The sequence below is a fragment of the Acipenser ruthenus genome, chromosome 31, assembly GCF_902713425.1.
Source record: "Acipenser ruthenus chromosome 31, fAciRut3.2 maternal haplotype, whole genome shotgun sequence".
Lineage (NCBI taxonomy): Eukaryota > Metazoa > Chordata > Actinopteri > Acipenseriformes > Acipenseridae > Acipenser > Acipenser ruthenus.
The window spans coordinates 2095659-2167747 of record NC_081219.1 but is presented as its reverse complement, the minus strand read 5'-3'; positions in this window follow the sequence as shown (position 1 = coordinate 2167747).

Genomic DNA, 72089 nt, shown 5'->3' with positions numbered 1-72089 from the left:
ATTTTGTAAAGGCTTTCTGTATTTCGTCATTTTCGTTAGCAGCCTCCATCAAGTCACCTATAATGATTAAACTGACTTTGTTAGAGGGCAATAGATCATCATCGCTTAACGAGGCTGGTATTCCTTCAAAACATTTTTTATTTGTAACCCTTTCAGGACCAAGCATTTTTCAGTGGGATTCTCCCCCAGGACCAGGCGTTTTTTGGTTGTATTTGACTCTCTTCCTATAAAAATTCACTAAAAATCTATTTTTTATAGTAGCATCTTAGAAAACACTCTGGGGAACATTATAAAGTACTTCAGAAACCATACAAACCTTTTGCTTTTTTTTCAACACTATTTTTTTGTATTTATGTTTTTTAGTTAAGTATTTTTTATGATGTATTCTTCTTAGAGACACATGTATAAAAATGCATTATTCTATCACCCGAGGGACCTTACAATACTTCCTGAAGTTTTGTTGAAAAATATTGATGTTAATAAAATATATACATATTGTCAGAAGTGGACGCAGGTACCCCGGTACGTACTTGTCGTACTGTAGTCTGGTTAGCAAGTCTGGGGCAGACTTGAGGCTGGCAGGGGAGAGTGTAGCATGCATGGGGGAAGGCAGCAATAGGGCTGGTAGGTGATGTAATCACATACAAAGACATAAGCCCGATATACGCTCCTTGCAAGGGAGCCGGCTCTTTTGTACAGCGGTATCGGCGCTATGCTTTAGTGCGAGAGGTCCCAGGTTCGCGCCTGGCCTCCGCCTGTATGTCACTTTCCTCGCCCTGTGTAATGCACCTGCCTGCGGGAACCAAGAATCGTTACTATATATATATTAAAACACATGAGACAGAATAAATGTTCTAATATAATTATAAGTCAAATACATCAGATTTATTCTCCCCCCCTTTTTGTTAGCTCTAAACAAATTCCTGTGATGTTTTGGTTCTTATTTTGTCTGCAGGCTGCTGTAATCTGTCTCCACCCTTTAGACACTAAATGCTCCTCTCAGTGATGTCACACAGATTACTTTAGCTTTGTGCAGTTACTAGATACAGCAATAATTTCCCAAATTGCAATCATATAAATGACAAAGGTATCTTATTGCTGCGCTCACCTGGAGCTACAAACAATAAACAATACTTGAGATAGCCCTCAAATAAGTATTACATATTTAAAGTTAAATGATCATTCTGAGAATAAGGGTAGCAGTGTAGAGTAGTGGTTAGGCCTCTGAACTCTTGACCAGAGGGTTGTGGGTTCAATCCATGCATTTTAACCCATCCATGTGGGTTAAAATACCAGGCACTATGAAAAGAGAACAATCACTGCCTACCTAGTACTAAGGCAAGCTGTTAGGGTAATACTCCAAAAAGTGTTGAAGAAAACTAAACTAGAGAAACAGCACTGGAATCCTGCAAGGCACTACAGCAGACCAGTGCCAAACTGGTTTATATACTGTATACATAAAGATAATACAGAATTATTATTTTACTTAAATAGAAAATACTGATTGTTTTCTTTTAAACAGTGAATAGGCCAGAGGGGAATGAAGAATATATAAAAGGGATAGATAAATAGCCTGGCCAGGCATACTGCCTTGCAATTAAGCAAAAGTAGATGAAGCGTTTATTGATTGATATTGTGTGATTAATGCCACAACGGTCCTAAAAGCCCACTTCAGTATGATCATGTTAACACGATCCTGGTCCTTAAAGGGTTAACCAACAGCTTTTCATATAATGGTTGCCAACAGCTATAGGACCATAGTACCATAGGAACTTGCGAAACAACCTGTTGAGAGTTCTCTAAACGATGTTTCACAAAATAACTTTTTCCGCAACTTGACGGGCCTGATACTGTTGCGGCTAAAGGAATCGTTAGTCTGATATCAAACCCCTCGGCAAAAGCCATATGGAAGAGTTGTGTAACAAGCCCCTCTTACTGTACTATCTGAAAGGCTTTCTTTAAATGGGCGAGGTGGAATTATTTTTCATTTCTGTAAATCTGGGACTATATAAAGTTTTGAACTAATCCTTTCAAAGATTCAAGGTTGATTACTTTTGAATTCTCATAGTTTAGGGTTTACGTTCAGGCAAGTGTTCCCTGTATTTGTCTTGTACCCGTACGTAATGTATTCTCCCTTCTTAAACTCGCTAGTTCATTCCCCTAGATAATCTCTAGTGTGGGAGATTACTTCCCAGGTTTGCTAACAAAGATTACAGAGTCGTTGTCATGATTCATGACATCATCTCTGTAGGTGCTCCATTAGATTATACAGGTCTAGTCTTGCATAAGCGGTTGTAAACTCTGTGATAAACACATTTACATTACCTGGGGGCGTGTATGTATCAGAGACATAACACCACTGAACCTGAGCCACTGTGTCGCTTACAAAGCAAAAATGAGAAATCTGATGCCGTTTTGAAAACAGATACTGAAAACTGTTCAGGATCTTTAACCAAGGTTTTACATAGTGGGTTAACCTTATGTTGATGGGGTCTAATTGAATACCCTTCAGAAAATAAATCACTGATGTATCTCTCCTACTTTCATCATCAGTACATTGAGAGGGGTAACCCAAACTCTCCTGTTTACCCTTGACTGTAAGGGTGTCAGAGGGAAATGACAAACCATCTATTTTATACACTTTGTAACCTTGCTCAATAGCTCTGTCTGCCTCTACACTACACCATGTTCCTGTCAAAGCCCTTTCTTCATCTATATGTGTACATGTTTGTCTGATCAAGTGCTTCGGTGCATGAATGGCAGAGTGTGAACATCAGTTTACCATAGATTCTAGACGGCAACACTGGGGATAAAAAGAGACCACGAGGGGGTAGTACAGCTAGTTTAAACAATCCAAAGTAATGACTCAAGTCCTGTAGTATATGATTGTGGTGCCCCACAGATTGTTAAATATTGTATCTTTATAAATATGCATGCCAGTGCTTTACGCTTGCACTACATTGCGCAGCCTCCTTCACATTGTGATTTTGAAGGGAGTTTGAGCTGGGTGCCGATGGAATTCAATTAAGCCCAGCATACACCAGGAAACATGTTTCTAGAAACATGTCTCTTCAAACATTGTCGGAAAACTTTTCCAAGCAGCACGTGGTCATTCCTGCCGCAAACTTCAAAATGGATGAAAGCCTTATTGAGTGGTGCTGCACTTATAATTGCATTAATAATGTTACCATGGTATAAATACCATTCTGTTTCCATGGTATCAATACCACGGTTTATAAATGTGCTGTTAGTGTAAATACCAGTGTTTACGATGTTCTTACTATACCAGTGTAGTTCTACTATTGTTTACAATGTTCTCTCGATTACTGTGGTACATACACACCAGTTTACCATACAATATATACACCACTGTTTATCCTATCCCTTTCCTATTGTAGAAATACCACATTTTACCTTTCCCCATTACCGTAGCATAACACATTGTACACTGTTCTCTTCCCATAGTAGAAATCATGTTTACCCTAAACCATAACAAGACTATCACAGTATTACACATCTGAATTTTCAAGACTTCCTCAGAATAGAATCACCTATTTTTCCTCCTATGATCAATTTGTTACATTTACTTCATTCTGATATTTCCTTCCAATGGTAAGAAGCAACTTCATGTTTCAATACAAAACATTCAATCAGAAATTAAAATAACTATTGTTAATTACATTTTTTTTTAAAAACATTTGTTTATTTCTGTTAATAATTGTAACAAATGTTATTCATTGCGATACAGCAGGACTTCCAGTATCACTATTGTTTTTGTAAATGCTCTAACTACAAAATCTGACAATATTAGCTCCCATAATTATTTTGAGCAGTAATATATATATATATATATATATATATATATATATATATATATATATACACACACACACACACACACACACATTATATATATATATATATATACACACTATATATATATATATATATATATACACACATACACACACACACACACACACACATTATATATATATATATATATATATATATATATATATATATATATATATATATATATATACACAGTGCACACCGTTTGTAAGAATCACTGATTGCATCTCCGTTTACTGAAAACCTGTGAGATTTGTATCGCAACTGAGAATAAATAAGCCACAGATGCTTAAATACAGTGGTAGTCCTGACAGAACAATACTGTACTGTGATGTCATTTTAATTCAAAGGCCATTACACGTAACACTGCATGACAGTTCTCAAGTGTACTGTAGTAAAATAAGATTCTGCAGCCTTGATTAAACATAGTTGTACTCGTAGAACACGTTGCTTACCCACGAGGATTTGTTTTGATTGTTTTGACGTGTTGTCCTCAGTGATTGAGCACCATTGACATTTGTATACTGTATTTAAACTGCTGATGCAGAGGCCCGCTTTTGCAAATTATAATGTGCCGTGGCAGAGGGCAGTGCAAATGATCAGGCAGGAGTCTTGATTTACCATTTAAAACTGGTGGTTTAATTTCTCTTACACTGCGGTGGGGAAACAACCACTGATAAAACAAAACCAAACAAAATAAAGCTAGGTGAGGAAACAACCACTAATAAAACAAAACACACAAAATGAATAAAGCTAGGTGAGGAAACAACCGCTAATAAAACAAAACACACAAAATAAATAAATACAGCTAGGTGAGGAAACAACCGCTAATAAAACAAAACCAACAAAATAAATAAAGCTAGGTGAGGAAACAACCGCTAATAAAACAAAACACACAAAATAAATAAATACAGCTAGGTGAGGAAACAACCGCTAATAAAACAAAACACACAAAATAAATAAATACAGCTAGGTGAGGAAACAACCACTAATAAAACAAAACACACAAAATAAATAAAGCTAGGTGAGGAAACAACCACTAATAAAACAAAACACACAAAATAAATAAAGCTAGGTGAGGAAACAACCGCTAATAAAACAAAACCAACAAAATAAATAAAGCTAGGTGAGGAAACAACCGCTAATAAAACAAAACCAACAAAATAAATAAAGCTAGGTGAGGAAACAACCGCTAATAAAACAAAACCAACAAAATAAATAAAGCTAGGTGAGGAAACAACCGCTAATAAAACAAAACCAACAAAATAAATAAAGCTAGGTGAGGAAACAACCGCTAATAAAACAAAACCAACAAAATAAATAAATACAGCTAGGTGAGGAAACAACCACTAATAAAACAAAACACACAAAATAAATAAATACAGCTAGGTGAGGAAACAACCGCTAATAAAACAAAACCAACAAAATAAATAAAGCTAGGTGAGGAAACAACCGCTAATAAAACAAAACCAACAAAATAAATAAAGCTAGGTGAGGAAACAACCGCTAATAAAACAAAACCAACAAAATAAATAAAGCTAGGTGAGGAAACAACCGCTAATAAAACAAAACCAACAAAATAAATAAAGCTAGGTGAGGAAACAACCGCTAATAAAACAAAACCAACAAAATAAATAAATACAGCTAGGTGAGGAAACAACCACTAATAAAACAAAACACACAAAATAAATAAATACAGCTAGGTGAGGAAACAACCGCTAATAAAACAAAACCAACAAAATAAATAAAGCTAGGTGAGGAAACAACCGCTAATAAAACAAAACACACAAAATAAATAAATACAGCTAGGTGAGGAAACAACCGCTAATAAAACAAAACACACAAAATAAATAAATACAGCTAGGTGAGGAAACAACCGCTATTAAAACAAAACACACAAAATAAAGCTAGGTGAGGAAACAACCACTAATAAAACTTCATATTATTATTATTATTATTATTATTATTATTATTATTACAATACATGTGCTAGTCAGTTTTTGGACACTGATAGCATGATGTTCAGTGTATGATTTTAAACAAAATTATATAGAACCTGCTGGTAACTTACATCTATGTCCGAGACCTCACAAAACAAATTATTTTCTTGCACAAAATCATTGTTCTTGAATTGCATAGGTAAAAATGTAAAATACACTTGAAACTACACATTTAACAGCTGGATAAAATAGTGTTACAATAATCCAGGTGCAATGAAGGTTTAAGCACGCACGATTTTCTCCACACAAAACTTCCAGGATGTTCTCTAACCAAAACGAAGGAACATATTGCGTTGCTCCGTCCCCTACTTATACCGTCACTCATGACCCCTTGGTAAATGATTGCAGCCGCTCCTCCAATCTGCGGCTGCCACATCATTTCCCTTCCAGGTCGATGAGTTAATGTACCAAAGCTCCGCCCCTTTTCTAAATGACCGACTTCCTTTTAACCCTAGGAACGAAGTTTCAGGCCAAGCAGTCCAGGGTACTCTGTTTCCATTACTTAGCACCCTCACAGGTCGGGAGGGAGATTTACCACCAAGAATCATTGTCTTTCTGACACAGCAGGGCAATGGTAAACTCTTGAGGATGTTCCATGGCACACAATGTATACCACTTCAGATATTTAAGCATTTCTTTGCATACAAGAAGCTAAATGTTTTTGCAAACATCTATATGGCAGGTGCTCTAGAAAGAGTAAGTGGTTTGTACGGTTGGTTGAGCGGTGATGATCGAATGCTGGCACATGTAAATTGTGTAGCAGAAAATTGCGTTGCGCTTGGATGACCTTCATCTTTTACTTTAAGTGTGAGTGAAGTCATAGCACTTGAAACTTTGCTGAACAGTGAAATAAAGAGAAGGGATTGTGAAAAGTATAACTGATTTGTTCTGTGTGGCAAGTTATATGCATCAAATTCATACTGTACACAGTTTAAACACAATGTCTCTTTTGCCACCTTGGGTGATGGATCATTTGTTAGCACAGACAAACTGATTGTGTTAAAGCCATATTGCACTTGTGAAGCACACTGCATATGTACAAATATGCCATTTTTGCTAGTACATAAACTGAAAGTAGGCAAGTCCAAAATGAAACTTTATGATACATGTGTAGAAGAAAACTTGCTTTCATTTGCTGTACTGGTTACTAAATGTTCTGAAATGTTTGCAATAAGAGTCAATATGGCTGTGAGTAAATGCTATCTGTTAGAACATAATGGAAATCTGTACATAACAAGACTGCCAAGATCTGAACTAGAATAATGCAACATTGACTTTATACTCGGAGTGAGTACTGCATTAGTGTAATTGTGTCTGTATTTCTATGGAAGCATACCCAATTATATATTATAGTGGCTCTTTAGGTTATGTTAAACTTGTATGTATTTGTACATATTATTATGACTGTGTTATGTTGTAACCTTGTTAAATATTAAATATGAAACATTTAAAGGGTCATCTGTCCATATCCACTATTTGCCCTAGACACAGCATTGTATAGTACCATTTACAGTCACCAGTGTTTTCAGAGTTTCAGAATTTCATGTTTTTATTTAGTAGGTAAGATCATTATTTTGTTTCTATTTAGTTTTCATTTTAAATTATTTTGTTTTAGTTAATGAAATTCCAAAAGATATATTTCAGTTTTAGAATTTCACTCTGAGTTTGCCTCATACAAAGAAAAACAAAAATAAAAGCCTTATTAATCACTTAAAATTCAGGTTCTTTTTTAATGTATTTTTTATTGACAGTGTAAACAAATTTATCTGTGTGCTTCGGTAAACAATGCCACAGTTCTTATACTTGAACTGTCTGCAGACAATTCAAAAGATTGTGGTTCAGTTTCAAAAAGACCCTGGTTTCAAGGGTAGATACTGCTGTTTCTCTTTCTTGCAGTCAAATCCCTACAAAAAGAAAAATGTGCACCACATTTTTGATATGTCTGAGATGCAGGAGATATACACAAGTTTTGGCCTAACTTGGAGATTCTTGGGTAAACAGTTCAGCCGAAATGTGACATCATTGATGTCAAAGGGCCTGTTTCCATGCGGGGCTATTTACACGTGAAGAACGGGAGAATTACTTTGTGGCCAAAGAGAGGGTTAGAGTAAATGACGAAAAACACAGGAAAATCAGGCCCATTTTCACATGGAGACCCGCATTTCACGTGAAAATGTAAATGAGCTTGTTTGTCATTCCCGTGCTTATTTTGATCCCAGCTATGTCCGAAGACAACGCGTGTCCGCCCTCCACGTTAATAAATATAGTTGGTGAACTGGATGTCATGAGCCGGCTCGATCGCCCAAAACAGTGCAAACATATAAACCAACAAGTTGTTGATGCCCTTTCAGAACTGACCAAATAAAATTGCAAATGAACATATTGATTGTGTTTTATTTGTTTGCATCATTAATATCACCTCCCTTTCAAGTGCCCACTACCTGTATATGACTGTGGCAATGTGGCCACGCCCTTGTGCGTAGTTTGTTTATATGTTGTATGTTGCGTGTGTAAATGTTGGTGTATAGTCATTGGTACACGGGATATAAATGGGTCTGTGTAACACGAGTGATTTAAAAATGTAGATTTGTATTTAGGCACGAGGATGGCACAAATCACTTCACGTGCTGGTTAAAATGTAATGTGTGGTCACGGGAGTACACTTAATTAATTCACGTGCTGGGATTCAAGTGAATAATTAATTGGTAATTGAATCCCAGCACAACAGTATAAATAGATGCACGTTTCACTCACTCGGGGTTGGGTGTTCGGTGAGTGGAGAACGAGTGTGTAGAAGGAGAAACGAAAGTAAGAACGTAAATATAAGTGTTTCACTCACCGTTTTTGTTTGGTTTGTCTCTTTATTTTGGCGTGAAGTGCTGTGTCCTGTTTTGTGTTCTGTTTAAACCTTTTACTTTGTTAATAAACGCTGAGTGCTACCATTTGCACTCAGCTTCTCATCACCACCGTCTGTCTTTGTGTTTCTTCCGGGTCTGACATGTCACCACTCAGCCAGCCTTGTGACAATGCCCAAGCGTGGTGTTAAATTCTTCCTCAGCAGCTGTCAGCCATCCGGACGGGTAGGGTTTCATAAGCCAGGGAAGTAGTATACGCAGCATCACCTGATCCCCCATATGCTGTACTGCCTGAATGAAAGGGAAATATATATAACGTCTCTGCCGGTTTTCAGCCATGGTGATCTGCAATACCTCTTGGTCAGTTTAATTTTATACCTCCGAGTTTTTAATTAATGAGTCGTAAGATAAATTAGTTGAAACAGTATTCACTACTAATGACATCCCCCCTACTAACGACACCCCACTAATGACATCTGAAAAACAATTTGGGTAATAGCAATAAAACATATTATGAAACAACCAGGCACAAATCACAGCTTAGATTCTCTCGTGTACCAGTTCTCTGTGTGCGCGTGAAAACAACATTTTCATGAGCCTTCTGTGAAAACAGCATGTGAACTTTATGCATATCTAATTTACATATCAAGCCCCTCCTTTCCCCTTCATTTGCATGACATCAGATGAAAAACTGTGTAAAATAAATGGAGTGAATGGAAACCCGAAAAAGCATTTTGGACGAGACACAAATGTCTCAAGCTAAAGAAAAAAACATGCATGGAAACTCTACCAAAGTAGTTTCTTTCCTTGCGCTCAATAATATACTTCTACAATTTACTTTCACAATTCCCTGTCATTGGCTTTGTACTGGGTGGCCCACTACTGCTAGATGTGAGTCTCTTAGCTAGAAATTTAAATCTCTTTAGTGGTGTTTAAATTAAATTAACATGCTGCTTTTTAAAAGGCTTTTGCTCCAGTGCCAAATTTTCACCAGCTGTTCCTGATTTTAAAAAGTTATTATTTCAAAGCCATTTTAACTTTATAAACATTTTGTATTTTTCTGAAAAATATGGGGTAAATGTTGGTTGGTCTGTATACGTTTATGTACTTTTTATATATTTGTAGGTCATTTTGTTTGCAATAAAGAAACTCCAGGATACCTACAATATGAATTAAAATTATGTCCTACATAATATGATTTAATTTCAACCCTATTTAATATTGCAACAGAATGTCTTAGTTTTCACTACTAGTTATCTGTATCACCAAAAAATGGCTGATAAAGCGCCACATTTTCACGATACAGAAATTCCTAGTTATTAATGTTTGACATTTATTTCAACTTCTTATAAAAGACACAAGAAATCTGCTTGATTAATTTTTTTGAGTGGCCCATTTTAGATTTTGTAAGTATTCATAGTGTATGGTCAGAGATTTCAAAAATGTATGCCCAAAAGGTGTGACTTATTTTTCCTTTTGCATTTAAATACACTGAATGATTAAATATTAGTTAACTACTTCACGGACTGTCAAGACTGTGGGTTATGGTGGATAGCCATTTTCAATGTTATGCTTTTCTCTTACTTACCATGATTTAATATTTTATATCTTACTTTAATATGCTATACTATTATCTCAACTTGTTGCTCACCATCCTTTACTCTGAATTACTGTGATTTTCAATGATTTACTATGTTATACTATGTTCTTACCGCAGTTTACCATGGTATTACCATGGTGAACTTTCATAAGGGTATGTACCAGAGTTGTCCTAAAAATCTGCAACAGTTAAGCCTTACCAAATTTTACATTTAATTAAATTCAATTTCAGAGTCAAAATGCACATACTAACTAATGTATACTAGCACTTGAAGTATTGAAAAACGTATACTAACTCAGGTGGCACAGTCAATGACTTACTTCAAGTGTAACACAAATACATTTCCCCTAGTTTTGCACTTAAGTTTTTCCTCATAAGAAATCCAAAAGTTGTAATTCAATGTATATTAAATAAACTACTTTATGCTTGCATAATTTCAAGAGTAAAACTGAGCTGACTAAATCCCAGCTGCTATCATTGAACATGTCAGAATGTTCCTAACCCATAAAATAGTAAAGACCGTCTCAGTGAATGTGTCCTGTTTAAAACTCTTGAAACACCATTCATGCAAGCTTGTAAGTCTTGAAGGATTAAATATAGCACGTAAACTTGTATGTGGCTGGTTGATTCTTTGCTGTTTACAGATTACATGTCCGAGCTCAGGATTCCTATGTAACTGTGTGTTTTACAGAGACTGTGTGCAATGGGTTGAGACATCTTTGAGATATATCTCTAGTTTATTACACTGTACAGGTCTGAAAATGAAAAGGCTTCCTCAAGCCACTTGTCACTATCACACTTGTCTTTCTATTTAATTATGCTGCTGTTATTGCAACAAGAGAATATAGTCTTTTAATATTATCACAGCAAATAATTCAAATGATTTGGCCTCCTTTTAGCCTGAAGACATTTAATGTATTGTAAGTGACACTGATGTGCACCAAGTATGGCATATTTAGGCAAACACAAACAAAGCAATAGGCCTGCTTTGTAAATTGGATGGTACTAAATGCCTTTAACGCATTGATTTTTACAAAATAACGTTGCACTGGTGCCAACACTAATTAGCATTCAATACTGATCTTAAAATATCATTTTCTTTCAATTTAAATGACAATTCATTACTTGGGTATGGCTGTATAATTTCAAAAGTTTTATTTTATAACAATCTATACAACATGCAGGGACTTTTACTATGAGATATCTACAGATTCCAGTCCACTGTGATGACATAAGGTACATGACATCACACTGACCAGATTTTCTTTTTTTCCTTTCATGCCAAGCTGCAATTAAATGGTAGTTCAGGATGTTGTAAGGATGTATAAAAACAAATATGTAAAATGTGCAAAACCTTTGCATACAAAAGAGGAAGTTTCAAAGAGGTATAATAAATATTGCATTCAAATCCACTGCTCAAAATTGTTGGTGCCATTTTCTGTTGCTGGGCTCTGAATGCTGTAAACAAGCCTTCTCTGAAGAGGCTGTGTGTTTTCACTTCACAAGCTCTCGTGTGACAGTCACTGCCCTGCAGACACCAGGGTGTGTGTTTTCACATCACACCTCTCATGTGACAGTCACTGTCCTGCAGATACCAGGGTTTGTGTTTTCACTTCACAAGCTCTCGTGTGACAGTCACTGCACTGCAGACACCAGGGTGTGTGTTTTCACATCACACCTCTCATGTGACAGTCACTGCCCTGCAGATACCAGGGTTTGTGTTTTTTCACTTCACAAGCTCTCGTGTGAGTGTCATTGCCCTGCAGATACCAGGGTTTGTGTTTTCACTTCACAAGCTCTTGTGTGACAGTCACTGCCCTGCAGATACCAGGGTTTGTGTTTTCACTTCACAAGCTCTCGTGTGAGTGTCATTGCCCTGCAGATACCAGGGTTTGTGTTTTCACTTCACAAGCTCTCGTGTGACAGTCACTGCCCTGCAGACACCAGGGTGTGTGTTTTCACATCACACCTCTCATGTGACAGTCACTGCCCTGCAGATACCAGGGTTTGTGTTTTCACTTCACAAGTTCTCGTGTGACAGTCACTGCCCTGCAGATACCAGGGTTTGTGTTTTCACTTCACAAGTTCTTATGTGACAGTCACTGCCCTGCAGATACCAGGGTTTGTGTTTTCACTTCACAAGCTCTCGTGTCAGTGTCACTGCCCTGCAGATACCAGGGTTTGTGTTTTCACTTCACAAGCTCTCGTGTGACAGTCACTGCCCTGCAGACACCAGGGTTTGTGTTTTCATTTCACAAGCTCTCATGCAGATACCAGTGAGGATTAGGTTTAGACTTAGGGTTAGCGTTATACAGTGTATCATACACAAAAAAAAACAAAAAAAACAAAAAAAAGTACATTGCGTGAATAATAGCACTGTGATTATGTGTAAGTACACATGTATTTATTAGGTAACTGCTATGTAAATACATAAGTAATAATAAATACACAGTTATTCGAGACACTGAATATAAACTGTTACCGGGTATGTTTTATCTTTTTAATTTAATTTAATATTTTGTTAAATACCAAACATTATATTGTCACCTGTATTTTACATCCCAAATGGTTATTACAGATTTTTGATGAAATACTATCAAAAACAGAAAACAAAGATTAGACACAACACTTTTATTGTGGTACACATTTCGGTGAGTATAACAAATCACTAATCCGAACGTGTCCGCTCCCTGCTGGCTTGGATTACTGACATTCTACTGTAATTTAATGAAATTCAGCAAACATCTATAAACATCTGACCATGTACATACAGTGCCAAAAAATACATACATGTATAAATACAATACAAAGCTGTAGCAGCTTTGAAATCATATGTATTAGTTATTATTATTTTACAGTGGGAACATAGGTAGGACATTGATCTTCAGTGCAAGAGGAGTCAGGACATGGGTAGCAGTGCTGAGATGACATTCAAATCAGGCAGTTTGAAAATGAGGGTAAGCAAAACAACATGACAATGCTCATCAGGGTGGAAGGAGCTGCACCTCTATTGCAGATGTATTGTGCTACCTTGTCTATTGCCATCATACATATGCTTCATATGCATCCTGTGACCTTTGTTTTAACAGATTAAGTTTGTAGACTGCAGATGACACCAGAGTCAGCTCTAATGTGATATAGCAGCTCGATGCGATGGAGTTTATAGCTCCGTTTCATAGTGCAGATGGAAAGGCAGCATCAGAGTATTGATCCCTTAAAACTGATTCATTTTAATATGAATCATGAGAGGCTTCACACTTTCAAGAGGGGATGGAGGAAAAGAAGGGAAACATTTAGATTATTGTATGCCGCTAATTCAGCAAAAGCAGTAGACAATTGTTTAAAAGGTTTTTATATTTATATTCAGCAAGACAAATCAGAAAATGTAATAAAACCTGCACTACCTCTGGTAACCGCTGCAATATTACCATAAAACCTGTTGTATAAGTCGCTTTTCTAGGCATTTTTGCAGGGGCCTAATACACCTGTGCGATGCATGCGCCAGTGTGTCTAATATTAAACTACTGTGCCAGTGCCACAATGGGATTACTACAGCCACAGTATGCGCCAGTGTGTCTAATATTAAACTACTGTACCAGTGCCACAATGAGATTACTACAGCCACGGTATGCACCAGTGTGTGTAATATTAAACTACTGTACCCGTGCCACAATGCGATTACTACAGCCACGGTATGCGCCAGTGTGTCTAATATTAAACTACTGTACCAGTACCACAATGAGATTACTACAGCCACGGTATGCGCCAGTGTGTGTAATATTAAACTACTGAACCCGTGCCACAATGAGATTACTACAGCCACGGTATGCGCCAGTGTGTCTAATATTAAACTACTGTACCAGTGCCACAATGAGATTACTACAGCCACGGTATGCGCCAGTGTGTCTAATATTAAACTACTGAACCAGTGCCACAATGAGATTACTACAGCCACGGTATGCACCAGTGTGTCTAATATTAAACTACTGTACCAGTGCCACAATGAGATTACTACAGCCACGGTATGCACCAGTGTGTCTAATATTAAACTACTGTACCAGTACCACAATGGGATTACTACAGCCACGGTATGCGCCAGTGTGTCTAATATTAAACTACTGAACCAGTGCCACAATGAGATTACTACAGCCACGGTATGCACCAGTGTGTCTAATATTAAACTACTGTACCCGTGCCACAATGCGATTACTACAGCCACGGTATGTGCCAGTGTGTCTAATATTAAACTACTGTACCAGTACCACAATGGGATTACTACAGCCACGGTATGCACCGGTGTGTCTAATATTAAACTACTGTGCCAGTACCACAATGAGATTACTACAGCCACGGTATGCGCCAGTGTGTCTAATATTAAACTACTGTACCAGTGCCACAATGGGATTACTACAGCCACGGTATGCGCCAGTGTGTCTAATATTAAACTACTGAACCCGTGCCACAATGAGATTACTACAGCCACGGTTATGGCGCACACAAACTTAACTGTCAACAACCAGATTAATTTTTTTAGGATCTACGACATTCAGGTCATGTTGCTAGGTAGAAACACAAAACCACTGTTCTAATTAAAAGTTTTAATTTTTTATTACTTGCAATACCCTTACTCATTTTGAATGTTAAACGCAAGCTTTCAGACTCGTGACTGACCTCTCAACCTGACGTGCATACGTGGAAAAAAAAATAGTGTTTAAAGTAATCAATCTTCGGAATATGAAAGAGCCACAGCTATACTGCTTCACTGTTAACAAAATAGCTGTCACTCACTATGAATTTCCTTATTTCCACCCTCCCGAGCCATTGATTTGTCAACATTCACACTGAACCCGCCCCTGGGATCTGTAGCAAACAGCTATTGGTTAGAAAGCCGAATAAACTTATCAAGTCTTCCGTTGGTTGTAACTGCAATGCTATAATAATGAAGGTGACTTTGAGACGGAATAAAGTAGGACAGTCATGCAAAAAACGAAAATGATACTCAACAGGTTTGAATTTGCGATTTGTTGAATTTGCCGAAATACATGTTAATCACAATGCTGAAAAAACAGTACATGACTGGAGACGAAACAAAGACAAACTTAAAATGGTGAAAGAAAAACGAGCTGATAGAGGAGGAAAGTGTTTATAGCCCGATGTAGAAAACATTTTGTTTGAATGGAGTACTTTGAATGACTTTAATACATACTGTAAGTTGTTCTACATGTCAGTGCAACAAAGTGGTACACTTGTAAAGTATGGTTCTGATTAACAAAACAAAATGAATGTGTTTGTACAGCTGGAAATTGAATGCAATTGCACTGCACTGTATGTAACACTAAAATGTTTACTGGTTATTAGATGGTGCACTGTTTAGTTTATTGTTTTTTTGTTTTTTTAATTGATGCAAACGGCACTGTTTAATACTTTTCTTTTAAATTTGAATGAATACAACACATTTGGAAAAGCCAATGCAGCTGGAACTATTGTCCAAGTATGGTTTTGGAAAGAAATGTTCAATAAAGCAAAGAAGATATGTTCTTGCACTTGTTTGGGTACTTGATAAGCTCAAGTAAAATATCGGTAGGTTAATACAGATGTGATGTGGGATCTATAGCTTGATTTTACACTATGTTAAGTATTACTTTTTAAAATTTTGAAATTTAGAAAAACTGAATAGTTTTCTAGCAGTTTAACTAAAAATGAAAAACACTCTAAAATGATTACTGGAATAATAATGTTGTAAACCTGTGTATCTTTCTTTATTTATTGGGGTTGAGCATGTAGGAAAAAAAAATCAATTGTAATGAAAAGTATTTTAAACACAAAAAAATGTCCTAAAATTGAACTCTCAAAAAGGGGGTAGTTTTACGCCAGTGCAACCTATAAAACGATTTTACGGTAAGTGCTAGAGAGCCAACACGATGGATTTGGAACCAGACTTTGATATTAGTGTGCTTGAAAAGTATTATTGCTAAGATGTGTTACTTGTATCTTTAGTTCATTCTGTTATAGGAAATGCTCTTGTCTACCATACCACTGTTGCTGTTCTTGTGGTACTGACACTGTTGTCCATTAGTACAGTACCACTGCACACCAGGATCACAAGCTAGATAGATACAAGTATTGAAAACCTTAGTTTGAAACTTGCAACATTATAGCTAATACAGTGTAACACAAGCATAGTGTGTTCTATTGTCCACAAACCAGCCTATGGTCAATGTTGCAGTCAATAGTCAAACAGCCATTGCCCTCTGACGTAACTCAGAAGTCAACAGGCAAAACATTATTGCCCGCTGACATCACAGGGTTTAATAAACAGATACTGACTGCATTTCCCACCTTAAAATGGAAAACTTCTCATTGAGTTGAAAAAGTGACCCTCACTGACCAATATTGCGCACTGTTAGCCACTTATTCAATCCTTGGGGCAACAGTTTGTTACTATAAGACTCCATTCTAGTTTGTATTTCTATATTACTGGTAAGAAAAAACACATTTTAAAAAGACTGTTGAAATCACTGAGAAGGTAAGGACACGGTGGAGCGAGTGTCATTCTTTGCTGCTGCTCCTGTGACTTTAAGAACTCACTGCCCTGCACAGGTATATCAGAAGTGCTAACATTGCAGCGACTCAGATGTTATCAATTAAACCCTGGAATGAAGCTTTCAGGAAGTGGAAGATTCATTATCAGAAACACCTGCTCACATTTTGCCAAGATGAACAGATGCAGCCATCTAAAATGTACAAAAGGCAGAATACAAAATGTGCAAAACATAAAATAAAATACCATCTGCTATCTACTGCTAAAGTCCAAAAACGAAGCAATTTGACATATTGGATAAACACAGCAGCACTTTCACATGTGCAGGGATTGATGCTGGGGTCTAACTCATCCCTCAATTCAGCCATGAGGTCAAGGATGACCTGCGGAGTGAGACGAGAACACCTTACCACCCCTGACCCTGGGATTGAATATGCGGGGTCTTCTTCGTCTTGCCCTTCTCCTCCGGACATGTTCCTGCCTCTCCTCAACAAGAGGAAGTGCACCACAACTGCCATCCTGAGGCCAATGACAGGTCTCTGCAGGTGTGCTTTTATACAGCTCTTAGCTACTCGCTTCTACACTGGTTTGCACCTTGTAAGAAGAGGTGTAAAGTTTTTGGAGGGTCAGCAATTGCCTAAGTGCAAGGCAAAATCCTTACATCACATTATAATGTTTACACCCGCTTAGTATCCAGATCCTGACCAATTCCATGCTCTTTTCTCCATTTGAATGCATTTCAATATCATTTTAATGGATTAATGAAGGCAAGTGCAAATTTGATAGCGGGTGCAGAACAGCATGTGAACACCATTCTTTACATACCCTGCATTTTTAGCAGCTGCTAAAATCAGACTTTAGGGTTGCTAAACACGATTTACATAAATCAAACTGCGGGTATCCTTACATCACCCCCAATGTGTGTTAAGGTGTTTGTGGACACAAAAGAGTACATTGTTTGGATTGTGTTGTGACCGATGTAGTGCTTTTAACCTCCATCACTAATAAAGCATACAGTCAGCTACATAATTAACTCTGAGTGAGTCCCGAACCCATCGACTGGACGACCAGTAATAGACGATTGGCTTGGCGGTTCTTCTGTGCTGTTGTGGGGAGTACATCTGATCAGTAAGCAGATCTAATTTCAAGTCATTGCTGGAACTTTAGCAAGCTGCCGTCATTGTGTATTCTTTCAGGATTTCTATCCATTACGACTGGATTGTTATTCAAGATTATTTTGCTCTAATACTGATGAATAATGCTGAAACGATGGAAAACGCATTTTGTGAATGACTTAATCTTTAAATGTTTCTTACAGTGTAATTGGAAATGACAGGTTTCATTCTGGCAAATATTGCGCACAAGTAAAACTGTCAACTGGTTTATAGAAGGAGTAACTTGAGTGGAATGAGTTCATCACTTTTCCTCAATAGTTATAATCTGGTTTCACAGAAATAAATTGCCCACTTAATATTTCTAGGTGCATTTGATCAGGAAAAGCAATCATTGCTCAGTGTCTAGCATTTAGCTTATCCTCCCTTCTATTATAAGGGACATAAAGAAGGTTCTAAAATCCCCATTATCTCCAGAGATTTAGCAAAGTATCTTACTGCTTATGAAAACCAGTCTGCTCTACAGATGTTGCATCCAGGCTCCTCAATCTCCTGATTCATTTTCAGCAGTAAATACAATGAACTTGCTTGTGCCAGAACAGCTCCTTTAAGCCATCTTATTATTAACTTCTGTACACAATGCTGTGACATACACACTTGCTCATAATTCTGAAAAATATAAAAGGGAACATGAGTGTCCATACGCAACATTTTGCCCCATTTTGCCAAGTAAATATATTTTTATTTTCCCTTATGTTATCTTTAATATTGGAACATAACATTTGAACTAGTGTGATAAAATAACCAAAGAAGATGTTTACATTTTTAACAAATACATGAAATTTATTGGTTTTAAAATCTGCTAACATAGAAGGGAAAAAATAACAAAAAAGTGTCACAGACGGCTGATATGAGTGACGTTAGACCAGGAAGTAAACATACAGGAGAACTAATTGTGGGGTGTAATAAGCTGTTGCGCTCATGCTTATTCATTAAACAAAATTAATAACACACTGTTAAACAAAACAGAAAACAAAACGGCCCTATGACCAAACAAACAATAACAATATGAACATACACTATACAACACAAACAACATTCACACCCATCACCATATAACAATACACATTTACACTAATAAGCAACAACCAATAGCCTATAATAATAATAATATATACAAAATAATACAAAGGGGCGGGGCTCCCCGTCAGAGTAGATCTGGCGATTTCAACCTGCAAATAAAAAAATAAATATAAAAGAAAAAGTATTCCAGTAGTGCTTCCAGTCCATGCACCAGACCCGGCACTAGATTTATATTAATCTTGAGAAAGTCTCATGAGGGAGAGAGCATGTGAGGTGTCTGAATGTCGGTTTAAGGTTGGTCTATGGTTTCTCGAACACAAACAGCATTTTTAAATAGCCTCGTTATATATGTTTATGATTTTATTTTATTGTATCTCCAATATGTGTTTTCTTTATACACATGTACACATACATTCAATTGTAAAGGTTGAAAAACCAAATACATCATCTCAATTGAAGCTAGGATATGTTGGTTGGCTCCGCATTGGTCAAACACCTTTCGCTGCCCGTGACGATTTGCCAGCCAAACCAACCTTATGCCAACTTTGGCCCAACGTTGTGTGCTGCCTGGGAAGGGCTGGCTTCATTATACATCTTTTACTGTTAGGGATTAAGTGTACATGCACTAATTAAATGTTAAGGATTTTAAGGTTATGACAGTATTTTGTGATCACACGACCTCCCTACAATAGCCATGCAACCCCTTTTTGGCTCGGGACCCCCTGTTTGAGAAACGCTGGTATAGAGAATAGTCTAATAAAGAAGAGTGAATAAGAATGTTACAATCTGATAGTGATTTAAGGTTTTGATTAGGGTTATGTGGAGATGCTCCTGTGGACATTACTGGATCGTTTGGCGAATTGACAGCATTGAACATTAGTATGTATTTTTTTATTAGGACTGAATTAAAATATGTTAAGCAATGTATGCATGCCATAAATCACATGTAAATACCAGCACAACCCCTCTCATACCATGATGGGGCCAAATGAGTATTTTAAAAAAAAATTCCAGGCTAGAGCACAGGCGTAATTTACGTGGGGGACGGGGGACGGGGGTCACGTCCCACCCAATATTTAAAGGAGCTCAATCCGTCCCCCCCAATAATGTATGTGACGGTTACTTTAAATTATAGAGCAGACAGAGGAGAATAGAATGTTGTTGCTCAGCGTATCAGAACGAAGAAAGTATGGGGAGGCGGGGCTGAGCACGAGCGTGAAAAGAGAGTGCGAGTCTGAGGTGATTGTTGGAGAGGAGAGAAGAAACGAAAATGAGTGTAACAAAATAGGTGTAATTTCTAATATAGCCAACACGGTTATAAATTCTAATTTATTTTTATATTCCCCTGTAAATACGCTTGTAAAATCCCCCTTGTTTTAGTGTAGATACTAGATAGTATTATTTTATTTTTTGTTGTCACGTCGTCTGGAAGACTCTGCTCTGTATCGGTTAGCGCTCGGGGCGACCGGCAAGCTCCGTGTTCTGCCGATACCAACCAAAGCAATCCGGTAACTTAGAGGGAGAATAAAGAGGCTGCTGAGAGCCCTTTATTCCATCGCCATCTCCTCTGGACCGACGGTAAATACAATTTACTGGACGTAGTGGACAGTACTACCCTGCCTGAAGGGGTTTTAATTTAAGCAACGCTCGGGCCCGCAAAGTTTATTCATTGTTGTCTGTATGTGTTATTTTAGTTATACCCGGGTGTTAAGTGTATCTCCCCTATGGAGATTAATACTACTGGCCAGTGGTAATTGTGTAAAAAAAATTTAAAAAAAGTCCTGACACCAAGTTTTTATTGTCTGCCCTGTTTATAGTCTATATATACTCTAATCTGCTACGGGGTTGTTTTATTATCAGGGTTGCCTGTATATTTTATGTTCCTGGGGTTGTGCACGACTATATACTGTCCCACACAACCATCAGTTGGAGTCACCGTGCATTTTATCAGGTCGTTAACTTTTGGTAGCTGGCAGCATTATAGTTAGCTAGCTAGCTAACGTTAACCGACTTAACTTTACGTTTGTTCGCTAAATGCATGAGTTGACATGAAACTATGCTACAACCCGCTGGCTAGGGCATGCCTCTTTCAACCAGTTTAGCTAGCAGGCATGAATATTTGCTAGCAAAATGGTAAATTAACGTTAGCTATCTGGCTAATATACGTTTTTAGTAAGCTAGCTATGTTCTCATAATCATAATTTCCCCGGTCTTTGTTATAGCGACTGCAATACAATGTCCACGTCTGCCAAGCGGAAAAAGTCGGACATAAGGAATTTCTTTCATGGAGTGCTTATTGGCAGCCACCAGTTCCTTACATACACCTGATTTGGTGTATCATATATCATCTACAAGTTCACTTGGACAAAAGTAGTGTTTTGAAACACATCCATAACATATCCATTTATCACTTTTGACTCCTCACTTTTGGGGTTTCAGAACATTGAAATGGTGTATTGAAACATGTTCTTTTAATAGTATAGCAGAAGTATGATTTTATATTTTCTTGACTATATTTTGTTAGTAGAGTTCCTATATGGGTTTTGCTCATAAGTCATAACACCTGGCATCTGCATATGATTTAACCTTTTTCATTGCATAATATTATTCTATAATATTAATTTCTTTATTACATAACTCTATAATACCAGTAATACTACTCCAGATGCATCTTTCCCCCACGAGGATGGCTAGCTGGTTTCAAGAATTGTCCCCCCCAATGTTCAAAAGAAAGTTATGCCCTTGGGCTGGAGGTATACACAACATGTAGAATTAACAGTATTTTAAAATGATTTTCCAGGCTGGAGGTATACACAGCATGTAGAATTACCAGTATTTTAAAATGATTTTCCAGGCTGGAGGTATACACAGCATGTAGAATTACCAGTATTTTAAAATGATTTTCCAGGCTGGAGGTATATACAGCATGTAGAATTACCAGTATTTTAAAATGATTTTCCAGGCTGGAGGTATACACAACATGTAGAATTAATAGTATTTAAAAATAAGAACAGTGGTAATGGTGCTTTTTGATTTATACCTTACAGTCTACAGGTTATTATTTTTATATGGCAACACAGTTTATTGTGAGCAAGATGAAGTGAACAAGTTCCCGTCTAATACAATTCATCAATCTGGCATGTCTGTTTTATAGACAACTGGCAATGTTTTCTCACTACAACTGTTTGAATATGGCATGTGTGCACTTGTATAAATCCCAGTGGTTAACTTTGAGAATAGGGTGTTTAATTATGCTTTTCTTTTGCATGACTTGACTGTCTTCATGAAAAAAGATTATTAACTAGTAGACTCTATAATGTTATTGTCCAAGTGAATTTGAAAGCTGCATTTTCTTGTAGCTTACCAAAATATCTTTCGATGACAGGTTAGTAAACTTACAATAATTCAATACGAATTCATGCATAACCACCTGACACAAGCAGGACAAATCCATAGCAGCAACCTATTATCCAATCAGAAACCTCTTTTTCAATAACTATTTTTTTAATTTTTTTTTTTATTTCTTAGCAGACGCCCTTATCCAGGGCGACTTACAATTGTTACAAGATATTACATTATTTTTACATACAATTACCCAGTTATACAGTTTTTTTTTTTTTTTTTACTGGAGCTATCTAGGTAAAGTACCTTGCTCAAGGGTACAATAGCAGTGTCCCCTACCAGGGATTGAACCCACAACCCTCCACACTCCACTAGTCCACACTGCTAGAGTGAATCTATAGCAATTAACATTGTGACAATGGCTTGGTTTACATAGCAAATCATTTTTGTCATGCTATTGTGGTGGTACCTTTCAGGTAATTTAGTTTTTTTTTTTGTTTGTTTGTTTTTTTAGGGAGAGAAATTCTCCTTCGAAATTCAAATGACCTAATTAATATTATGATACAGGTGGGGTACATGTGTATATGTTTTGCTGAAAACTTCATTTAGTTTTTGTTTTTTTTCTCCCTGCACTTGTAAACACAAGGGCATTTTCTTTGTGCTTATTTTATTTTTTCTCTTGTTTTTTTAACATACTGTAGTGTTTCGCCAGAGGCAAGAAATGAAGAAGACATGCTGCTTTCAGTTTCACTATTTGTATTAATTTGTATTTTATCTCCACACCCACTCAGAGACCTGTTCTGTCCGCTTCGCTTCATGTCAGGAACCACACACTGAGCGGCGCTGCAGCCCTCCTTATAGGCTTAGCTTGACCCCTTATGCAAAAGGTACCAGGCTTAGGACACATCCCATTGGCCAACACCGGGACCAATGGGCACAGACAGACAAATAATAACCAATGAGGACACACAGATAACAACCAAGAGGAACAGACCAGGGCAGACAAACAAACAGCGGGTCACATGGTACGGGGAAACACAAACAAGCAATGGTGGAATACAGCGAGGAGGGAATAACACACACAGCATGCAAACAGACAACAGGGAATACAGTACATAAACACAAATGCATGGATCGCTACACTACTATTTATTTATTTATTTATTTATTTATTTATTTATTTTATTTATTTACCCAAAAGGTACTTGTTTTTTGTTTTTATTTATTTTATTTTGAGCACAAAACTGTTTTTAGTTTTTGTTTAACTTATTTGTTTTAAACCCCCATTTCTGCTGTGCGCAGAGTGGGGGAGGGGCAGGCAATTGAACTGTGTGCTTTAGTTTGTTCTGCCCTTGTGTTTTTTTTTTGTTATTTTTTGTAATTTTCTCTCAACCTTTTGTCCTGCCCTTTGTTTTAAAAAGGAAGTAACAGGGAAAGGAGAGAGAGAAAAAAAAATATGTGTTTGTACTGTGTGTCACTCTGCACTGCTGAATATTGCAGTGTAGGTGGTTTTGTCTAGTGTTGTGTTGTATGTGCTTGTGTACCCCTGTACTGGTGATTTTTGCAGTGCAAGGTCTTGTTTATTTATATATATATATATATATAAAAAAAAAACCTTCTCTGCTGAGGCCCTTGTGACAGTCTGTGCTACAGGGATTTTGTGGTTTTAGGAGACGGCTGTATTACACCAAAATTACCATATGCTTCCTTTCAGATACCCCAGGCAAACAATTTATTTATATATTTTTTTTGTCACACTGAAATTTTCATTGGTGCCAATTATTATAATTTTTTTTGGTCATGTGACCACAAAATACAGCTATTATAAACAAAATGCTACTTTTTCATAAGATTTGTTACCTGCATCACATTTAATCCCTAAAATATTAATGTTTGATGTTAGATTTTAGAAACGTTTAAGCTGCTGGCTTGGCCTATGTCTGTGTGGGCATCTTTTCATTTGTTTTGGGGGTTTTACGTGCTCAAGACTGACACCAGGCCACTTTGACTTTTCCACTTTGAATTATGCAGCCCATGGGAGTAGCTCACACATCCTAATTTCATGTGCTCAGTACGCCACCAAAGAATGAGATACCCTGGCAGAATGTACGGATCAGTACTAAACAGTACATGTGGACGGTGGTGAAGAGGAACACACATTTCAGTACATGTGGATGGTGGTGAGGAGGTACACACATTTCAGTACATGTGGACGGTGGTGAGGAGGTACACACATTTCAGTACATGTGGACGGTGGTGAGGAGGTACACACATTTCAGTACATGTGGACGGTGGTGAGGAGGTACACACATTTCAGTACATGTGGACGGTGGTGAGGAGGTACACACATTTCAGTACATGTGGACGGTGGTGAGGAGGTACACACATTTCAGTACATGTGGACGGTGGTGAGGAGGTACACACATTTCAGTACATGTGGAGGGTGGTGAGGAGGTACACACATTTCAGTACATGTGGACGGTGGTGAGGAGGTACACACATTTCAGTACATGTGGACGGTGGTGAGGAGGTTCACACATTTCAGTACATGTGGAGGGTGGTGAGGAGGTACACACATTTCAGTACATGTGGACGGTGGTGAGGAGGTACACACATTTCAGTACATGTGGATGGTGGTGAGGAGGTACACACATTTCTTTTTTGTCAGTGTATTTAACTGCCAGCAGTTCCTCACTGGTGATACTGCAGTTGTGAGCAACATCATGCTTCAACAGTTAACAGAAAGTTCAATGTGTTATTCTTATTTGTTAAGTACAATAAGTTCCTTTTTTAGTTTATCAAAGGTTCAGAGAAAAACTGTTTAGCTGCAGGTAAGCAAGCTCTTTTCTTCTGGGGCAAGCTGGACCCCTCTTTTTCTGTCTTCTCTGACCGAGGTCTATTCAGTCAAAGTGAAACCCCTGCTTCAGATCTCCTCTCCTCGGCAGGCAGCAGAACTGGCCCCTGTAATGCACCAAAACCTCCCCTGTGTTCTCCCCATACTTGATGCACCACTAAATTAGACAAAGATCCTGCCTGAACACCTGTGCTTATTTTGTATATTTTCCACATCAGGCTAGGCCTAAGGATCTTAACTAGTCTTGTGACAGCATGCAGTACAACACCATCTACTGTTCCTGTCTTTTCCTGAAAAGACCCACGTCCACTCCGTTTCACGTGAATGTCAGGGTCCATATTACACCCAGGTAATCTGTTGGATCGTACTGTGCCTAAGCTCTGTACTCCTTTTTGGCAAGCTCTACCTGCAACTTCACACCACAAAAACAGTTATCAAAGTACCATTTATAGTTTCTGTGCTGTGGAACAAGGCTAGAGAGACGAAGTACCACATTTCCACTTGTCTGCCAATCCCAGGGGTTGCAGTGTTTTGCCAGTGTATACCTCAAAGAGGTGAATAATGCCACTGCACCTAGCCATGACCATTATTTTATAGCCCCATTTTTTCAGCTTCTTTGGCAGGTACTGCTTTAGTTTGACGCCCCTTGAAAGGCATCATTTTCTCATCAATAGATCATTTTTCAGTCATGGGCAGACCACTCATTTTTTTGACAAGATGGGTAATGGGTCGACGAATCTTGAACAGTTCATCAAAATCACTATCTCCCTTAGCTATCAGTGCTGAATTGTCATTAAAATGCAGGGACTGTTTTATTATTTCCCATCTATTTAGCAACTTGTGAAATCCTACAATCAGTGCTTCAGCACATGCAAGATGAAAGCAAAGAAAAAAATCACATGTACATAACGGTCCCTAAAAACTGCTCCAATTCCTGTGTGCATAGATTTACTGGTTTGTTGGGATTTTGCTACATTGCATACAAATTTGACTGTTCAAATTTGAAAATATTGAAAATATTGCAATGGCGTTAATACATCAGCCACCTCAGGCAATGCATCTAGCCATGTAGGATACGTAGGACAATGGTTAGCACGAGCTGCTCTCCAGGTTGGTGTCCCTGATGTTTGATGGACAGCTTGTTGTTCTGCTCCCCTTTCGTTATCAGATGATTCAGATTCAAGATTGTCATTGTCTGCAAGAAAAAAATGATAGTTTCTGATATTTTGTTTTCAATATAAATAGTAAAAGAATATAAAATGTAAGCAAATTATAAAAACATTTTTATATTTCTATTTTCATCTAAATAGTCATTGAAAGATGAAAGTGTATGTCATGCACTGTATTAACTGCTAAACTAGAGTACCTGGAACAAAATAATTACAAATCAATAAATCATTTCTCTATAAACACACTGCTTCTCAAACCTGCTTGCAGGATCCATTCCTCATCATTGCCTCTAAACTCTATCTCACTGTCCTCACATATCAGAAGGGATGCATCTAACTGAGCAATCTGTTTCTTTCCTCCCATAACATGTCCCTGGATCCACTGCAACATCGTTTCCTGTGAATATACTTGAAATTTATTAAAATCTGTTATTTGAACAAACATAAACTTTTACAATATTTTAGATTTTACTCCATTTGCATGAAGTAGCTTTCAGGCACCATATAGCCAGCATGTACACCTGAGGAGACTTCATAGTGTGGTTTTCAGACAACATAAACACATTACTAAAACTAAAACAGACATTTTAAATTCTCAAAAACACATACATATGTTTCCTGGGTGCTTTATAAAAATACTTTTTTTTTTTTTGTATTGAAAAAAATCTCACAAAAGTTAATAGAAAAAGAGGCATGTTTCTCACCTTATTTACATGCCTTGTGCTTCCCATTCCAGCTTCCTAAAGGGATCTCCCACCTCCTCTGAATGCATCCTTCTGAGCAAGACTTCTCATTGGATAATAAATGCCGTTGTCTATAGGCAACATCATGCATTTTGATCTACATTTTGCTATCCAGAACAGAGATTTTGAAGCCTTTATATTATGTTGTACGCGGTAGAGGGTTAAGAATATCAATCTGTGAAATGCGGTAAACCTAAACTCTTATCTAAACTGTATCTCCAACACCAACTCAATCAGACACAACAAACTCTGAGACAGGTTTCAAGTACAGCAACTGGAATACAAAAAAAAAATCATGTTTATTTTAGCCTCTCATCGCTGACTCACACAGCACTTGAGAAAAAAAAAAATGATGAAAAAAAAATGACACACAGGTGAACTACCTCCCTACGCGCGTGATATGTTTCAGTTGTGTCGACATGATAGCCTCATTACTAGAGGTAACTTTCTTGTACTGTCATAGCAACAAAAACTAAATGCAGAAAATAATCAGATGTGTCACTTCAAAGCTAAGTTCATAAAATACGAGATGGTAACACAGCTCCTAATCAAAGGAAAACTTGTATTATCGATCCTCATTGCAGTGTAACAAGTTTCATGCAGCTTGTTTTAAATTCACTCTCGATGTATCACACAGCCGTAGCGAGCGCTAGCATTGGAACAGGCTGCAATTACATTTCACAACTGTTATCCCACTAGCCTGCCATCCGCTGCCAGCGCGCCTTCCTCAGCTGCAGATAAGTGCAAGAGAACCGACCCCCATCCCACCACTGAGGGGACGCCCGCAGTGGGGGTCACTGAGGGGGCAGAGAACCGGCCCCCATCCCACCACTGAGGGGATGCCCGCAGTGGGGGTCACTGAGGGGGCAGAGAACCGACCCCCATCCCACCACTGTGGGAACGCCCGCAGTGGGGGTCATTGAGGGGGCAGGGGAGGGGCCCCCAGAGCAACAACTGCATCAACTTCCCTCCTTTAGCGGTGACAGGGGTCACATCCATGAGTTGTAGTCCCCCAACGGGTTATTAAATAGGACTGATACCGTGCAGCTTACTAAAACTGGGTTTACAAGAAGTTTTTAGGTTGTTCTGAAGAACCGCAAGTGCAGCCTGCCTCATTTGGCCACCAAAAAAATAAAAACAGACATTGTCTTACACAAATACCAACATATATTTATTTACATATTATGCACATACATATTGTGAGACAGCAGGGAGGGGGTTAAAACCTCTCTGCAGTAAAAACATGTGCGGAATGCACATTTGTCTGGGTTAATTGGTTTCTGTTAATTGTTTTATTGTTAATTATCACCTGCACCTGGCTATGATTGTAAATTGGAGCCAGGTGCAGGGTTTATAAGGAGAACAGTCAGTCTGCTCTAGGCTGCTGAGTAGAAGGAGGCAGGAGAGGTGCTCTGTCTCCGAGTAGCCAGAGAAGAAGTAAGTGCGGTGTGACACCAGTGTGTTTTGTAAGGACGGGAAAACAGCTTAGCTGTCCCGTGTTAGGAAGGGTGTTCCTGGAAGTTGAGTTAGTGCTCCAAGAGGAGCTAGGGGTTTATTTTGCTTTTGTATTTTGTGTGTTTTTGTTTACTTTTGTGTTTATTAAAAATAGCGCACTAGCGCTTAAAACTCCAATTCATTGTTCTGGGTCGTATTTTTAAAGGGGCACGAACCCGAGTGAGTTGTGCTTTGTCACATTTGGTGGAGAATACGGGCAGAGTGTGTGGGCACCCCTACGACCCAGAAAATGGATTTTAAAGAATTGATCGTAATGATCAATCGTAACACCGCTGCTCAGAAAGAGCAGACAAAGAAGTGGAGACAGGAGTGGGGGCTACCGGATCCGGAGCCGACAGAGCTAGACCTGCTACTCCAAAAGTGGGAGCAAGCAAGAGGTACCCTGCTGACTCCAGCTCCAGAGCCCAGAGAGGAGGAGCCGCCGCTTCCAGAGCCCAGAGGGGAGGAGCCGCCGCTTCCGGAGCCCAGAGGGGAGGAGCCGCCGCTTCCGGAGCCCAGAGGGGAGGAGCCGCCGCTTCCGGAGCCCAGAGGGGAGGAGCCGCCGCTTCCGGAGCCCAGAGGGGAGGAGCCGCCGCTTCCGGAGCCCAGAGGGGAGGAGCCGCCGCTTCCGGAGCCCAGAGGGGAGGAGCCCAGAGGGGAGGAGGTGAAAAGCATACCTCCACCACAGCCCCGACCACCACCCCTACAGTCCTGTTCGGCGCCGCTGCGTCCAGTCCCTCACCCCTTGCTCCTGGACACCCTGCCGGTCTTCCTGGACCTCCCTGTGCTGGACCTGGAGCCCAGGAGTCTGCAGCACTGGCCACAGCTCTGCCCCTGGTTACCTGCTCCGCTCTCCCCGAGCACCCAGACGTCGCTGGGCTGCTGCCAGACGTCGCTGATGCTCCCCCTGTTAGCTGCTTCGCTCCCCCTGGGTGATCGGACATCACTGCGCCAGTTCCCAGGGGAAGACCTGTGTCCACTGCGGCATCCTCCAGTGCCCCGGCCTACGCTTCGGTCGGCCCTGTTAGCCCGGTGGGGTCCCGTGTCGCCGGTTTGCGGTCCCTTCCTGGCAGCGCCGGAAGGACCGACCCATCCTCAAGCCCGCCCGTGGAAGAGGGCGGCAATGGACATTGCTGGACTTGAGGCTGGGTGGTCTTTTAAGGGTGGAGGGAGGTGGCCGTGGTATGGCCGGTGTCTTGAAAAGACATGGGGGGGGATGTGTGAGACAGCAGGGAGGGGGTTAAAACCTCTCTGCAGTAAAAACATGTGCGGAATGCACATTTGTCTGGGTTAATTGGTTTCTGTTAATTGTTTTATTGTTAATTATCACCTGCACCTGGCTATGATTGTAAATTGGAGCCAGGTGCAGGGTTTATAAGGAGAACAGTCAGTCTGCTCTAGGCTGCTGAGTAGAAGGAGGCAGGAGAGGTGCTCTGTCTCCGAGTAGCCAGAGAAGAAGTAAGTGCGGTGTGACACCAGTGTGTTTTGTAAGGACGGGAAAACAGCTTAGCTGTCCCGTGTTAGGAAGGGTGTTCCTGGAAGTTGAGTTAGTGCTCCAAGAGGAGCTAGGGGTTTATTTTGCTTTTGTATTTTGTGTGTTTTTGTTTACTTTTGTGTTTATTAAAAATAGCGCACTAGCGCTTAAAACTCCAATTCATTGTTCTGGGTCGTATTTTTAAAGGGGCACGAACCCGAGTGAGTTGTGCTTTGTCACAATATATAATATATACATGATTTCCTACAGAAGAGCTTTAGAAATGTGATCCTTATGGCAAACTGAGCTAAAATCCAGCACTTTAAGTTAATGACATACAAAATATACAATCAACATGTTTAGTAGAGTGAATTTTCAAAATACTGTTAGTAAATCTACAACTACATAACTTTGCCACTACATAATATTCTTATAATAATAATAAATACCTGAATCCAAATTCCACAGGGAATTCCACATTTATATTTATTTTTTCTATTTTTATTAAAACATCTTTTTACTTGGAAGTAGCTTTAGTATTGTTTTTAAATCTTCTGAAGAGGATTGTGGATCTTGAAGTTCTCATACTTTGAAACTACCAGGAAACTCTGTTTGTCAACTTGCTAAATACCGCTAAATATCGGTAAATATCGCTAAATACTTTTGCAGCACAACAAAGGCACAACTTCCTGGCTTATTTATTGTAAAACACCTAGACCAAGGTGTAAAATAGGCTTCCCTTTGTACACCAGGCCAGACCATGGAGCAACGATCGTCATGGTACTGTTATTTTTTTCTTCTTCTTCACAAGCTGTGTTATTTTTTCAAGAGACTTTTGCACATTTCTCCAGACCAAAAAGGAAGGTAACTATATGGCTAATTGAATTTGCAGTGCATATCTTGAAATGTATAATGTTGTTTAAATGCTTGTGATGACATCTGTTGTTTAAATTTGCGTTGGTGGTACTTGGAGTTGAAGATGTTTCTGAAGTATTGGTCATATCGTCTTTTTTTAAGTATGTAGCTTCTGAATAAAGAAATTATTTTTAACTTCAGAAGTAGTCGATTCTTTGCCTGTTAAATAAACACAATCAAGAATTCTGTAGAACCCAAGGCGTAAAAGATATTGCTAAAATTGAGCCATTCTAGTATTATAATATCTTGCATGTTGTAGGTAAATATATACATTCACAACCAGGTAAGAACTTTCAAACACGCTAAAATAAGAGCTGTATTTTTACTATCAATAGTGGACCAACTAAAACCCTAGACCTAAAACATAATTAGTAAATTTGCCTCACAGGTACTGAATGGTATATTTGAGCCTTATCTGAACATGGATCTAACGTGGTTTAGTCAGGTGCATTCCACCTCATCACTGGCACTTCCTGTTAAAAATGCAACTGAGCAGAGAGAGTAAGCATTATATCTACGCCACCACAGCTATTGAAAACGTTGAAGTTGCTTTGTGATGTGAAATATAAGAAGCTGAAATATGGTGCTGGCAGCAAGCATTTTAATTTTGTCTCCAGATCACTATCTGACTTCTACTGTGAGGTAAACGTCACTCCAATCCCCCAAATAACTTCCCAACATAAAGTTAAACAAAAAAAACAAAACAAGGACTATATAGACCCTACAAACACTTACAAATGCCAGGCTGAGTAATGCCTTTACTGGCTTCTATCCTTAAACACCATCATTATTGATGGCAGGGATGGATTTAACCCCATCCCTGCCAAACTTACATTCACACAACACTATTTATACCGGCAGGGTTTCCACCCTGACCCAATTCCCATCTATTTTTTTTACTATAAATATATCTGTGTTACATGTATGTAATTGGGCTGAACAGTGATTATAAATTTGCCTTTCCTGGGTAAAGAACTTTGAAAATCCTTCTTACTGATGCAAATGCTGCAGTCACAATAATTCCTTTCCTAAATGACTTTCAGTTAAAAAGAATACGACTATTTCCTATCCGAAATAGAATCAGTTTTTAGTGTCAAACAAGTGGGAAGTAAACCACATACAGACACAGACAGTGCAGATACTGTTAATCTGTGACACATGTTCTAATCCATGGGAGGAGATTGTTACAGGGTTGGAAGTTAAATAAGCATTTGTTCCTAGTGCTTTGCTTTGCATGATGATGGCAATCATTGTGGGGGGTTCATTTAATTGTTTTTAAAGGCTTGTGCTTTACTGGGACATCTGTGTGAATAAAAAACTGTATACCACGAACATGCATTCCATATTCTGTTTATACCACAGGTATATTTTGTAAATAAATAGCAATACAATGTGATAGCAATAAATAAATAGCAATACATTATTACATTAAATCAATTCATTCAAGGGTTATTCTACCAGACTGGTCTTTACTTTCATTTTCAACAGACTATGATTCGACGCTGAACCCTTCAGAACCCTCTTTATGGCCTCTTCGCAACCGTCTTTTTAGATAGAACCTTGAGCTCAGTCTGTCAATGTGCAGCCCTATCTGTTGTTTTCTACCGTTACTGGTGTTAATGAAGGGGCTACAGGCTGCTCAGATAAGTCAGATGCAGCAGATCGGTAACTGGTATTTCTTATATATATATATATATATAGAGAGAGAGAGAGAGAGAGAGAGAGAGAGAGAGAGAGAGACTACTTTTTAAAAATACTTTATTAAACAATTAACAAAACAATAAAAACATTCAGTATCAAAAAACATTGCAATACAGTAACACAAGCAGGCCTGAAAAACTTAAAAAAATTAAAATTAGGGAAAAAAGTCAAGATATGTTCTACATTTTATACTTGCAGCATTAGTTCACTCTCCTCAATCTCACACAGAACATTATTAAAACACCATGTCAGCTCAAAAACTTCCAGATTTTGCATCGCTTTATAAAAATGAAACTCCAATCTGACCAGGGTTAAAACTAGCATTCGAAAAATGTTAACAGAATCCAGATTTAATATACCACTTACCTTATTTTTTCTGCTCTTTAAAATAGCTAACTTGGCTTGTCCTAGGATAAAATTAACCAGCTGAAAAATTCTCTGCTTTGCTTTAAAATATTTAAAACCAAAGATAAACATAACTTCACTGAACTGTAAACCCAATCCATTAATTACAGTGTTCAATAAAACAAACAGAGGTTTCAGCGTGGTACATTACATAAAACAATGAAAAACTGTCTCTCTCTGTGAGCAAAAAGGACAGGTGTCCATCACCCCCAGGTGGAAATGATGGCGTGAAGGATTCTCCATTGCAGATCCCCTGATCTTTTTGGCAGCGGTGGTTTATATAATGTACGCCAAGCTGGCTCTGTTTGCTCTTCCACCCCTAGCCTCTCTCTCCAGTGTGTGTCAGGCAGCTCCTGAAGCTGCTGCTGATGCCGAGGCTTCACACAGGCCCTGTAACATCTTCCCATCCACAGTGGACAGAGGGCGCTCCCTCAAGCTCTCCACAGTCACTATCCTGCCGGGTACATCAGTGTCCTGACTAACAATCGGGGATACAATCAGGGAGGGGAAAACTGAGTCAGTCTGTGGTGGTCCCTTCTCTCTAATACCTGCCCCAGCAACTCTAGTGCTTCCTTGGGCAGGGCAGAGCAGAACAAACCGGAGTAAGGAAGCTCTCAATTGTACAGACCGCGCAAAGAATCTGGCGTCCTCCATTTAAATCCAGTAAATGTCTAATTCTGAAAGCCCTGCCCTCTTTCAGCCAACTAATGAGACTGGGGGCTCCATACAGATTATTCGATGCCACAGAATCGAAGCAATCAGATTGTTAATGACTAATGTCCTCCCCCTATAGGGCATCTGCGAAAGCAGCCATCTCCATCGTTGTGACCTAGCTTCAACCTTCTCAACAACCCTTTCCCAATTCTTCTCTGCTGTGCTGTCATCTCCCAGACAGACTCCCAAGTATCAAAAGACTCCCCTGCTCCACTGCAGCCCAGCTTGTAAACCTGGGCAATGACAGCCCTTCCAATCTCCCAAATTAGAGCAGTACTTTTTGCCCAGTTAACTTGCACTAGATAGTTTTTTAAGCAGTTTTTGACGAACTCGTTACCCTTTTATGTCTCTGTCATTGAGTATTATCACCGCTACGTCACCAGCATATGCTGTCACTTTCACCGCTTCACTGAGACACTGGGGGATAGTTAGTGCTGTCAACACTCTCCTTAACTCATTAATAAGGGCTCCAACACCCACAATTGCCTTACAGAGCAGAAAGCATTTTTTGTGCTCTCCATCTTTTCCAAAAGAAAGTAAAAACCTTCCTAAAATTCTCATCAGCAAGTAAACAGGAATTAAAATGCCAGTGAGAGCTGTGCGCTTTAAATGAGGGAAGCAACACAGTGGCAGTAACCAAACTGATCTGATAAACCATTAGGGCAGATAAAAACTGCTTCAAAATGCTTTAAATGATGCTTCAAAGTATAAAAACAATCCAAACTGGCCAGGGAGATATCATTGCCATTAAACTTTCATCCAAGTGTACTGGCTATTTTTTCATTAAAATGTCTCCAAACATCTGTTAGCTCTGAACATTTTTAAATCCTTAAAATCTCTGTGGCAGACTGTGGGGCAGCGCAGGGGGTTCCACGCTCCAGGGGACGCTGGTACTCTTCAGCACTGGAGGTGTATGTCAGGTCATCTACCACGGACATTGCAGCAGCTCACCAGTCCCTCGTTAGTATGCCCGGAGTGGGGATGCCCTCTCCGCCAGGTCCACCAGAGGTTTCCTCCCAATAGGGGGGGGGGGGTTCCTGTCCACAGCGCGGATGGCCTCCAATCCATAGCCTGTTATACTAACCTCTCTTTGTTTGGTTTCTCTTTCTAGCCTTTCCTGTCATCTATGTGTGCGGCTCTGCAGTCTCTTTCCTATCTACACAGTGTGGTTCTGCAGGGAGCCGGGGGTCCATCATGTTTGTCTTTTCATTCTCCTTGTCGCTCAGCAGCCAGAGGATGTTACCTGACTCAGTCCTTTGAGTACAGGGATCTGTCCAGCCTGTTCCATGTCTAACACCATTGTCACACAAGCGCTCACATGCTCCCAAGCTCTCTGTCCATCATGCCCCCCTTTTACTCTCAAGCCCTCGTAGGTGCCCAGTGAATAATAATAATAATAATGAGTCAGTCAGTGAGGTGAATGAATATTTAAATATATACTGTACACACAGGCTGCGGAGCGCCACTTAATGTGAGGGCAGCAATAAATAACTTAGTGAAACATTTCATACAACGACAATTATGTTAAATAGGAAATTAAAAATATATATCTTCTTAGAGAGGTTTACAATACATGGTTATTTTGGAATAGAATGAAAGTGAAAACACTCACCCAGATAGCAGGTTATATGCCAAACTTTCCAAATAAATTGTATTTCTCTGGGCAAACAAGAACAAGATCAAAGATTTTTTTTTTTTTTAAATTGAGTGTCTTGTTAACAACCCTATGTGTGTGCCTGCAGCGCAGAACTTAAAGGGTGCATAAGGACCTTTTTATTTTATTGTGTTACATGTTCCCATGTGTTGCTACAACTGTTTACGTAAAGTGTGTTTATTGTTTTAATTTTTTTTTTTTTAAAATTTTGACCACTTTTTAAAACTTTTAAATTGCATTCCCTGCCTCAAGATGGCTTCACATGTACCCGCATGGACCTCTCAGAACTACATTTCCCATCATCCTGTGAGCAGGGGGCACTATATAAAATGTATGAGCTATACATTAAATTAATTTTCTAGAATGAGTAAAAAAAAACCCAAATAGCTTTGACTAGAATAGATTTTGATCAAGGGCTAATAGTATCCGCTCAGTTGGCAGGTGCTTCCATATCCAAAAATACACAAATTGCTGATGTTGAAAAGTCTTAAGAGTGGAGACTTCATGGGCGGCAGCAGGTCATATAGTAGCAGATCATTTTTCATTCATCCATGCTTAAAACTGAAATCCCTGTTTGCAATTCCTATCCTAGACTGAAACATGAATTTGTCATTCATAAAGTTTTTTTTTAGGTTTTTTTTTTTTTAATTGGGCTAAAATACATTAACAATAACATGAAAGTACCAACAACAACAGCATGCACATGAGTTTGGAATATCTGACTAAATTAAAATACAAACAACATCAGAATTCATCTTCTTAAAACAGTCATGCAAACTCTACTAAAAGCTTCTCAGAGTGCAGCAGAATTTTTTTTTGGTATGAATCATAATTCAGGTCACCTTGTTCTTTCTCTTGAGGAATGGATAATAAGGACACCCAGTTGAACAAGCGAGTATTTTATAATTGGCATCCCACCATACACAAAATGTCTACTTCAGCATTACAAATGTCTTTTAAAGGCATAATGAGTTATATAGGGCATCATATATTACGAGAATGTCTAAAACAGAACCTGAACAAATTTGATAAGCACTTAAAAAAAAAAAAACATGCTGCACATTCTATGTTTAACTGGTTGTTTCTCAGTATTGAATACAAATAGTGAAAAACAATATTTTTTCCATTCTAAATGAGGATATTCAGAGGGTTCCGTATGACTCACCTGGTAAAGGAGGGTTCCTGTATGACTCACCTGGTAAAGGAGGGTTCCTGTATGACTCACCTGGTAAAGGAGGGTTCCTGTATGACTCACCTGGTAAAGGAGGGTTCCTGTATGACTCACCTGGTAAAGGAGGGTTCCTGTATAACTCACCTGGTAATGGAGGGTTCCTGTATGACTCACCTGGTAAAGGAGGGTTCCTGTATGACTCACCTGGTAAAGGGGGTTTCCTGTATGACTCACCTGGTAAAGGAGGGTCCCTGTATGACTCACCTGGTAAAGGAGGGTTCCTGTATGACTCACCTGGTAAAGGAGGGTTCCTGTATGACTCACCTGGTAAAGGAGGGTTCCTGTATGACTCACCTGGTAAAGGAGGGTTCCTGTATGACTCACCTGGTAAAGGGGGGTTCCTGTATGACTCACCTGGTAAAGGAGGGTTCCTGTATGACTCACCTGGTAAAGGGGGGTTCCTGTATGACTCACCTTGTAAAGGAGGGTTCCTGTATGACTCACCTGGTAAAGGAGGGTTCCTGTATGCCTGGAGAGCCTCCAGGAGCCGGACCAGGAACAGCAAAGGGAGGTTTTTTTTGTTCGTATTTTTCAAAAAAGTGTTTTTTGTGATTAGGAAGGAAAAAAATGGGATGGAAGAAAGACAGAGAGGTGAAGGACAGGGAGGAGGAGTGTGGCCTAATGGCCAGAAAACCAGGGAGATATAGCCAGCCATCGGAGGTGTGCCCTCTCTGCGACCAAAAGCATCGATTTGCCAACTGTCCCTTCCGCTATTATGAAGAGGAGGAACTAGCGCTCAGAGGTGGGGAGCATGAGCATCCAGCACCCAGAAGGGGGGAGCGCGTGCATCCAGCACCCAGAGGGGGGGAGCCCGTGCATCCATTGCCCAGAGGGGGGGAGCCCGTGCATCCATTGCCCAGAGGGGGGGAGCCCGTGCATCCAGCGCCCAGGCCTCCAGCAGCAGAAGAAGAATACCTGCTGCCTCTACCTCCGCCACCTCCACCGCCAGGAGCAGAGCAGCAGGAACTGCCTCTGTCTCCTCTACCTCCACCAGCAGAGGGTGAATACCTGCTGGTTATGTCTCAAGTGCCGTGGGAGGACAGCTTACCACTCCCAGCTCAACCAGCAGAGGGTGAACGCCTGCTGGTTCTGCCTCAACCACTGTGGGAGAACAGCTTGCCACTCCCAGCTCCACCAGCAGAGGGTGAATGCCTGCTGGTTTCCGCCTCAGCCACCGTGGGAGGACTGTTTGCCCCTCCCACCTCCACCAGCAGAGGTTGAATGCCTGCTGGTTCCGTCTCAAGCGCCGTGGGAGGACTGCTTGCCCCTCCCACCTCCACCAGCAGAGGGTGAATACCTGCTGGTTCCACCTCCACCGTCATGGGAAGGACTGCTCCTGCCCTGCTTCATACCGCCCAAGGATGCCTGCCTCGCACCGCCCAAGGATGCCTGCCTCGCTTCGCCCAAGGATGCCTGCCTCGCTTCGCCCAAAGATGCCTGCATCGCACCGCCTAAGGATGCCTGCCTCGCTTCGCCCAAGGATGCCTGCCTCGCTTCGCCCAAGGATGTCTGCCTTGCATCACCTGGGGCTGCCTGTTGCTCCGCATTGCCTGGGGTTGTCTGTTGCTCCGCATCGCCTGGAGCTGCCTGTTGCTCTGCATCGCCTGGAGAGCCACCAGTTACAGCGTACGAGGGAGAAGTGGAGCTCCCGCTGCTGCCTAAATGGCCAGGGGCTCCCCTGCCGAGTTCGCCTCCGGAGGGTCCGCTGCTGCTGCCGTCATCTCCCGAGGGTCCGCTGCTGCTGCCGTCGCCTCCCGAGGGTCGTTGCTGCTGCCGTCGCCTCCCGAGGGTCCGCTGCTGCCGTCTCCTCCCGAGGGTCCGCTGTTGCTGCTGCCGTCGCCTCCCGAGGTTCGCTGCTGCTGCCGTCGCCTCCCGAGGGTCCGCTGCTGCCGTCACCCGCCGATGGTCCGCAGCTGCTGCCGTCGCCTCCCGAGGGTCCTGCTTTGCCTGGGGTCGCTACCAGTCCTGCCATGCGGCAGGAAATACTGTGGCTGGAGCCCCATGAAGGGGAGCTGCCAGCCACGAAGAAGGGGGGGAGGTCAGGAGACCAGTTCCCCCAGCCGCACTTTCGCGGCAGGAAATACTGTGGCTGGAGCCCCATGAAGGGCAGCTGCCGGCCATGAAGAAGAGGGGGAGGTCAGGAGACCAGCTCCCCCCGCAGCAATTTCGCTGCAGGAGAACGGGTGGCCGGAGCCCCACGGAGGGGAGCTGCTGGCCATGAAGAAGGGGGGGGGGGAGGTCTGGAGACTACCCCCAAAATTTCCTTGGCTGGAGGAGCCGGCCTGTGCGCAGTCCAGGGGGACTCTATGGCTGTTTGGGTGGGAGGAGAACATCCCACCATGGCCGCCACCTTTGGCCCGTTGCTGCCCCTGTTCCTGGGCCGGGACTGCTAGCCGGGACTTTGGGGGAGGAGATGGCAGAAAAGGCCATGTGTGCTGCGCACAAGGGGGAGCATGTGTGGCGGAGTGTCCTGCCCCTATGTATATATTTATTATTATTTGTATTTTTGTTTGCGGCGCAGATCAAAGCGCCGCCTATTTGTTGTTTGTTTTTATAATTTAAAAACCCCGTGAGGATGCGTGGCTGATCAGCTACTGATTATTTAACTAGCTGACAGTCACTCATCCTTACTAAACTCATGCAGACTGTGGCCGAGGGGTTAAAAGATAATTAACAGCTAGTTAACCCCTCGGCCAGAGTATAAGAACCTGCAGCTGTCCGTGCTACGGGGAGAGTGTACAGAGGAGAGTACGGGGAGCGGAGAGAACGAGGAGAGAGAAAGATTAAAAACAACTGCTAAGTATCGTGCTGGAGCTAAAACCAGCACGCTTATTTGTTTCTATTTGTTTGGCCAACGCGCCTTTTTGTTTTGTGTTTTGTTGTTTGTTTAAATCTTTAGTTTTATTATTTAATAAATACGCTGACCGCAGTAGCGTTCAGCTTCACCCGCCCATCCACTGTTTTGTTTCTGGTACTTCCTGGTCCGTGACGTCACCACACACACCGCTCAATAACAGCACTTGGTCACAGGAGGGTTTGTGTATGACTCACCTGGTAAAGGAGGGTTCGTGTATGACTCACCCGGTAAAGAAGTGTTCCTGTATGACACCTGGTAAAGGAGAGTTTGTGTATGACTCACTTGGTAAAGGTTCAGGGTGTGTCATGCAGACAGGGTATGGCAGGTTTGTGTCCTGGCACTAGTGGACTCTACTGACGAGGCACCCGATGAACTCCAGTGGACTACCCTTTGTCCTCCAGGGGCTGGTAGCTTGTCGACATTGAGTTTCTGGGTGTAAAGAGGCAATTAACTTGAAATATGCATCGGATGATGCCCACTGATCTTCAGTTGACCTGGGCTGTTTTAGAGATTGCTGTGGTGAGGGAACAAAATGAGACATTTGAAATTGCAGGAAAAAAAACAATGGTGAAATATTTGGGCCCTATAAATAAAATAAATAAATACATATTTTCATTAAATCATAGACTTATTAAATTATCAAAAGTTTACCTGGTAACTCTTTACATTAAGTGTCTCTAATTACTGTGCATTTACATAATAAAAAGATTTATACATTAAGAACATTGGAGCTATGCAGAATTGCTAAATACATACCGAGCACTGGTACAAGAGTTGCACAGCAGATGTCAATATAAACAAGCACTGTGTTACAACTTTCCACAACCCTGATCAATGCAGAATAAAACCACGTTGTATTCAACCAGCTCACAAGTTTCTGAAGGCAGTGAGGATTTTTGACCCACAAGAAGTTTGTAGTTTGGATAAAGAAGCCCTCCCGTTAGACTCTATTCCAGGGTTTGATGCTTACGGTCTCCACACACCGGACTTGGGTTTGAGGAACTGTACAGGGAGATGTATATTGTAGCACTATTAGTTTAGTTTTTCATCCAGAGGGGTCTTTCATTGATCCTTTCATTGAAATTTGTTAGCACATGAGTTCAGGGAATAACACAGCAGTAAAAGACAAACACTTGCCCGTTTCTTCAGGGAACACAAAAAAGATAAAATGTCAAAAACACATAGCTGAAAGGACTGTGTTTTAAAATAAGTAGGCTTCCATTTAGATGTAATGTAGTTGGTTTTGTTGGTACAGTACTATATTTTCAACAGAAGTAGTATTTTAATTCAGAACGATATGATTCTGAAAATATCACTTGCCAAAAGAGACGACTGGACATACAGTACATACTTTTAAATCCGATATGTATTGTAGCAGTATGTAAAATTCCCCATTAACGACCCAACAGCAAAATGAAATCAAAATGTTACCCATGCACAGAACTGCGTAAAACATAAAAGGCAATGCAGTTCAGCAAAAGATTTAATAATAACATTATTAAATCATTATAATTAACACTATCCAGTCAGTCTCCAAAATTGCAGAATATAATGCTCGATAAGGCCCTAATGTCACAGTTCACTTGCAAATGAAAATGCACAAAAGCAACTAAAGATCACAGATTTAAAAGAAAATACATCACAGTATTAAAACTGTTTAATGATTAACTTTTACATTACCGTAGCTTGTCTCGTTCGCTTTGTTTTTGGTGGAAGAGCTGTGTAACTGCAGTGCACAATAAAGATTGATTTGCCATGCCAGAAAAACAAAACAAAACATGGGTTGTGACGGTTAAACAAATCAGTTACATTGAAGAGAGCTTTGTATCAGAAAACTGGTGACGGAGTCGGACGGGTAAGTGCAATAATTTGTTATATTATATACATATATATATAAAATCGGGATTGATTTTATTCTTAATACAGGGACGGTAAAACGCGACTGACGTGTATCTGAGTGTCGGATCCGAGTGCTGACTGTATATATATATATATATATATATATATATATATATATATATATATATATATATATATATATATAATTAAACCATAGATATGCGTGTGTGCATGTTTACTATTTACTTGTAACTCAGTTATTTTTTGTAATATTATATTGAAAAACTCAAACCCATTTTGAATACATTTGAACTAATTTGGTCTCATACAGACACACCAATAGTTCTGGTTGTTTTGTTGCGTATTAATAACATTTGTTTATATATTTTTATGGGGGGGGGGTGGGGGGCGAAATTTGCCATGACATTGCCACTGGTGTGAAAGGTAGTGTCGCAGCGAAAATACCATTTTATCGCCAGACAAATCGCATCACGTCCGGTGTGTGGAGACCTTAAACTGTCAATCAAGGATATCAGCTCTATGCAAAAGGGAACAGTAGTGGAATTTCTTTTACTGCATTCTGGAGAAATGCAGAATAACTATTACCAGGTTTAGCAAGAAAGGCTAAAAGATACTGGTCAGTTGTTACCAATTCTGTGGATGCTGAAAGACCTGTTTCTTCACATGGACACATTTTCACAGAGCAACGTCAATCCGTGAAAGAAGAGCGTATTAACTTCTCTTGAAATAATATTGAGAAAAAAAATTAAAATCCTGTTATACGTATTCACAGGGATGTAAGTTAAACAAATGTCAGTAGCCATCTACAGCGTTCTGTTTATTAATCTGCTCATGCGTACTTTGCAGTAATGGGGTGAGCAGTTGAAATGGTTAAAGTAATGTAATGAGATGATTGTTTAAGATTGCTCATTACGTGGCTCGCTCTGGAGGCTATCGACATCGTGTGGCTACAGGTTAAAAGACAAGTCGAGAAAAACTCAGGGTCCGAATAATAACATTATAATTATGTGTAAGTACACTGGTATTTACTAAGTAACTACTATGCAAATGCACAGTCCTACACAATGTAAAGTGTTGCCATTTACCTTTCATTCTATTTTGAACTGGACCATTTTGGTTGAGCTGTTTGTTTACATTCGCTAAAGGTAGTTTCTGCCCCAGCCTCAGAAGCTTCCTCACTCCCTGAAGCTTTGACTGACAGTAACCTGCAGCAACAGAGATCATCACTGTCAACTGCAAGCAAAACATGAATCCCAAGCCGATAACATTTTACATGACACGGGCATCCTGTAGACAGCAATAACCTTCAATATTTCAAAGCTATTTTTAAACTGGATAAGGCACTTTGTTTAATTTAAAATGTTCTGGTAATAACATTGCAGAATGAAGCGCGGAAATGAAAAAAAAAACGCACAAAGCAGCAGGAACAAGACTAGATGATTAAAAATAGATAAAAATGTGGTGCAGAGTTAACTGATTTGTTTACTTTGGAACTGAACCAAAAAGGTGCTGTGAGCTGATTGTGCTGGATCAGTAAAACGCTGGGGTTTCTATCGACAGAATGCAGATAACGCAAGAATCGCCGCGGGTCAAAAACCATGTTTCTTCCTAAAGGTTATTTCAGATTGAAATGTGTGCATGTGAAGATTAGAAACTGGACTGCACAGTAGCAATACAACAGTGCATTTTGTGTTTTTTAGAATTACTTGTTTTGTTATCAGAAATATACATTTAAATCTGCAGTGTCCTTTACAATCTAACTGACTGGTGTTGTAGAATATGTGTCCACAGCTTAGCTGTGTGTGCTCTCCACACTATCAGAATGCAGAGCTTGCTAATGGTCAAATGTCCTCACCAGGGCTCAGTCACAAGGGCCTGCACCAAATTCATAGGTGTACACAATAAAATAATATATCTTGTGGTAACTTGACTGGCGATTAAGGCCAGCCAGTGGCAGAACTAGCAAACACCCAGAGACAGCACTGCAGTTCAGTGCCTTGGCACACTTTCATTCACAAAATAAACACTGGAACAAAACAAAATACACAAAACAAAAGCTAAACTTACTTTTCAGTCTTAGCTATCAATCAGACAGCGAAGCCGTTTACCAGTTCAACAAACGCATTACACAATGCCTTCTAAGTGATCAGGTCTAACCACACAGTTATTACCCAGGCTTCACACAGACAGCCCTATACAGACATTTTGACCTGGTTTTATACCTGTAATAAAACTATTTTAAAAAATCACCTTTCTCCGTTATCTTTCTTTCATTACACTCTGTTGTTAGTGTATACTCTCATTCCGTTTCACTGCTAACAGTGCTTGATTTTGTTTTTTAAAGGCAACTCTTTTTTAAATCAAATATGAATACTAATAGCATGGGCACGAATACAGATACAGATTACATTTCGGCATCTGCCTGGGCTGTCAACTGCCCACAGCCACCAGGGTAAAGTAAGACTTTAGTGTGCCCTGTTGTAACAAATGAAAGGCTAATGGAAAGTAACACAGTAGTGTCCATCCTTTGGGCATCTACTGCAGTTCTCAATAATAGTTGGTCAGTCGAATAACTTTATTTAATCATTAGACCGACTGAATCGTTTATATTTATTTTTATTTATTTATTTTAATAAAATGCTGAGGCAAATGTCTAATTATCTGAGATCTGACTAAAACTTTTGGGTTCCGTGACTCGGAGATATTAACGACAAGTACTTTTTTTATTTTCTAGTATTGCACAAATAATATTACAGTTACTAGGAAACCTGTGAAAACCCACCCAACAAAACATTATCCAATCACTGTTTAGCCCTGTTGTCTTTGCAGCCAATCATAATAAGAATAAGAAATTGGAAGCAAGGTTGGTTGCAGCATATACACACCCCACATCTGGCTGTAAAACACCCCCCCCCACACAAAACCCAGCTTTACATTAAGTTCTATAAGGAATAAATGATGTCAGCATAGTAAACAAGTAAGTACTTATTTCTCTTTACTACTTTAAACCGTGTTCTAAGTTTTCTAAGCACTGTAGAAATACATTTCTAAAACTGCATTCTTGAAAAATACGTAATTTAATTGAGTTTACTGAAAACAAAAATTAATGAAAAATAATATTATATAAGTTATAATCATACTTTTAGAGCTCCTTAATTCATATCAGAAAGTCGCTGTGTGATTTAGTATTCTGTGTTTTGCTTCTAATCGCCACTCGTTCCCAGCACATGCCATCACTGTTTGCAAGCAACGTCAATGAATTCACCTGGCAAATTCAGTCGAAAATTGCCTACCGTCAAACAAGCAGATACAGTGCCTTGCGAAAGTATTCGGCCCCGATCACTCTGGATGAACTGCAGAGGTCTACAGCTGAGGTGGGAGACTCTGTCCATAGGACAACAATCAGTCGTATACTGCACAAATCTGGCCTTTATGGAAGAGTGGCAAGAAGAAAGCCATTTCTTAAAGATATCCATAAAAAGTGTCGTTTACAGTTTGCCACAAGCCACCTGGGAGACACACCAAACATGTGGAAGAAGGTGCTCTGGTCAGATGAAACCAAAATCGAACTTTTTGGCAACAATGCAAAACGTTATGTTTGGCGTAAAAGCAACACAGCTCATCACCCTGAACACACCATCCCCACTGTCAAACATGGTGGTGGCAGCATCATGGTTTGGGCCTGCTTTTCTTCAGCAGGGACAGGGAAGATGGTTAAAATTGATGGGAAGATGGATGGAGCCAAATACAGGACCATTCTGGAAGAAAACCTGATGGAGTCTGCAAAAGACCTGAGACTGGGACGGAGATTTGTCTTCCAACAAGACAATGATCATAAACGTAAAGCAAAATCTACAATGGAATGGTTCACAAATAAACATATCCAGGTGTTAGAATGGCCAAGTCAAAGTCCAGACCTGAATCCAATCGAGAATCTGTGGAAAGAACTGAAAACTGCTGTTCACAAATGCTCTCCATCCAACCTCACTGAGCTCGAGCTGTTTTGCTGGGTAATCACAAGGCCGAAAACTATGTGGAGCTGGTTGAGACTCTGGTGAAGAACTACGGCACAATGGGCTGTAGGATGTACCTCAAAGTCCATATCCTTGATGTTCATCTTGATAAATTCAAGGAGAACATGGGAGCGTACTTGGAGGAGCAAGGCGAGCGCTTCCACCAGGATATACTGTACTTTGAACGCCGCTACCAAGGACAGTGTAACGAGAACATGATGGGAGACTACATTTGGGGTCTGATTCGTGAAAGTGATTTACAGTATAATCGTAAATCTCGAAAAACTACTCACTTCTAAATCTTTTGTAGTCATTTTTGTATTACTTTAGTATAAATACATGTTAATTTGGATTCATATGTTGTTATTTTCTGACTTTATGTGAACGAAAAGACACAAATTCGCCCGTTTTCTCATTGGAAATAGGTAAATTTCAAAATATCACTGTCCTAGTCACAAAAGCAAAGTTTGTGGGGAGTAATAGCCATTCTCTATACTTTTGAGGCATAAGCAATTAGGAAATAACACTTACTACCCAGGAACAAAAATTGTGTTACATAGTGTTATATATACAGTATATATATAAAATTATAAAAACGCTTAGTCATCAAAATGTGGAGTCAACGACAAATAAAGCAATTACAAATGACGCAATTGCCATTTAGGCAAGTATGTATTAATATACTGTACAAGTAATTCCAATATTATTATTTCAGATGTTTGTAGCTTGTGACTTTATTAGTCAGTTGCTCATGGGAGGAAGGATTGTTAATCGTGCGTTTTAGTGATGATAAAATGGCTGCATTTAAAAATGGTTAATGAAAAACGAATGTACAATATCCACTTACCAGAAAGTGTCCAGGATATTAACCAGTGGACACAAAGAGTAGATACCAGGTGAGACTCTGTTAACCAATGAACATGGCCCATGCTGCCCCAGCCACGGCAGCCTCATTGGGAGTAGATGCTTTACTGGGGTTTTACAGTTCTGACTGGGCTGCGGTTTATGTTTCTTCAATAAATCCACAATTTAAATGGCAACTCTGAGAGCTGGAGAATTGGGTTCGATACCCAGTCGCTTTTATCTGTATTTTGCTTAAGGCGCTGACTAGCCTCCCAGATGTTCTTTACATGTTGATTCAGAGGTGCAGTTCATCTAAATGTAGTAGAGATCAGGGCCTTGGCTGTCACTGTAATATAATCCCGATCTCTCGTCTCCAGTATGTCCCCAAGCAGCCATTACACATTTTTGTTTTCCATTTTTTACTAGCTATGGGTAAATTCCAGTGGGGTAGATATCATAGTTAAAATATCTTATACTTCTCTTCTTTATGTCATTGACAATTCATCTTGTTGTACCTCTTGGCTGCCTTCAGCAACATCATTAATTAATTGCTGTAACTGCTGAATCTTTAAAAAAAAAAAACTATTGCCTTCCATTTGTCTTGCTGTAATCATCACCAACTGCTGAAGTGTCCTAGCCTAGGCAGTTCCTTAGATAATTGCCCCCTTATCATGAGAAATAAAACCCTTTCAACAATGAGCTATACATGATAAGCTGAGTATGGCTCATTTTAATAAACTCATTTGAACTAAAAGCTGTGTACTAACTGTGGATGATCACGTGGGTAGTGTGGAGTACAGTACTAATGATACTAACTCCTCCAGATGGTCTGCAGATAGAGGATTATAAAATACATCATTAAATGAGTTCAGTGATTCTTTACATAAGGGCCTCATTTACTAAAGGTCGCAAAATGTAGAGTTAGCACGCACATAAAGTGGATCGCCTAACGTGTGCAATAAATCTAAATTTACTGCCCCATTTACTAACAGAGAACGCATTGATTTATGTGCACACTATTTGTCTCATTTACATGCCATAGCGCACACAAAATTTTGTACGAGCGATAATTTAATGCGCACGATAATGTCTGAGACTACACGTGACCATCTTCATATGAAGAGTGGCTTACTGTGAAAGCTGGGGGTGGCTTCCATTGACCGCAAATGAGCAATCAACAGACACAGCACACAGCAGGGGACAGGCAGAGGCAACGCAAACTAAAACTGCCACAGAGGAGTTAGAAATTATAGTGGAGGAGGTTGTTTTAAATTATAATACTGTACCTGGTTTGGTCCAGCCTCTTCCAAAACTCCTGCTTCTAGAAAGCAGGCAATATGGGCAGCCATACAACACAAGGTCAATGCCCTGGGTCACAACCAAAGAGCCATGGGCATGTTAAAAGAAAGAACTGAGCTGAAAAGAAAAACTAAAGAGAAGCGGTCTGCAGCAACACTCACAGGAGGAGGACCATGTTGAGTAATTTGCATTGCTCTTAAGCTTACATAGGGCACAGTGAAAAATAATTGCCTGGCTGCAATGCAATTTGAATTTTACATCTGTAATTATTTGCACTGCGCCTATACTTACATCACCCACTTTATGGGATATTAAAAATACTTTAGCGTAAAGTACAAATTAACAATCAAAATATTACATTTAACAATTAGTGTAATAAATGACAGGATATACAAACATTAGTTCAGAATAATCTCATGTCAATTTATGATATGAGCAGAGATCCAGTGTTTTGTTCATACCCTGTGGTTCCATAGTTTTTAAAGTAAAAATCCCAAATGACTCTCTTCTTAACAGTTGGTTAATGATATTGCCACCTCTCTCAGAAATTGAAACTTTTTCAATTGTGATGAATTTTAAACTTGAGGCAGAACCATGACTCATTTTTTGTAATGTCTAGCTATAGCGTAATCCAGATTGTTATTTTGTATTACAGCTTTGTGTTCTGATATGTGTAATTTCAAATGTATTTTTATGTGTCCTATATAACTAAGCCACAAGGGCATTTCAGCATATATATCATGTGAGTTGTATTGCAATTAATAAAATCATGAATCATATTTCTCTCCCGAATGTGGAAAGTTATTCAACTTACACAGTCGCAGACAAAAGTATTTGGGCATGTGATGGGGTGCCCACCCGTTGAGTGTATTTTATTTATGCACGATTATTACTGTTGTTATTATTATTATTTGAGACTGGCGAAAAGCCGGTCTTATAAAGTGTAGCTGGCATAGATGGGGTTAAATCCTCATCCCAGTAAATCTCGTGGGAATGTGACTGGAGCCTTAACCCTTTGCAGTCCATTTATTAAGTGTGCGTCAGGCGCGTCAGGTCCAATTTATTTTCACACGCGCAGTTAATTTTAGACGCGCTGTTTAAAAGTATTTTTTTCCATAGTCAAATGGGTTTAAAAGGCCCTGCATATCAACAAAGCACTCACTAGACATCTCCAGCCCCGCCACACCCTTTTGCTTGCTATAGCTTTCACATATGCTAAGAAATAAATAATAATAATAATAGTCGTACATACCGATCGATCATCTCCTTTATCACCAAACTCCTCAATAATGCAATCCAAATCATTATTTTATTACTATAACATCTCAAAAATGCTCTGCAAATGTCCGTGATATTCTCTGAGCGCTGATGCAGTCACAGCCAGCTTGTTTCCTTATGGCCTCCATTATCAGATGCCAGGGGCAAGTATGACTATTCATGAGATATGCCATTTTTTTTCGGCTTGTCGGACAGGGTCCAACATTGGACTGGATAGGAATAATTGCAATATCGGACCAGGTCCGACATAGGACCACAGAGGGTTAATAAGGTAATTGTTTCATAGGTAATTAATGCTCCAGCCACAGTATAAAAGACCCACTCAGTGTGTTGGAGGAGAAAAAGAGAGTTAAAAGCAAGAGCGAATGCTACCCAGAAGAGAACCAAGGTGCTCGTTTTTATAAAAGAAATATAGTTAGTGTTTTTCTACTTTTGGATGTTTAAATGTAATTCTGTCTATGGCTATTACATGGTCATAAACCACATATAATGCTTTATTATCACTCTATAACATAGTTATTAAGGATCTATTATATATTTATAAAATATTTATAACCCATTAATAAGCAGCACTTTAATAAAGTGTTACCAAAACATTTATCAATTATCTATAATTAATCACATATGATCAGCTCCTGGTGATTAATCCAATTTCATATTCACAAATATGAATAAATAACAATCAGTCATAAAAATTGGTGTTTCTTCAGTTTGTTTAATATTTAAATGAGAATGAAGTATCTCGGATCTTGGTTAATAGCTGCACGATTAATGGATCTATTTACGTTACAAACATCATAACCACGATCTAAAAAACGTTTTTTCATTATTTCAGCTTGTTTTTCATATTCTTTATCCTCAACAAACCAAATGTCCGCTCAATGATCAAGCGTTCTGTGCTATTTTATACTGGCCCTCTGGTGGACTGCTAGGACCAGCTACAGGGGATAAAATCCATGGTCTTAGTCCATAACCTGCATCACCTAATAAACAATTAAACAAGACAGTTATTGCAAATTAACTACAATTTTCAACAACATTACCAACTTGAATGTAATAACACCTACCAAACAACCATCCTTCCCCATGTTTTCCACTTTCAAAAAAAAAATAGTGCGCCTATTCAGTGGTTAAAGCCTGGTTTCCAAACAAAGTTTTACTTTTTTTTTTCTTTTTGGATGCTTCTCATCCCCCTCCCCCCCCCCCCCCCCGCCCCAGGTTGAGAACTACTGGGTAAATGAATGTGATGGACTAGCCAACACAACACCTCACACTAGCTGCCCATGCACAGTTCACCCTGAGTTATCGTGATCACAAGTTCTTGAGACCCTGATCAACGCGAACCAAAGACTGCTAAACGACAAGCCTGGCCTCCCCCCACCCAAACAAGCTGCATAAACAACAGTCAAAGCTGCACAACAGCAGAAAACACCCGTGGAGGCCTGCAGTAAACTGCTGATGCTCACAACATCCATATACACTGTAACTCCTGAATGTGTCTAAGACTTTTGCACAGCATATATATATATATATATGAGAACATAAGAACATAAGAAAGTTTACAAACGAGAGGAGGCCATTCGGCCCATCTTGCTCGTTTGGTTGTTAGTAGCTTATTGATCCCAGAATCTCATCAAGCAGCTCCTTGAAGGATCCCAGGGTGTGAGCTTCAACAACATTACTGGGGAGTTGGTTCCAGACCCTCACAATTCTCTGTGTAAAAAAAATGCCTCCTATTTTCTGTTCTGAATGCCCCTTTATCGAATCTCCATTTGTGACCCCTGGTCCTTGTTTCTTTTTTCAGGTCAAAAAAGTCCCCTGGGTCGACATTGTTAATACCTTTTTAGAATTTTGAATGATTGAATCAGATTGCTGTGTAGTTTTCTTTGTTCAAGAGTGAATAGATTCAATTTTTTAAGCCTGTCTGCATATGACATGCCTTTTAAACCCAGGATAATTCTGGTCGCTCTTCTTTGCACTCTTTCTAGAGCAGCAATATCCTTTTTGTAACGAGGTGACCAGAAATGAACACAATATTCCAGATGAGGTCTTACTAATGCATTGTAAAGTTTTAACATTACTTCCCTTTATTTAAATTCAACACTTCACAATATATCTGAGCATCTTGTTGGCCTTTTTTATAGCTTCTCCACATTGTCTAGATGAAGACACTTCTGTGTCAACATAAACTCCTAGGTCTTTTTCATATATTCCTTCTTCAATTTCACTATCTCCCATGTGATATTTATAATGCACATTTTTATTGCCTGTGTGCACATTTACCATGTGTCTGCTCAGTTCTGAATGCTGTCTAGATCATTTTGAATGACTTTTGCTGCTGCAACAGCGTTTGCCACTCCTATTTTTGTGTCGTCTGCAAATTTAACAAGTTTGCTTACTATACCAGAATCTAAATCATTCATGTAGATTAGGAATAGCAGAGGACCTAATACTGATCCCTGTGGTACACCACTGGTTACCTCGCTCTGGATCCCAAGATAAAGTATAACCATAAATGGATCATAGACACATTAAAGGACATTACATCTTGTAAGTGCACATAAAAACTATGCAGATATCTTTGTACAGATAAAAGCTAAATTACAAATAGAGAAAATAGATATTCAGTCATAAGAAACTCATCATGCAAACTAGCAGCCTTGTTTATGGTATATGTTGCCAAAAAATTAACGAAAGACAGGTTACAACATTATATAAAATAATAAAGAACCACCTATCAAACATAAGAAATAAAAATGGCCATATTCGTTACGGATATTCGTTATTGCTTGGATGCTGACACACACCTACTCTTAACTGCTCCTCCTTGCAACTAATTATACTGTTAAAAATAGTTGTATTCATCTCCAAAAATGTATTTGGATTTGCATTGCCTTCAAAATGAAGTTTCTTATAAGAAACCAATTCTTCTCACATGGCAAGTATTTTGAACTGCCATGTATGCTGACTTACCTTTAACTGTACTTACATTTAGGAACAGTACTTGGTGTTCTTTGTGTTCATTTAGCACTTCACTTTAATAAGCTGCTTGTGGAAATTCTAGGTAAAGCATTGTGTAAATATGCCATTGGTACTGGCCGTGCCATTTGGTGCTACTTGCAAGTACTTGTAATTTATAAATGCTCAGTAAGTACATATTGAACACTTTATGCTGAAACACCTGCCCAGTTTTGTGGTTTTAAAAAATTAACGTGACAAAGATTGAACAGCAAGGTCTGCTTGGTTTCTCAGAGCTTCTTAAGCATTATATATATATATATATATATATATATATAAACTTGTTTCACGCTGCTTGCAAGCCCTTGATTTTGAGATTGCATCTTGAAATAGGTGGCATTCTTTGCTCCATCTCACGTCTGAACCTTTCTTGAGAGCCACTCTTGGCAAGTGCATTAAATAATCCACAGCGAGAGGAAACAGATCCTGTTGCTGCATAAACATCAGCGATTTATGAGGTCTAATGGTGTCAGAACAGCAGTCTGCTGACAGATTGGGTACTAATCCATCTGTCTCCTTTATTACAACTTTCAGCAAGTTTGGTAGTGTGACTTTCAACTGGAAAGTGAGTTGCAAAGAAATCACTCTATTTGTGCAGTGAAACTGGATTCTTCTGTTAGCATCCTCGTCAGGAAAACATCAACACCCCATCTTGAAAGATAACATTAATTATAATGGCTTATGAAAGCTGAACTATTAAACCCTGAGGCTTGTTATGTATACTGTGATTGCAGTACAGTACATCACAAATAAATTGTGCATGGACTAATCAGACTTGTTTGAGATGCAAAAGAGTGCACAGTACTTTTGCATATTATGTATCTACCTGAAGTGACAATTATTGAAATCCTGATGCAAAATATTTCTGTACATTATCCTCTGCTTCACATTCACCTTTTGCTAAACAAATTAAAAGAAATTCAACTGCAATAAACAATCACAATACCTGCTGATGAAATGTGTATCAAAAAAGCCTTCCTTGCTTTTTATCTATGAACTAATCTCTTATGTAATTATTTGTAATTCACTGCATGTGTGATATATATATATATATATATATATATATATATATATATATATATATATATATATATATATATATATATATATATATATGAGAATGAATTCAACAGCATCCTTAATCACAAAATAATAAATGTTGGCAGCTGCTAGCGTCTCTTGTAATTAAACTGTATTTGTAATTAATCTGTATTGCATTGTAAATGCAGTGTTTCCAAAAGTCCTTATGCAAAATACCACGTGTTGTGCTTAAGTTTTTAAATTCAAAATGTGTAACAAAGACAACTTAAAGAAAATGTCTCTGTCGGGAAATCCTCCTAGCTGTTGATTGTAATGTACTTACAGCATGTGGCAGAGCAAGAGCCCTGCCTGTAAATAGTGCAGGTGTTTGTGTGGGGTTTGTTGGTGGTTGGCAGGGATGGGGTTAATTCCTGTCCCTGTCAAAAACATGTGAGAATGTGACTGCTCCCAAATGGAATAATTGGTGATAACTGGGAGCAGCCACATCCTATAGAAGGAGAGCCCAGGGCTCCCTTAGAGAGAGACTTCCAGGGAGTTGGATCCAGAGAGAAGGTAGTGTTTTGAATTCACTTATAAACGTAGAGGGTTTTTTGTGACTGGTTAACAGCTTAGCTGTCTGGTATAGTTTAGAACTGAAATGTTTATTTAGCACTCCTGGAAGGTTTTTGTTTTGTTAATTTTGTTTTATGTTTAAAATAAACATCCAGGCCTGTCCTGTTTAAAAACGTACCCTTGCTTGTGGAGTGTTGTTATCTTACACAGAAAGACAAGTGAAGACGGTCCTGCATGTGACAAGCTCACCCCGGATTGTCACACCACATATCCCCACTGTCACATAAATGACAGAAAACAATTCCCTCAACCATGCCTGCAGTATTAAGAGCAAGTAACTGTGTGCCAATCACTGATGCATTTATCTTCTTCATTTCAAATATGTATGCACGGAAGCCTTCCTCTGGTGATTACAGAGGTACTGTGTTGGGAGGACAGCTGCAGGAGCTAGTTACAGCAATTGTGTTGCATGTAAATCAGGTGAAAATCAGAAAACATCTACTCTACATATACTTCAGATAATTGAATCTGTGATTCACGACTAATGTGAACCACAACATACTGTATCAAGTGATTGTGTACCAGGAAGCAACTTGTAGTTTACACCATCTTTGAAATATCGGATCAACCTAAAAAAATCAAGGTATAGTGACAACGTTGTAGCTCCACTGTACTTTCACTGTACTTGTTATTTAATACATGTACTTGAGTTGAAACACAACTCTCATGCTCTCATGGTCCTTTGCTGCTGGCTATGCAGTCTTGCATAGCACAGCTATGATAACCCAGTCCCTGAGGTGCAAGATTAGGCCCAAACTTTATCAGAAAACAGAACTGCTACGCATCACATTCCACTTGTAAAGTGTGTATACTGAGATCCCCCCCGATTTTTACTGATGTTTTAATTAAAAACTATTTTTTACCGATTTTTATCCCTATTTTCTACATTTTTTTAACGCAACTGTTCATTTTAACCATTTTTTTTTACACAACAGTACTCACACACGTTTGGTCACCATCATAACTGTTTCATGAAACTGGTATAGTAATCCAGCACCTCTGCACTTAAGCATTTGTATGTCAGCTTAACAAGTGTTCATCTGATATCCCATCATGCCTCTATACATGAATCCCCAATATCTCTCACAAGCACCTGGGTACATATTTTTACGATATCACAACAAAAGGAATACACTTTTTTTTTTTTTTTGGTGTATATGTATAACTATTATGTACTGTATATCACCTTACAGTACAATGATACGACAAAAAAAACTGACTGAATGATAAAATAATCTTAATATTTTTAATAAAGTAGCCGGCGCAAATATAGTATTAGGTGGTGGATTGTACCGATCACCGGCTTATTTTGAAAACCCTGCATTCATTGTCACTATTTTTGCTTTGAAAATAATCTGCTACTTTTTTTAGCAGTTATTTTAACGTTTTAGCCTCTTGAAGTGCTTAACACACAAAACCCGCCCCTTCAACTCTCTGATTGGTTAAATGTTGTGTCAAGACGTAACACAGCTGTCATGTGGTTCCAAGATTTTTTTTCACCCAGCAACGCACAAGTGATCTCGTCTGCTAGAAAACCCCCCTACACACATTAGTTTAAATTTTTGGATGGTAGGAGGAAACCTTAGGGAATTCATGGCTGAGGATAGCCCTTCCTCCAGGCTCTAAGATGGTCATCTCCCATTTCTCCCTCACTGCACGTGACTGAGAGGCAGAAACAAAGAAGCGACACGAGTGAAAGCCAGACAGAGCCTTTATGGCGCTTGGTGATGATGTGTTGGTTAGGGGCGGCTTCTCCTTTCAAATCTCACGGCAGTCGAGTTGCACGGCCGCCTAGCTCGCCTTGCCTTAAGGCCGGCCCTGTATGGGAGTATACGCAGGTTTAAGGGGGGCAAGTTTGATTGTTTGGATTTTTGCTTTAACTGGGATTTCACCCTATAGTATTAGACTTGTCGTAGACATTTGTTCCCAAATGGCCAATCAGAATGTGCCCAGATGTTAACAGTCACTTGCATCTTGAGTTCTCAGTGTTCTAGCAAAGTGAAAATATTAGTCTGCGAAAACTGCCTACCTTTTTATTTTTGTGATTGCAGTGTTCAATTTGTATTCTCCATTGAATTTTCTCTCATGTCTCACTGTTCCCTAGGTGAAGAAATTGTGAGGTTAACAGGTTAAATCTGGGCTTGCTGGGCCACAGAGGTTACCTCTTCCATCACCAGCTGGTTTTGAGAATGATCAAAATCAGGCCGATGCCAAACAGATCCTCACAGACATTACATTCTGTGTCTAAAATGAATGTGTACAAATCAGCCTGTTGTTGTTGTTATTAGTAGTAGTAGCAGTCACAGTAGTATTATGGTGTTTTAGAATGGCATGCTCTTGAAACCTGAAGGACTATTGCAGTGGCAAAGCACCAGTTGGTGTGTCTTGAGATCTTCATCTCATTTCACTCCTGAACTGCCCCCTCCACTCTGTCCTTTGCCTCTCATAAGCAGAGAATGCCAGTTGTGCTGAACTGTGCCAAGTTGTGTGGAACAATATCCACTGAGGGACAGAGCCCACAAAACATATTTCACATGCAACTTGAGGCAGATTTCAACCCTGGCCTTTTTGAGACAAAAGACTTCTACTATTGATACATTTGTCTTAATTGCTCTTATGATTTGATTGATAGGTTGGAAGGCTTTTTTTAAACTTTCTAAAGCTGTCCTAATTACAATATACATATATTTCAATATTAGTTACAATGGATTGTATTCAATTATTCAGTCAAAAGCCAAGCACTAGCTATTTATGACGTGCAATCTGAACGCCATTAAATGCTGATGTTCTGCACCGTTAATAATAGTCTCTGCAATACTATCTATTAAACTGTTAACTGCTGCTTTGATGCATGGGTTATATAAATGTTTAGGGATTTAAATGTCAAAACATAACTTAATACATCTGTAATTTTGTCTGACAATTCAGTTTTATTCAATTATTTATTTTAATACCATAAAAAAAAGGTTATGGCTCAAAAACCTAGGCCTGTGATCCTTAAAGGTAATGGATATTTTAATATTGGCAAAGTAAAAAGCGTAAGATGTTAATCCGATCTATCTTTCTATATCAGATGCTGAGGAGCTTGCGTTTGCTTTTACTAGATTGGACCACTTCAATGCTGCATTGGAGGGCATTCTGTTTGATGTCATTCATGCATTGCAGCTGGTTCATAATACTGCAGCCCAAGTCCTTACTGAAACTCATTGCTTCTGAGATCCAGATTTATTTTCTTTAGTTACAAATCTAATATTGTAACTTGAGTAAAATAAATATTTGTATCCAATATATTATGTAGTCATGTAAATGAGTATGGTTTAGTAGAGCATTTCTGTATGTAGAAAGTTTAGTTTAGTTTAGTTAGTATCGCACTTCCCTGTACTCAGACAAATCCACTGATTGTGTTCTATAATGATTGAATTGATTATTGCATTATGAGCTGGTGTGTTGTGTATTGTTTGTCTGGTATTGCAGAAGCTAGCAACTTTGAGTCTGAACTCTGTATAAACCCTGCATGGAATAAAACATTACCCTTTACCGGTACTTTAAAGTTATCCTCGGCCCTTTTTTTTCAAAATAACCATGCAGGATAAGCTTGATACAATATATATACATATATTCCACCCATTGTGGAAATGCAATGTAATAGTATGTTTTTGACCTACAAACCAAGCTGGGGTCAGCCTTAAATAACCTTTGCAAATATCTGGGACACTCGAGGAGATGGGGCTTATAGTGGCTACCCTCCTGGTATCTGCGACTCTATGCCACGTTTTGTGAGGGACACAGTGTTCATTTTAAACTTGCATCTTAAACTGTTTTAGTTTGATTCTGCTTGTAATAGAGGAATCTGTTTAAACAGAAGACAATGATTACTGTAAAGAGCTTTGTGAAGGTAGTGTTGGGATATGTTGTTGTTGTAAAGTCTAAATCTAAAGCTGCCATTCATTGAGCAGGGACATCAATTCACAAGAATATTTTGAAAGCTGTTTAAGATCTTTTGCTATAAAGAAGCGTGCCCTTGGCTCACTGGATCCACACAGACAGAATGTGCACCATATGTCTCTTCTGCCTGCACAGCACTACTGGGATGTCATCAGCAGTACCAATTACACAGACTCACTGGCCTGCTTTCATTGTCGCAAGACAGCACTTTGTTCCTCTGTTTGTAGTGATAGTAACAGGATTTTTTGGAAGCTGGGTGGGTGTATATAGGAGCCATCGCCATCAGGGTAGCATTGACACATCACATGGCCAATCCAATTAGTATCACTAATTCAAAGCAATGTCAAATCCAAATGTATTTTAAATGTATAAATGATTGTGGTGAAATAACACCAATGTGTCCTCTGAACTCATTACAGTATGTCAAAATATAAATCTGTACAGAAGCCTATACAATATACAGTATGGTAGTACAATCAAATCAATACCTAGCGCACTTTCTTTTTACTAGAGCCTATAGGCTACCGGAAACACAAAATAAATCATGCTTCTACATTCTCTGTACACATTACTGTACAAAATGTTATTTTAAATTGAAACTAAATTACCTTTAAATTTACTTTTTTACTATAGCTAAACTGATAATGAACACAAAACAGATGATGGTGCCGCATTAACACGCTATGATACTATACAGTACATAATGCTCTGGTTAAAGACTGAACATTGGGGCAGCAGTGTGGAGTAGTGGTTAGGGCTCTGGACTCCTGACTGGAGGGTTGTGGGTTCAATCCCCAGTGGGGGGACACTGCTGTTGTACCCTTGAGCAAGGTACTTTACCTAGATTGCTCCAGTAAAAACCCAGCTGTATAAATGGGTAATTGTATGTAAAATAATGTGATATCTGTATAATGAATGTGAAATAATGTATAATGTGAAATAATGTAAAATGTGATATCTTGTAACAATTGTAAGTCGCCCTGGATAAGGGCGTCTGCTAAGAAATAAATAATAATAATAATAATAATAATAATGGGAAATCTTAAGAATTACTGGTAAATGTCGACATTTACCAAGCAAAATGGCAAATGTCTGAAATAAACATGATAGCGCTTTACTTCAGACATTTACCGGTAAATCCCAGGAATAACCAGGTGCCTTTGGCTAATGACCGAATGTCTTGCTTTTGCTCATTGTAAGGCTTCAGGAGTCCTGTGTAACTCCATGTGCCACAAGACCATGACCAAAGTGTGTTTTCTGTTAAAAAAACAAAGTTCCTAAATGATTTAATTTGAATGTTATTTTTCATCAAACTACTATGTATTTGGAGTACAATATCCTTCAACACCATTGTGAATTTTTTATATGCAAATTTAACAGAATGTTGGTTGTTCTATATAAATGGATCACAATATTGTGAAGTACCATGTTGAACAAGTTTAAATTGCTCAATTGTGCGCTACTGTAAGCTCATTAATGATTATTTTGTTAATTGAAACGTGTATGCAGAAATACATATATTCTTTGACATTAATGATTATTTTGTTAATTGACCATTCATATGCAGGAATAAATACACTCTTCAATGATATGCCTGCATTTGCTGATATGCTTTGGTAAATCATAAGATGAACCGGTAATGTCTGAAAAGCAATCTGTTTCTTTTAAATTTCGGACATCTGCCACCTTATTTGGTAAATGGTGACATTAAGATTGGCCAGATTCGGACTTACACATACTGCGCACACTTTACAGAAATACATAATTAAAACATGTACATATACGCTGTGTCTGACATATCCGGGTGCACAGCATAGCGGTGTCTGTATGGATCACTGCAAGCCAAGCATAATCCTTGATTGTCAGGACAGATCATTTCTACTTGTACTGTATCTATCTCTATCTATATAAATCGTACGAAGGGCTTAGCTGGTAGCTAAATATTTTCAACCACATAAATTTCCCCAATGAATTTGAGTCAGTTAACCATGAAAAGCAAGGTAATGCTGCTGAACTGCATTTAATGACCCAACATTACACAAGCCTTAAATATTTAACTTCTGAAAGCTACTTACACGCATGTTTTCTTTCTCGTTTCATGGAACGTTTGCTTGCATGAAACAAGTTAATCTCTGGATTCTCTCAATAAATTACTCATAGAACCTAATATATATATACAGTGCCTTGCGAAAGTATTCGGCCCCCTTGAACTTTGCGACCTTTTGCCACATTTCAGGCTTCAAACATAAAGATATGAAACTGTAATTTTTTGTGAAGAATCAACAACAAGTGGGACACAATCATGAAGTGGAACGAAATTTATTGGATATTTCAAACTTTTTTTAACAAATAAAAAACTGAAAAATTGGGCGTGCAAAATTATTCAGCCCCTTTACTTTCAGTGCAGCAAACTCTCTCCAGAAGTTCAGTGAGGATCTCTGAATGATCCAATGTTGACCTAAATGACTAATGATGATAAATAGAATCCACCTGTGTGTAATTAAGTCTCCGTATAAATGCACCTGCACTGTGATAGTCTCAGAGGTCCATTTAACAGACAGAGAGGTGTGGTTTGGTGAAGCTGAGCGAATGCTTTCGCTCAGCATTTAATAAACAGAACAGAAAATAAAAGGTTGGAACACAAAACAGGACACGGCACTCGAGCCAAAACAAAAAAGACAAACAAAACGAACAATACCGACAAAACACGGTGAGCAGAGTTAACTATTATTATTATTATTATTATTATTATTATTATTATTATTATTATTATTATTATTATCTTTACCTCCGTCTCCAATCCCGTTCTCCACTCACCGAACACCTAACCCCGACTGAATGACAAAGTGCATCTATATATACTGTTGTGCTGGGATTCAATTACTAATTCATTATTCACTTGAATCCCAGCACGTGAATTAATTCTGTGCAACCCCGTGCTCACATATTACATTTAACCAGCACGTGAAGTGATTTGTGCCCTCCTCGTGCCTAAATACAAATCTACACTTTTTAAATCACATGTGAAACACAGACCCGTTTATATCCTGTGTACCAATCTATACACCAACATTAACACACGCACGTGTTAAAACTTCATGCTGATTTGAACTCGGCTCTCGCCAAGATAAGCACCAGCTAAGACCTAGTATAAGTTTGTATGGCTATCATTTCCAGTGTATGTATGTCTTCATATAAGAAAAGTAGTTTGTGTGTTTATTTAATTTAAGTTTTTTTTTTCTGGTTTAATGTTTTTAATCTTTTTAATAATATTTTATAAATCTTCGCTAATCTTTAAAAATAATTTGCATTTTCAATGTTAAAAGTTTGCAAATGTTTTATGTCATCATTCCATATACTGGGACATTGTTTCTTTTAAGTAATTGGTGGTAACAGTTGTAATGACAATAGATTTAGTATGCTAATTAAATAAATACATGTGTTGAGTTCATACCATTTGCTGTTTTTTTATGGATATAATAACTTCTTAATTTCTATTTTAAAATCATGTTTCACAGTTATTTTTCTCTTTATTTCACCTTTCATTAATAATCATTTGATAATTGTCTAGTCTGTTATAACTCCACAGACACTGGTGATCTTCATCACTAATGTGGAAGGACAGTTTTCTCCGTCTGTATTACACTGATCAACTACCAGATGCTTTGGGACCAAGTTATGGTGAACGATTTCCCAGTGTTATGTTCTTATGGCCAGTCTTCAGGGAGCATTTGTCATGTGATTAGTTATGTCATCAGTGATGTCATTGCTGATGTCATATGTGGTGTCATACATACACATTATGATGCAGAGTTAAGGTTAATTTGCAATTTCCTCACATCTGAGGGTTTTGTTTGAGTAACCGTAACGTTACTTTAACATAGTTTTTGCAATGAGTTCAGAAGGTTTCAGTTAACATTCCTTATTTAAATGATAGGTCAGGTTGAAACAAAGTCCTGCAGTGGAATGGACTGAGTGCCAGGATTGGCTTCCCCGGAGTGTTTCTGGAAATTGAAAGTAGAGGAATGTTAGTATTCAGGAATAATTATCTGTCATAAAAAAACATATATGAAATAAAAACTAATGAACATATCAAATAATTAACACATTTATAACACATATATTTGTTATATGTGTTAGAAATGTGGGCAGCAGTGTGAAGTAGTGGTTAGGGCTCTGGACTCTTGACCGGAGGGTTGTGGGTTCAATCCCAGGTGGGGGATACTGCAGCTGTACCCTTGAGCAAAGTACTTTACCTAGATTGCTCCAGTAAACACCCAACTGTATAAATGGGTAATTGTATGTAAAAATAATGTGATATCTTGTAACAATTGTAAGTCGCCCTGGATAAGGGCGTCTGCTAAGAAATTAATAATAATAATAATAATAATAATAATAATATATTTTGAAGAAATAACTTTATTCAACAAGATGTATAACATGTTTTAAATAATTTTGCAAAGCATTTTACACAAAATGAAAACTGCAAAAGGCACGTTACACAAATAGGATCTACATGTCTGGTAATTTTCATTTTAATTAACCTGGTAGTTTTACAGAACCACAAGGGTGAATATTTTTTGTAATGTTACTCTATGGGAAAATCACTCGTGTTACACAGACCCATTTATATCCCGTGTACCAATGACTATACACCAACATTTAACACACTACATGCAACATATAAACAAACAATACACACAAGGCGGGGTCACACTGCCACAATTGCCTATTAGCTTCACAAACAGTAGTTGCTTTCCTTTCACTGTGTCCTGGGGTCAATTTGGTTCCAGTTTCAAAATCAATATGATTTGATTGCTATGGATGTCTCAATTGGGAATAAAATGCGGTGTCTTCAGTCTTGGCTCTTGCACTACATAGGACAAAGCATTCATTAAACAACTCATGGACAGACAGATAAATGGAGTGTGTCCAGTGCTGTCATTGCTGTTTCATTCTACAATTTAGTACAGTCGACTCTTTGAAGAATTATCTGTCTACTGCAGCAAAGACTGGACTCTGAGAAAGCAACATGGGGTAATAATGTTACTGAGGCTTCAAACGCATCATAAAACAGTACAAGGCAGCACATATTGCAACTCCCCCGCTAGTGTTGGTGTGTAGTAAATTGGTTTATTTTTGTTTTGAAGAATTCCAAGCTATATGAGATTTGTGGGACCATTTATTTATTTATTTATTTATTATTATTATTATTATTATTATTATTTTATTTTTAAATTATTGGCAATAATTAATTATTTAATATACTACATTTAGTCTACTTGATGTGTCTAACTAGTGGATTAAGCAGGTTTAATCCACTTGAAATGGATTAAAGTTAGTACACCTGCTAATCCTGATTGCAGTGTAGCAGAAGTTAATCCTCACAGGTGGATCATCTGCTAAATCAGACTAAACAAGATCCTGATTGCAGCGTACCAAATCAGATTGGTGATGATCCTGTTCAAGTGGAGTAACTTGGTACGTGAAGGATAAGACTCACTTAGTACACTTGTTCGTCCGAAGCATTTACTGCTTAAAATGTTTTGCAGAGACAGCTGCATTTTCCCCCTGAAATGATTAGTACATCTGAAAACATTATTTTGTACATTTCTTATGTCCATCAGTCAGATCTGTCAGAATAAAGTCTTGCACAATATACATGGGCCGTACGTTGATATTGCAAATGTCTACTGGAAGCCATAATAGTAGTACAGTATTTCATTTAATGTATTAAAGTAACATTATTCAGCAGGTTTCATTTGACTTTATGAAGCAAACTGTGTTAATTCTAGATGGGTGATGCAAAACTTTTGGCCATAGCTGTAGGTTAGCCCTCATTATTGGTCTAACTTGTTCCACTTGTTCCGATCAGTTAAACCAAATACTGGGATCATGTGTTTGCTGCACTGCAATCGGGATTAAGTTAGTATGACTTGGCAGCAGTGTGGAGTAGTGGTTAGGGCTCTGGATTCTTAACCGGAGGGTCGTGGGTTCAATCCCAGGTGGGGGACACTGTTGCTGTACCCTTGAGCAAGGTACTTTACCTAAATTGCTCTAGTAAAAACCCAACTGTATAATGGGTAATTGTATGTAAAAAATAATGTGTAAAAAAAATAATGTAATTCTATATAAAAATAACGTGATTTCTTGTAACAATTGTAAGTCGCCCTGGATAAGGGCGTCTGCTAAGAAATAAATAATAATAATTTGCAGGGTTTTCTAGTTTGAATTTTAGTCCACTTGATGTGTTTGAATCACTGGTGCGCTGCAATTGACCCTTGGTGCTTAGGTACATGTATTACTTTGATTTTAAAAATAAATAAATACAGAAATCAAAGTCTGTGCAGGGTTATTTTGGATAGCCAGTGCAGTGCTAGTTCCTGGCTATACAAATTTGACATTTTAAAATAGAATAATCAGGCAAATGAATAAAAACATCAACTCCAATTACATTCCACCTTATTGACTCCTCTTTTACAAAGTAAATCCTCTGGTTTTCACACCATCCGCAGTGGTTACTGCAGGATCTTTGGAAACTGCAGCCCTTTCCATGGTCTCCCCTTCTGTTAACCTTAGTGCTACACTATGGTGTGGGAGAAACTCCAAAGTGTATACTGGTAATTGCTTTGAAGATGAGAAATATTTTTTAAACAGCAGAGGTAACCTCAGGGTGACACAATTGTATAATGCTATTGGGGAACATTTTTGAAAACTGCTTACAGGCTATCTTTCTGAAAGAAATCTTTCCAGAACAATATCACTTGGGGCCATGAAGCTTATTTAGACTGTTGCAAAGAAACAGACTGAAAAATGCCACCTGAAAAATGAACCGTGCCATTAACTAGCTGAGCAAAGAAAGAGCTCCTCAGTTCATCTCTGTGCATGCCTGCAGGTATAGTTGAAGAATTAAAAACAAAACTAACCTTTTCGCTGTTGTTTCTTAGTGAATTATTTATAGTTTTGTATAGGTCTTTCCAGTTTTCATTTGTTCTTGTCTCGTACCTATTTAAAGTTAATTTCAGTAGAAACTCTGGGAACATGCAGCTATTTTGATGACAGGAGCCTAAAAGGAGCATCATACATTCCATTTGTATTTGTTATTATTCTTGAAACTGAGGATTATTATATTGGAACCTAAAATACCAAAAAGGCAATTGTATTTGTGAAAAAAAGGACAGCTTGTTCACACTGGCAAGTAACAGCTTGTGGGTATAAAATAGTGGTATTGTTTATCGTTCCGTATATATGTGTGTATTGAGTTTTTGTAATCCTTTGCATGTGGGTGTTCCAAAAACATATTTACTTTTCATATTTTACCTGTTTCAATGGGCAATGCCAGTCCCTAGAAGAGCAGTTTCACCTGTTTCAATGGGCAAGCACTGCTTCTCCAAGCTTTGAAATCATCAACGCTGTATAGATTGAGAAAGGCAAAAATAAATAATTCATGAATCTATCATCATAAGTAAATGGTTCATTATGCGTGGGATATACAGAAAACAGATACATGTAACTTAGGCTAGATCAGCCATAGTGTCTTTATAGAGGTTAGATCCAGCACCATCTGGTGATCTGCCAACATTTCTTTGTAAAGACATCAAGAAGCGTGGGACTTCATCCCTCTGCAATAATGATTTCTCTTTAACTCATTGATTATTTTTGAGTTACCCACTAAGAACCGTCACGTCTCCTCTAACTAACTCATGCAGGCCGGAAAAGGGAGAATTATATGGGAATATGCTGTAGTTACAGAGAGGAGCGACCCGCCTAAATATCTACTCTCACCCAGAGGCACAGAAGCACAGGCTTGCTCTGAGATTGTTAAAATGTTCTGTGTGACTGGAGATCATAACAATGAACAGTAACTGCCATTACATTACTATAGTAAAGTACTATAGATTCATATCATTTTATTATCCTAACCTGGTCCGGACTAACAACTAAATTACAGGTCATTTCCTCATTAAATACTCTGTAATTACTAGTAATAGTTTCCCAATTAAAGAGTAAGTAGCTAATTTATTTACTGTTTTTGTGTTTTTATGATGATTTATTTTTAAAATTAGGGTTAAGCAATTTCAAATTGAGTTATAATGACATTTTCTCAAGTAGTAATAATATATATATATATATATATATATATATATATATATATATATATATATAGACACACACACACACATACATACACAGTGCTCTCCGGCTAAGAGAACACCCCTTGGAAGCAAGCGAAGTGTTCTTAAAGCCCAGGTGTTCTCGAAGACAGAGTGAGCCACCAGGCACGATATGAATCAATCAATAAATAAATACATCTGTATTACCTGTCATGACGCATCAACATGTGAAATAAACTGAATAAGTAAAAGAAAAGCAAAAGGCAAGTATGTTAATAAACTATAATAATGAAGTAACAGACAAACTAACTGTCAAACTAAATTAACACAGCACCGCTACACACGTTACAAAATGCAGCAGCAATATACACGACATGCACATTATTTAACAGAATGGTGAAGCAGCTCACCAGAACGGGAAACACCAAATTGCTCGGCGACTTGTGTCTGATTCAAGTTTTTTTTTTTTCAAGAGCTTTAACACTTTTTGTAGCAAGAGAAACAGTGGCACATTTTGCCATTTGTTTACATGCCATTTTGTAGCGATGAGGTGCACTTGTGGAAATCAGAATACAAAACGAGGCAATGATAGGACGGCGGTTCTGGGAAGATTGAACAAACCAATCCGTGTCCCTCAAGACACTCTCACGATGACAAGTCACTTTTGAAAAGACTGAATAATTTAAGTTTGATGATGAGTTATCTGGTTACAAAACAGTACTGTATCCGTTGTGAACGAATCGCTATCGGTGAAGAAGGTGTTCTGTTTTAAGCGAAGTTCCTGTACCTTTAGCCAGAGCATTTACAATGGGAAAAATCAGTTTCACCACAACAAGAGTGTTCCCTTAGGCGAAGTGTTCTCTTAAGAGGTGTTCCTATACGCAGAGACTGTACTGTGTGTGTGTGTGTGTGTGTGTATATATATATATATAATTTTCTAAATTACTCTTGGACTGAATTTACATTAAGTAGCCATTACCCTTCCACTGCATTTGAAAAAGTACAAAATATTTATATATTATTTATTGCTAACAATGCATACAGTTGTTGTTTGGTATGTTTTATAAAAATAAAAGGCTATGAGGATAGCTATAATTAAAATGTGTTTCCTGGGGTACGCTCACTAAACAAAAGTATATTAAAATGTAAAGCTTAGGTGTAAGAACATGTGTTTAATGTGGCAACCCAACAAGAATAGCTTTATAAGGAAATCCTGTATGGACTTAGAGCCAGTATGACAGTACTGTGACAGGGGCTCCCCTTGTGCCTGTTTTACTTATTTATGTATGTATATTATTTGTATTTGTATTATATGTAAGCAATAAGGCATGACAGGGTGTGGGATATACTCTAATATCCACACCCCCCGGGTGCGTTATAAGTCACGAGACGAAGCAGTATTTGTGTATGTATATTGTATTTGTGTGCGGACGGACGAAAGCCGACCAACATTATTGTTTATTGTTTAGTGTAGCTGGCGTGGATGGGGTTAAATCCTCATCCCAGTAAAGCCTGTGGGAATGTGGCTGGAGCCTTAATAAGGTAATTGTCTAACAGGTAATTAAGGCTCCAGCCACAGGATAAAAGATCCACTCCAGACTCATTATAGAGGAGAGAATTAGAGAGAGTTAAGGAAGTAAGAGTGAATGCTACCAGCCAGCGAACACGGTACTCGTTTTTATAATCAGAATTATTTGTGTGCCCTTTATTTTTGTGTTTTGTATAAACTGTTTGTTTTATTATTTAATAAATATATGTGCAGCAGCGTCGTTTTTGCTCGTACCTACCTTTATTTTGTACTGCTTCCTGTCCCTGACGTCACCTCCCACACGCACCATTCAAGCCATCTATGACAAGTACCCACCCAGGTTATTGAAGCATTACATCTGTAACTCAGACAGTTGTCTCATTACTGCTATTGTAGGTGGCACAGAAAAGTGTTGAGTAAATGTAGATATACTGGTCCCGCAGCTCAAAACCGAGGACCTGAACTTGGAGTAAGTCAAATTGTTAATAAAATAGGAGTGGGACAAGCAAACATGGGACCTATGGGAAACACTTTTCAATTTCCTTTCAGGGTTCACATTCCTTTTACGATTTTAGATTTATTGGGTTTAGAAGTGATACAAGGTAATCCAGGCTTATGCAACTGACACGTTATTGGCAATAAAACCATAAAGCTTGTTTTGCTTCAGTTTGGGGGGAGGGGGTAATGTAACCAGCAGTTAGATTGTATATTTACACTCCTAAAAAAATATATAAATATTGCAGCCAGATTTTACTGTACCCTGTAGTACCCTGTGCAAATCTACAATCTTTATCACTAAGATGTATTGCTATTGGATTTATGACTACAGTTCATGTGGCATTGCACAAGTAAGCTTCCAATGCTGTTACAAAGGGTTATTACACATCTAGGGTTTGTACAAAAAAAAAATTTCACTTCCCTAAAACAATTTGAAAATTATAAATAACTTTGATAATAAGTAGGATGGCCCGCTGCAGTCATGTTTCTCTACTATGAATAGATATATTGTGAACAGGCTGGCTGCTGGTGACTTCAGGCCAGGAAATAGACAGACAGGACTGGTAAGTGAAATGCACTGTTGCACTGGTTTATTATAAATAAAAAGATTTAACAAAACAAAACACTGCACACAAAAGAAAATGGCGCGGTGGCCAAAATAAATAGACAGACAAACAAACAGTGGACAAACAAACAAGTATCGCGCTGGCTGAAAGTCAACAATTGTTTTAGTTTTGTAAGTTCTACCTCCTTCTCTGTCCCGTTCTCCACTCTGAACATCAACCCTGTTCAGCCAAAGGTACAGGTCTTTTATATAGTGGCTGAGGGGTCAACTGGCTGTCAATTACCTAATTTACCCCTCAACCACATTCGGCACGGGTTTTATCATATGCGAGCCAGTTTATCAATAAGCACTCGCTGTTGACCACACATTCCCATGATTTTATCTGGATGCGGAATTCTAACCCCATCCAGGCTGTAATCAATAATAATAAAACGACATGTTTTTACACACAAAACAGTACATTTAAATAATACAACAAATACAAGAATAACACAAAACATAACATGCACAGGGGCGGGGAGTACCCGTCACAGGGATATTATCAGTTTTATTAAGCACAAGAATTTAGAAATTATTAAATATAATAAAGTACCAATGTATTTTCATAGCTCAAAACTCAAACACTAAGTTTAGTTGGAGGTGCACTTTTCTGTTTCTCCATCAGCAAACCTAATGCTTCAGTGAGGAATGGTAGAAATGTTAACTATGTTCTATCAATGTTTCATACAAACTTAACTGTTGCTTTGAATACTGACGGTAATGGCTTGGCCTATAATGTCAGACTGATTTTGTAGTCAATCAGTGAATCATATCATTAAATAATGTACACTTCTCTTCTCTTTCAAAAATAAAGCAGCAACAATACTTGAATTCATAGTTTCAGATGTCATTTTAAAGTCTTCTTGTGATAAAGAGAGAAAGGATCAATGCTGTAAATCTCCCTCTCGATTAGAAAGGGCGCTGTGTAAGGGGAAAGGTATGCTGCCTCCTAGATCTGCCACCTCGGTGGTAGTTGGAAACCGGAAGGTGACCATATTAGGAGGGGCGCGTAGCTTCAAGTACTCAGGACGATTCCATTGCAGTCAGCTGCGGGGCAGCCCTCTATTGGAGAAACCATGGCGACGTGTTGACTGCAGGGAGGAGTTTGCTGGGTACAAAGGGGAAGCAGCTACGTCAATACCTCCCCTTGCGCTGAGTTAAAAAGCGATCGGCCGGAGCCGATGTTTGTTTTTGGTGATTACGTGTTTGTTTTTGTGTGTTAACAGAGGAGCAGGAGGACGGGAGGCTGTAGCCAGCGAGCCAGCACATACCCCAGAGCACGCCCCTCATCGCACAGCACTTCACAGCACAGCGCACACACCACAAACCCTGGAAGAGAAGAGCACATTTTCGTGCACGGAGGACTGTGGTTATTGGAGTGTGTTTTATTTACTTTTGTTTTAGCTGGACGCTGTTGAGTTTTGCCCCATTGCCATCGCTGGTACTGGGGCTTATTATTATTATTATTATTATTATTATTATTATTATTATTAATTATTTTTCCAAGTTAATTTATTTTATGGTCTTTTTGTTTGTTAATTAGTAAAACCTTTTTGGCATTGGGAAAATTCAGTCTGGACATTCACTTTCTACTGCACCACACCATTCAGCGTGTCACACTTCTTTACAATTGTTATTCTATTCTATTCTGAGTTGTTCTGTGTTCTGTCACACCACTAGTGAGTTACTCTCTAAATCTGCCTTTGTCTGCCTGTGACAGTCTGGCTCGCAGTGGTGTGGTGGATGACGTCACGGACCAGGAAGTAACTGACTCCAAAACAGTGGATGGGCGGGTGAAACCGAGTGCAAAAGCACTCAGCGTATTTAATAATAAACAAACAAAATATTTAAACAAAATACAAACAAAAGGGCACGAGGGCCAAACGAATAAATAAACAAACAAGTAAGTGCCGTGCTGGATAATCCAGCACGTATTAGCAATTGTTTTTTAAATGTTATTCCTTCTCTCCGCTCCCCGTACTCTCTACTCCAACACCCCAACCCCGAGTGCAGAGAGCTGCTGGTTTATATACTCTGGCCGAGGGATTTAACTAGTTGGTAATTATCTTATTATCCCCCGGCCAGAGTCTGCACGCGTTTGGTAAGGATGCATGACTGTCAGCTATTTAAATAATCAGTAGCTGATCAGCCATGCATCCTCACGGGGTTTTTAAATAATAATAAAAGACGCGGCGCTTTTACCCGCGCCGCAAACAAAAATACAAATAATAATAAATAGGGGCGGGACACTCCGCCACACAGCCATTAGCAGCTTTGAGTTTGTCTGGAGAATCCGGGACTCAACAGCCTTCCTCATTCTATTCAAATCAAGTAACACCCTGGTCTTAACTCTGCCAATCCCACCGACTCTCTATCCATACCTGTGTATAACTGGGACACTGTCACGTGATTTGAATGAGGAAGGCCACTCAGTGAAAAATTATGTTGATAACTCAAAATTGGAGCCAAAGACCCCAGAACCACTCAGGATTATTGCAAACACCAGCAAACTGGAAGAAAAAGAAATGTAAAATACATTTGAAGCTACTTACTCTTTAAGGTCACAGGTCTTTGGAAGCTTGCCTGAAATTGTAAATGCTGGGTAAAGTTACAGCAAAGTGCTTTTGGATTGGAAATGGAAATGCTGTATTACACTGCATGGTAAACAAGCACTTTATATTTCTTTATCAGAGATTTTCTTACATGTGTTATTTTACTTACAAAGAAACAAGAAACCTGAAGTAGGGATGTTGTAAGCTGTATCTTGCTTTATTGCCAACACAGTTAAAATGTGACACATCTTTCAAAGTTTCAAAGAGCTTCAGGATACAGTGTTAAAGGGATTACATGGAATTCCTGTCTGTTGATTTCTCTTGGAGAAACGTAGACTTTAATGGTGCACTCATGTCTATATATCACTGCTACCATGATCCACTCAATCACTTCCAAAGTTGAGTTCCTAAAGGTGTTGTTATCTTGTATAACCCATTGTTTTGGCAGTTCATTTTTCTATTTGAGGCCAGCGAGGGAGACACAGACCTTTACAAATTGATTTAAGCCAAAGGCAATATTTCCAGCTACTCAAGACAAGATTAATGGCTTTCTTATCAATGTCACAAAATAACCCAACAAGCAGCTTTATTGTGGTAAGCATATGTGTGTATAGAGACACAGACTCCCACAAGAAAAGCCTCGTGTAGATGATGACCACAAAGAAGTAGGCTGAGACTTTGAAATTGTTGTATAAAGTAGTGTTTTCTCCTTACTGCTAAGTGACATGCAATTTAATTTGAGTTACAGCACAGAGTCTGAATGAAAACCAGCAGCCACAAACTTCCCAAATAAGCATGTAACCGCTGTACTAAATATGACACTTTTCTTTCTACACAAAGACATACATACATAAAGGTGTTCCAGAGTGTGGACTAGGACACGGGTAAATGACTATAGAGAAGTGCAAAACTGTACAAGAGATGACTCATGTACGTTTTTAATAAAGCTGTTAGCATTATGCAAGCCAGACAAAATGAACAATGAGATCATTAAGATCCTTACCATGCTTAATGTAATCTCTCTCAGACCATCTACTTGATAAGACTGTTTTTATTAATATTAGCAAATATATACTACAGTTAATTAACATGTATAAAAATAGCAGCATTGCTGTTTGATGAACATAAATGTAGTGACCTGTATCACACAACAGGACCAGTTCTACAAACACAAATTATTGTAGGGCAGTACAGTGACAATGTGTTCAGGGTGATGAAGTTTTCAATGGAAGAAGATGGTCAGAGATTACAGTTAATCAAACAACATATTGCATGTTTATTTAAA